The following is a 71323-nucleotide window of genomic DNA, read 5'->3' as shown; positions in this document are numbered from 1 at the left end:
AGATGTGATTTTAGTCAGAAACCTATCTGAGGTTGGGAAGAGGGGTCAGTGACAAAATGTAAATATTTAGAAGACAGCATTTTGGCAGAGGGAAAGGTAAGGAAAAAGCTTAAAGCAGGAGTATGTTTGAGGGTCCAGTGTTTCTGGAACTCAGTGAGGGGAGCAAAGTAGAAACAGATGATGTTTAAAATCCAGCACCAGCTCAGACAGGACTTTGAATAAATTGGTCATTTTAAAATTAGTCTAAAAAAATTCCTTTTTAGAATTGTGATCCTGAAATAATGCAGGCCCAGATTAAAGCTGTGGACTTGAACTGGAGAGCATTGATTTACGTTAGGACTCGGCTCACACTGAGTCCAGTCCAAGTCTTAGAGAAGGCACAGATCAGGTGTCTCCACCTGAATAAGGCAGAGCATCGAGTGTCAGTCTGGACAGCTAGTGTCGCACTTGCATTAGATCAGTTTCGGGTTACATGTAGCCAACAAAATTTAAGTACAATATCATTATACTATTTCATGCAGAGGACACCATGTTAAATGTAATTTCCAGTTTGTAAAAATTGTTTCCTAAAGAACTTGTTTGGCATCTGTACTGAGATCAGCATCATGCTCAATGAAAGGTGATATGCAAAATAATCAGCTGTTATGGGCACTCAGCAGATGTATTCATGTTTGAATACATGAATCATGCAGTTTCCTTTATCCTTGTGGTAATTTTTTTTGTGTGTGTGCATAAAAAAATGCATATTTTTGTTTATGCTTTCTGCCAGGTGGAGCACCTACATAATTTCATTTTGTTTCGGTTCTCTATGGGCTTCATTGATAGCATAATTGCCAAATGTAAGTATGTTTGAAAAGAGTTGGTGGAACAGGATTTGTGGGAAAAGTGACCTATTTTCCACATTGTAAATCTCGACCATCTTGTTTTAGATCTTGCCACGGTGGTCGGTTACCTAGTTGTCAGTCGGCCCTTCCTAGATTTGTCTCATCCTCGACATCTCAAGAGTACACATTCGGAACTTCTGGAGGTAAAGGAGTTAACCCATAATAGTGATGAGTTAAAAAGTGACATATTAAAATGTACAAAAGCTAGTTTTTTCTCTCAGGAATATTAGTGGAAGTTAACATTTATTTCTATTTAAGGACTACTACCAAAGTGGAAGAATGCTTTTGCGAATGTCTCAGGCTCTGGGTCGAATAGTTTTGGCTGGCCGTGAAATGACTCGACTGGCTGGGTAAGATGAGCGATAATGAGCAGTTGCAGAGAATAAATTTTGGAAATGAGTCATTGTTACCGATTGTGCCCCACTGATTTTAAGGGGGAGCTGAATCTCCATTTTGTACTATTTGACACTGGTTTTAATAGAAAATAAAGGCAAATTTTTTGTTCGTGAACTTTTTGTATTTCCTTACAGCTGCTATTTTCAGTTTTAAGCTAAGATAGCGATTCTCAGGATCTCCCTGGCCACTGGTGTGCAGCCAATTGGGAAGCGTTGAGTCTTGGTACCACTTTCTTAATTCACAGAAAATTAAGTTAGTGATAGTGGAATGTTCTAATTTAAATTTTTGTGCCCAGCATATGTATTTCTTAATTTGAAGATCTTTGATATTGACAACCGAGCAAGACAGATAAGCAAAGATAAAGTTGACTTTAATGGGAAAAAACATGAAAAATTACCTGGCAGTTTATAGTTGCAGGTGTAAATATGGTCATATTATCTAGTAAAATCATTTGTAGATCATAAAATGGAATTAAATATTTCAGTATTTAATGCTGTAATATAAAGGACCTGGTATGGTGTATAAAACATGATAATATGAAAAACACTAAAAGTTATAAGTTATTTAATGAAATTTGGTCTCTTAAGACCTTTCCCAGGTCTTCTGATTCACCTGCATATTTCTTTCTTGTTCTTTTTGTTCTTTTGTGGCAGTTAAGGGCTGTGTAGCAAGATGGAAGTTGTGAAGTGTTATCAGGAGCTTCTTTCTCTTGAGAATGCTGACGTTATTCCAACTTGCTAATAAATTGTATTCACAGTTGATGGCATCTGGGGTGATTGCTTTTCTTTAGAAGTTTCTGCTTGTTTGTCTCAGAAAAAAATCCTCCCGCTTCTTTGATGAGTGTGCTTTTCTTTGACCATCGATGTTCTTACACTCCTCAATTTCTGCAGTGTGGTTTAATTGCTTGCCACTGCCACACTGATTCCTGGCCAATATTAAGGATCTTATATCTTGTCCACTCCTCATTGTAAAGAGGAATCTTCTGAATTGCAGGGAAGTGCCTGTGTTTGTGATACATACAAAAATGCCTTTTTCAGATCGGAAGGCTAGCTATAAATATGGCTTTAATAAAAATCTCACTCCTTTTGGAACTCTGGGTCTAAGTCCATTTTGAGTCTCCACTAGAAACTTCCTTAAAATTTTACAGGCAAACAGCCTTCTTGACTTACCATTTAATGAAATATCTATTTATGTGGGATTCCTTTGAATCTTCCTTTTTTAACTTCCATCTTTCTGCTTCCTCATGAAACATAATAAAACATAAAAACTCGCATTTATTTTTATATTGATGAGACTTCTTTTAGGTTATTTCATTTAAACTAAATTATAATTTTAGAAACTCGTGAATTTTGTGTAGAATAAAAGATGGGCACTTACACAATGCTATAATTCAATGAAATAAGTAATAAACAAATGAATAAACAAAAAAATAAATCTATAACAACCTTTGGTATCTTGACTGTGGTTTTCCTTTTTTTAATTTCAGTTTCACTGCTCGGATTACAGAGTTAACGCAAGTTCTAAAGGATTTAAATAATGGCAAATATGAACGCACAATGGTCTCACAACAGGAACGGGGTAAATATGAATGTGCTCGGTCATGAGGTTAAGTTTTTGCTGATATAGTTGGATGCTTTAAATCTTATTCTCTGTTTAACAGGCATTGAAGGACCACAGACAATTCCCCTAATACCTGGTGCCGGAGAAATCATCAATGCAGATAACATTATAAAGTATGTACAGGAAATATTGTTCAGCACAATGAAGTAAACATTTGTTACATTGTATAGCAGCCTTTCTCTTTTTAGCTTCTGGTGCCTTCATCTTATATAAAATTTTTCTTTTTATTAATTTTGCCGGCAGGTTTGATCATGTACCTTTAGCAACGCCAAATGGAGATATCTTGATCCGAGACCTTAATTTTGAAGTAAGTTTTTAAATGATTATTTGAAATCTTATGTCCGCTTCAAAATTGATATCAGCAGCTATTGTCAGCATATTTTAATTAATTTTAAGACTTGACTTGGCCTCTGCATCCATAAAATTGTTTTTATATCCATGTTTTGATGCAGCAGAAATCTGTTTTTCTTGGTTGAGAAATCTTAAAATTTCAAGTGTGACTATTAAAAATCTTTTGCAAGTCTGTTTTAAGAAAGTTGTAGAAGAAAGATAGTTATTTGGAATCTCCCATGTAGAATGAATATTTGCTCATGTAAATGTAATTTCAGTCTCAGTTAAAACAAAAATTGACCATGCCACCAGATCCATACCTGTGTAAGTCAGATGTTGGCTTTCTGATGACATGAGAAGAGCAGTACAATTGGCCTTCTGTAATTTGTGTTTCATGTAGAGATTTTTTCCCAAATGTTTTCATTGAGAGTTTATAAAATAAAGAGCGTAATTATCGGATTTGTTTTTAACTTATAACATTTTTTTTTAGTCACGTATATTTATTACATCCATCTCCACTTTTTAAGGAGCTAGAAAATGTTGGCTATGCAAGGTACTTTGGACTTTGCAACAATAAACATGTTAAATCACATTTATTTTTAAGCCAAGAAATGCAAGGGGAAGTAGAGAAAATGTAAATATGGGAGGTTAATATTGAATGACGCCAGAAAACTTTTTGTATTTAGCTCTTGCTGCCCCAGTGGGTTTGGTGCTCTCGGCAAAGTAGGTAGCCACCCACCAGCCTTGTTTCAGGGGTAAACAGGGTTCAGAATCCTGTCTTTGTGGGACCTGCAGTAGGCCCTTGATTGCCATTATCATAGAATACAGAAGGCCATGAGACATCTTCCCTGAGGAACCTGCTTGGTGCCTTCTCCGCTTCCCTCACTTCTCTCTATGTACGGAGCAGCGGGAGAGACAGGAGAGGCCTGCTGTGCCATGTGGGTCAGCTCCCTGGCTGGGGATTGAGCTCAGGACATAGTGGTTGTAGTCCCGAGACTTAATCTAGGCCACCAGGGAGGATCCAAAAATCACTTTACTTAAAGCACTTGTATCTGGATTTTAATACTTCTGACAAGTATAATTTTAATTCTACTATTCACAATTTTACTGTTACAGTCTCAGAAAGGCTTTTTTGCTTTTTATTTGAAAAGTCTTGTTTTAGTTCTCTGTTACATCTCTGTTCATTGAAGTATTTTACTTTCTGACCTTGAACCACCTGTTGTTTATCCTGTGATTTCTGGTTTTCTGTGTGTCCTTTGGGAGCAGAGTCTTTGACTTCTGGCCCTGTGGTCCATGGTTATGAATTCCTCTTCTGTTTCTAACTTAAGGTATTCTAAGATATATTTCGCCTTTTCTCATTTATTTTGTCTTACCATTCCTTTTCTTAACTTTCTTCTATTCCACAAATGTTCTTCATTTCTTTGTAACCTCCCACCTTTTCTGACCCACCTCTATTACTTGAAAATAAGGATTCCTTTCAGTTTGAAAGAGGCATAATAACACTGAGATTTAGACACCACAAATAAATGCTTCCTGTTTTATGATTAGTGTGTCTTTGGTTATGTAATGACCAAGTATTGTAGGCTGCTTTGCAAAGAGGTAGGAAATTTTATCTTATTCCTTTATAAATTTTCCTAGCGTGGGTATATTAATTTGTCTAGATGTATACCAAAGAGACCCTAAGAAATCAACTTTCAGGCTTTTATCTAAGGGCTAAAATAGTCCTTTGTAACTTACTCAAATTTTCACCTTCTTAGTGAAATATATTTTAATGTTTACAGAAGCCTCTAAATTTTTATACAGCATGCTTTTATAGAACCTGCTTTACTTAAGCCATATTTATATGTAGAATTTATGATGATTTATGGTGGTAAATTTGTAAGAAGTAGGCTTAATCAGGGAGTGACTTCTAGGAAAATAGTTTTATTGGTGGTGGTTCAAAGTAGTCATTGCCCAGAAAAGTAATCCAGGAATCTCAGTAGTATAGTTATTAGTAACTTAATTTTCTTAGCTTGATCTTTCCATTGTTGCTGAACAATTTTGTGACTCTGTAAATATTTATATAAATATATAGTACATACTATTTTAATCTAACACAGTTTATCAGAATCTGATCTATAGAATTATCTCTCACTAACGTATTGACTTGGAGGTTTGTTGTAGTAGAGCAACAGAAATTGTAGATGATCAGATATGTAACAAGAGAGGGTTATTTAAATAAATTACAATAGGGCCTCCTTGGTGGTACAGGGGTTAAAGTCTCTGCGCTATCAAGCTGTCACCAGCCATGCAGCCTGAGTTGGATCCTGGCCTGGAAGCTGACCCACATGGTGCAGCAGACCTCTCCTGACTGGTCCGCTGCTCCCCTCAGCTGTGTATTTCAGTAGATCCTCCTGTTCGGCTCCCCACTGTGTCTCTGTTGAGCCCTCTCACCCCTCACACCTCTGACCTAAATCCCAATTTTCTACATCCCAATTTTTGTCTTCATAAATAAATAATAAATAAATCTTTAAAAATAAATAAATAACAGTATATCTTGACTATGAAATACACTTCACATTTAAAAAAGAATGGGGGTAATTTGAATATACTGACCTGGAAGGATACCTGATACATTACAAAACAATAAGTGGGAGAATAGCATATATGGTTCCAGTTTTTAAAAGAAGAGTGTATACACATTTGTTTTTAAGAATTCTTAGTTTTTGGTTTTTTTTTTTAAAGATTTATTTATTTGTACATACAGAACTGGGGTACAGGTCAGAGACTCAGAGGTGGCGAAAGACTACCAGAGACAGAGTGGGGAGCAGAACAGGCATATCGACAAAGTACACTGCTGAGGGGAGCAGCGGGCGGGTCAGGAGAGGTCTGCCACGCCATGTGGTCACCTTTGGGGCAGGCAGGAATCAAACTCATGCAGAAATGGTTTCAGCTTCTTAGTGCAGTGCTTTAACCTGCTGCGCCACCAGGGAGGGCCCAAGAATTCTCAGTTTTTTAAGGTCAGCTTTTTGTATTCTGATTGAAGTGGTTTATCAATCACTATGACTCTTAATGGGAAAAAGTGAGTAAAAATTGAAAGCAAACAAAAGAAAAAACTTCCCTTCACTATATACTTCACTTCTACCTAATATCCCACTTAGGCAAAGTAGAAAGTTATTATCAGCAAAGAGTTGTTTGATCCTAAGGAAGCGTTCACCCAGTATATAATTCCTCTATAAATTAGTCACAGACTGATTTTCCTTTCAGGTTCGATCTGGAGCCAATGTTCTCATTTGTGGTCCAAATGGCTGTGGGAAGAGTTCACTTTTCCGTGTTCTTGGTGAAGTGAGTACAGCTCACTTAAAAGTTGTGCATCTTTTTTTCCCCACTAACTGCCACATTGTGAAATAACTGACTGTGCCTCTCCACCCCTGTTCTTTCACAGTTATGGCCGCTTTTTGGAGGACGTCTTACTAAACCAGAAAGGGGGAAGTTATTTTATGTTCCCCAGGTGAGACCTTGTTTGAGTTATTTTGTGACCTTATCGATATAAAAGCCTTTTTACTTATATTTGAAACATTGGTTCTAACGACGTTCACTGTCCTGCTACCAGAGACCGTACATGACCCTTGGAACTCTACGAGACCAAGTGATCTATCCAGATGGAAAAGAAGATCAGAAAAGGAAGGGGATATCTGACCTTGTAAGGGAATGTTTCTGTCTAGATTACTGAAAAGACTCCTATTTAATGTTCTTTATCTTACCCATTAAGTGATGTAAATACCGGGTAGTCTGTCCTAATCTGTAAAGCCTTTCAAAGCCTGTCATAGTTGAAACTTTCCTAGTTGAGGTGAAATGTTAACCTCTGTGCTTAATATGACTTCCTGGGTGTTGAGCTTTGGCTTTATGCTATTGCTTGTTTTCTCATGGTCCTTACCCTTTAATTACGCACTGTAATAGTGTGCTCTCTAAACTACTAGTTAACATAAAGAGGAACCACAGGGCTTAGGGCTATCTTTGTGCCACATTCTTTTATGAAATGTGTCCCTTCAGTGATACTAGTGATGCAGTTAGGGCTATTCTAATTTAAAAGATAAAGTAAGATAAAGATTGTTGGCTTATAAGAAGCTTGATTTCATCTTTAATTATTTTATGGAAAGGTACTGAAGGAATATTTAGACAATGTCCAGTTGGGTCATATCCTTGAACGTGAAGGAGGCTGGGACAGTGTTCAAGATTGGATGGATGTCCTCAGTGGTGGAGAGAAGCAGAGAATGGCGGTGAGTGTGCTGGAAAACACTGCATGAAAATGCACAGGCTACATGAGCCTGGTGTTTTACTTAACCAAGGCACAAAGTTCTACTTTAATATTTTTATATGACAATTATTACAATATCGATTCAGTGATTTAAATGTGCTTTAAAATGTATTATTTGTATGTAAATGTGAAGTTCAATAATTTCATAAAAATGCTGCTAATGCCTCTGAAAGAACAAGCTACAGATCCAATTATCCACACTTACCCATTTTTCTAAAAGCTGGGAAACTGTAGCATACCGGTTCTGGAACCTGTGGTTATCTGGTTGGTCCTGAGATCTCTTCAGTATCTTCTCTATCCCGACATCTTTGTCTCCCTCTGGCTGTTCTTTGGAGTAGCTGAAGGCATGGGGGATGTTTAACTCATTTCATTCTTTAGTCTCTTCTTGTCCTTTCCAGTCACCATTATGTATAGTTTTATTTCAAGGCTTGGTACCTGCTACAGCAAGTTATTTAGAATTCTTTTTCTAAAATAGCGAAGCATTTGAAAGGAACTGTTTTAATTTTATGACTGATAAACATAATGACCAAGCACATGATATTGAGTGATACTTGAGTATTATGCTAAGGGGTAATTTTTAAAGAATCATTTTCTAATTGTACACATCATAGTTTGAGTAGATCTGGAGAAAATCCCCCCCTAGAGAGTTAGCCTTGTAAAAACTAGAGAAAAGTGTAACCAAGCAAAAGAATGGCTATTGCAGAATTGCTTACTCATTACTCTCCTTTTATTGTCTCCTATTCCTTTACTGTATATGTTGCTTTAGTCAGAATCATCCCAGTCCTATGTAAACTTAATATTAACCTAATACTGTGACTTGGCTAGTGTTATGAGATTAAAGTGTAGAATGAATCTTTAAAAAAGGTATCAGCCTGGCCCTCCCTGGTGCGCAGCGGGTTAAAGCACAGCACTGAGAATCTAAAAGCCGCTTGAGCATGAGTTCAATTCCCCCCTCCCCCGGAGGTGACCACATGGCGTGGCAGACCTCTCCTGACCCGCCCGCTGCTCCCCTCAGCAGTGTACTTCGTCGATCTGCCTGTTCTGTTCCCCACTCTGTCTCTGGTGAAGCCTCTCACCGCCCCTGAGCCTCTGGCCTGTACCTGAGTTCTGTATGCACAAATAAATAAATCTTAAAAAAAAAAAAAGGTATCAGCCTTATTAAAAATGGAAATTGGTCTGAAAAAGTAAGAATTTGAAGTGATTTTGCATTTCTGGAATCTGTTTAGTTGGTGACTATAGCAGTAACTGCAAGTCAAGAAGAAAATTAAATTTCTATACTCCGATTTCAAAGGAAAAAGGAGGATAAGCCAGATTGTCGAGTGGACACAGTGAGAATACAGAGAAAGAATAATAAATTAAGGAATGCTGAGTAACTGGTGAAAAGCTATTTGGGGGTAGTTTTTATTTAAAAAAAAAAAAAAATCCTAGGGTTTGCATAGAGAATGAGAGGATATCCTAGAAGAGAGAGTGGGAAGGAACCTTTGAAACCAGATGATGTATAATTGTTTGAGAAGTGGAGAAAATTCAGGCCATAACACTGCTCAAAAGCAGGCTATTGACGGCGCATGTTCCTGGTAGGCTTTTAAAGGACTGAATGGAGGCTTGAAAAAGCGCATCATGTGTTGCTGCATCAAAGATTTCAAGGGGAGAGGGAGAGAGGCTGATGCAACTGATGCTTCTGTAGGTGAAGCTGGGAGTGTGTGTGTTCGTGTTACTCGTCTTTCAGTCATACATAGAGTAGGATTAACAATTTGGAGGAACTAGTGAGGGAGGAGAAGACATAATTTTTAGGAATAGTCTTGCAAGGCTTAGCCCCCTTAAGCTGAGTCTGTAAGACTGAAAGTTTGGACCAAGGGGTCCTGTGTGTGTGTGTGTATGGGGGGGGAGGTGTCAAGATTTGAATTTGGAAAAGTTTCTGAGAGTGAACTAATACTGAAAAAAGAGAGGTCTAGTGAACAAATTTCTAAAAAGCTCTTTGAAAAAGACTGAAAATAAATATAAGGAAGCGAGATATTAACCCATTGTTTTAGTAGTGAAAAATTGTGTTATGATTTGCATAGCGGTCTGTATTAGCTGAGCTGCTCTGAGTAAGGCGCTAAGCGCCAGCCCTTTTGGTCTAATGAGATCGAATATTCGCCACTAACGGTCAAGGCTGCCCTCAGAGAGAGCTGCCCAGAAGGTGCACGGGATGATGACGCGCATACGGTTGCTTTTGAGGGCAGCTTACCTCACCTCCCACCAGCCTTGCAGGAGGCAGAGCAGGGCCAGATGGCGCGGTTCCCGCCAGATGCCGCTCCCACCGCCCTGGTGGAGCCGTCGCTGGGGACTGAGCGTCCAGATCTCTGGCTCCGTGTCCCTTGAACGCGCGGGCGACATTTCTTGCCTTGTCCCAGTCACCGTCGTCAGGGTCGCTTCTTACGGTGTCATGAGTTGGGATCTTTTTTTCCTCTGGCCATAATTATTTTTCACCCAACCTCTCTCGTTACTCTTTAATTGGTAAGGGGTTTTCTTATTTTAAAGCTAAGAACAGAACACAAAAGATGAATTATTTATGAAAGCATAGAGGGGCCAAAACTCCCCTGACCAAAAGTACACTTTCATAAAATTTTTAGTGTTCTTTAAAAGTCCACTTCGTCATTCTTTCACTTTTACTTCATTGGCAACTGTGCCCCTTCTTGGACGGCTCCCCAAGCTCTGGAGAGCCGGCCGCGGGCTTTCCTACAGCGGAGCCTTCCCGTTACCATCTCTCCTGTCCAGTACCGACTCACTGGCCCGGCACTGGCCATGGCAGGTGCTCAGGGGAGATTTCTTGAAGGGAGGAACAGATGACCCTTTCCCCTTCACTTCCCTTCTCAGTTTTCACTACTTCGTATCACCTAAAGGCCAGCCCGGGCACAGTTGTTTTCCTTGGCACTGCTGACTGTCGGCTGGTGGGCACAGCTAAGAAAGCAGGGTCAGTTTGGGCTGGTGCCCCGACGCCGCTGGCCTCCAGCCCTCCAGCGGCCCTCATGTTTCTTGATTTCCCCTACCCCCCTCTTTTTATGGTAATAATTTAAAGAACGGCTAGACTCATCCTTTCTATCCCAGTGTCTGCCCTAAAACTGCGGGCAGGTGACTCTTCATGAAAAGAGAAGCTGCGATGCAGTTCAGTGGCAGCTAGTTTTACTGGGTGCTTAGTCAGCGACATGCAGGTGACTTCATTTAATTTCCACACTGGTCCTGTGAGCAAAGGACTGACGAGCCCAGGTTAGAGGGGAGATTGGGCCTTTGAACCATTCAGGAACTTGCTGCTCAAAGCTAGGTAGTGACTGTTAAAGCTGGGGGTGTTGTGAGCCTCAAGCTGCAGGGCTCATAGACGCAAAGCACAGCTGTCTCCCTGAGTGGCGTGGTGACTTCACCGGTTTCATCATGGGAGAAAGTGTCCACGTCCAGTGGTAAATGTGTGAGGAGGATTGAGAGAGTTCTGTGGAACCAGAGAGGGACTTTGGAATGCCTTGAATAAACGCTGTTCTTTTTTTCTTTTTTTTAAAGGATCACTGAAATTTCATTCTGTAGTTAGTTAATTAAAAATAAACAGAGCCAAGACAAGATCTTAGCCTGTTTCTTAGCTGGTAGGAGTGGGGGGTGGAATGGCCACAGTGTTTGACAGGATAAAAAAATGTTGGGAGAAGTTAAGCATGTGCCTTTTATTTAATGGAAGAAATTGCCTTCATCTACCATCTGATAATCTTTATTATTAATTCATGCATAGAGCATTAAAACCATGATTTTTCTTTTTTACATTCTTCCCAGAACCTCTTTTTTATCTTTTTAAATTTTATTTTATATATTTTTTACATCATTCTTCATTTTTGTACAGCATATACTTTCTCATCTTGTGTATGGTCCCCAAGAAACTCCCATCAGCAGTTCATCTGTGCACCATGACCATAGTCTCTTGTGCTCTTCCCACCTTGTTTTGATCCAATTTCCTCCCCTCACCCCCTAAAGAATGTCTCTGATTTATAGTTGCTGGTTGGTTTTGATTTTTACTTTGTTATAATTACTTCCTCCCCGTCCTCAGCCCCTCATTTGGGTCTCCTATATTCCTCCTGTAAGTGAAACCATCCAGTATTTTTCTTTTTCTTTCTGGCTTATTTCACTGAGCATGATCCCTTCCAGCTCCATCCATGTTTCTACTTATCTTTTTTGATTGCTGTCTAATACTCCACTGTGTAAATCTACCATATCTTGATCCGGTCATCTGTTTTCGGGCATTTGGGTTGTTTCCACAGCTCACCTATTATAAATAGTGCTGCAATAAACATAGGGGTGCAGATGTCCTTTTGAATTAAGATTTTTGCATCCTTTGGGTAGATAGCCAGGAGTGGAATTGCTGGATTATATGGGAGTCCAGTTTTAGCAATTTGAAGAACCTGCACACAGCTTTCCACAGCTTTCCACTATTTTAATTGACCTCCCTGCTTTCACTCCCTGGAGGACATGCCATCTTTCCTCTTGAGAAAGGCTAAACATCTGTGTCTTTGTATCTTCTCTTCTCCAACTTTATCTTATCCCTTTCCTTCAGGTTTGCATGGACACACACATACACACACAATACACACACCATAATTAATCTCTTCTAGTTCTTCTTCAGAAAGACACTTTCAGGTACCCCAGATTTAAAAAGCCAACTGCCTTAATCTGTAGCTTTCGTTCTTGGGATAGCAGAACTTTTGGATAACCTCTACTAGCTCTTCCCCCTTCCTCACCTCATGCTAATAGATATAAACCCCAATAACGTGCTAGAGTCATGCATCGCCCAATGTTTCAGCCCACCATGCTCCGCATATGTGACTCGTCCCAGGGACAGCCCAGGTGTGTGGGGCGGTACCATGAACGTCTGTGGCCGTGTCCACACAACAGTCGTCTAGCAAGGGGTGACTTAGAATGTGTGCCTGCCTGTCACTCAGTGACAGATGATTGTCATGTCTGGTCATTCATTTACCATGTATTTGAATGTTCCCTACATGCACCTGCACGTATAATTTCGATTTATTGCAGCTTATTGATATCAGGCCTGTGTGATGATACAGAATGTTTCCTTTTTGCTTCAGATGGCAAGACTGTTCTACCACAAGCCGCAGTTTGCCATTCTGGACGAGTGCACGAGCGCAGTGAGCGTGGACGTGGAAGGCTACATCTACAGCCACTGTCGCAAGGTGAGGACGGCTGGGCCTCCCGGGAGGGCTCCTGTCCCCACCCCGTTCGCTGTGCCCAACCGAATACCTGTGCAGCAAGCAGTTCAGGTCACTACTCGGGGTGATTCGTGTTTGATAAAGATTTTGAGTTGATAACTAATAGACATTAAGTAGAGGAAAAAGAATTATAAGTCAACTCAGTGTTCATTTATATCCATAGTTAATAAGCAGATATTTTCTTAACTTGTTTCATAACTTTATCTAAATATTTTTAAAAAATCAACAGTGATCATTTAGTAATGTTTAATTTGTTCATCTGGTTTTTGGCCTGGGTAATATTTCTTTTTTTTTTTTTTAACCAAAATGTCTTTTAACAAAAGCCTGCTCTAGGGATAATTGTTTCCATTCCAGAGTAATTAATCATTGATCTCAGCTTGTTTTTCCTGTGAGACATTGTTTTCATGTATGTTTTTGACGGGGTTTTAAGAATAAAAAGAACACACCCTGTTTGTATTTGGGAATTTACACTAAATCTGAAAGGTATTCATGATCTAAATCCCAGGAAGCTTTTAAAATCAAAAGATTTTTACTGTTTCTTAGCAAACACATTGGGTAAGCAGACTCAGTGAAATTATGAAAAGTACTTAGGTTCTTGTCTCACTTATGTCATTGTGCATCATTCCTAAGTGTTGCTGCAAGCACATTCCAAAACAGGGTTAGCAGTGAAGGACTGTGACCCTGTATTGGGAAAGCAAGCTGACACATGGTGCTGTATTGATTGAGTTTTCTGATTTTAACCTTTTGCTAACCTGATTTTCACACAGAAAACATGCTAGGATTTCAGCCCTCCCCCAAATAATACACTCAATGCCAGTACTTTTAGTTTAGTTTTATTTTTTTCTTTAAGGCTTTATTTCTAAATTTTGCTTTCTGCAAAAAGCATGGGGTGGACGGCCCATGCTTTGCATTGCTTGGGAACAGTTGGCGTCAGTTACAATTTTTTCTCACTGATACTGATTTTTTTTAACTATACTGATTGAAGCGTCATTGTAGTGACTTACAGTACTTAGCCTCGTGTTAACTCATGACTCGTGTTATTGATGTAAACCTTATTGCTTTCCCGGCATAGGTTGGGATCACCCTCTTCACGGTGTCACATAGAAAATCTCTCTGGAAGCACCATGAGGTTTGTATTTCTGGTGGTACAGTGAAGGTTTATTTTATGTAAATATGTGAATCAGGTGATTATTGTTTTAATTTTCTGCTGTATATATCCAAATAAACATGTGTCTTACAGAGAAAGGTGACTCTAATTTGGTTTTATAAAATAAGACTTTCATATATATTGTTACAGTCATCAATTTTGATAACTACAATATATACCAAAAATTCCCAATTGCATATGCTCTCAGAGAACTAGTTAGTAGATCTCCAGTTTATAAATGACTGTTTGCATAATTTATAGTTGTATAATCTTGTCATAACTATGACTAAGTGAGCTTTTTCTTACCATCCAGTATCGACAGAAAAGCAAGAGTCTTAAGAAGGATTCGTGTCAAAACACTAAGGCACATTTTGGCAGCAATCAGGATGGCTAGGCGAGGTTGGCTAATGTCAGCTGTGTTTCTCACCTCGCTGTCCTGAAGTAGACTTCACCTGGCTCACTACTGTAACCACACCGCAGCAGTGAGGTCTGTGTGCCCTGGGGCAGGTGTCTTACTTATTCTGGCGCCCCAGCACTGCCCACCCCAGGACGGAAGTTCCTTTGAACTCTTAATATACAGTGCTCGCACCCTTAAAATAAACAGTCTACCTCGATTATTTTTCTTTCCCTTTTCCTTGCCTCTTTATCCTTCGTAGTGGATAAGAAATTTTTAGGTAAAAGGAGGGGCTTAAGAAAAATTGGAACCTGGAATTGGGTGGATATTTTGTCCCATAAAACACACACCTGAGTGAGCACCTTTTTAGTCACACGCATCACTCAGAGCAAGATGGGGTGCTGGCTGTCCACTTCCAGAACTTTTTGTGCAAATGAGAGCGTACAAAGGAGAAATTGAAGAGCACTGGACTTAAGTTTAAGACCCTGGGGCAGGTGGCACTGTCTGGGTGTTTCCTTCAGATGACTAAGTGGCTGACCCTCCCCTGCCTGTCTCACAGACTCTGCTGAGTACCAAAGAGGAAACCCAATGAGAGGACTTGGTAAAGTGTGATGAGATGCTGTATACCTATGTGACTTTTACAAATAGTTTTTTTTTTTTAAATATATAGCACATTGTAAACTGTCCCCCCCCCTTTTTTTTTTTTAACAAATTGAATAATTAGAAGTTAAAGCAGTGTGTTCTCAGACTCCCAGATACATCACAGCCATAGAACAGTGAGAGCCCCAGGCTTCCCTCCTCTTCCGGAGGTGTATACCAGCATCAGAAGCAGCCCTCAGACCAGTGAGCGTGTGAAGGAGAGGTGACACGGAGGCCAGAGTGCCCACAAAATACCTGCAGAAAATGGAAAAACAGGAAGTCTCTTCCGTTTAAAAACAAATAAGTAAAGACACTTTTGCAACTGTTCTCCAAAGTGCCCATCTAGGTTGGTCTTGATACCCGGTCACTCTTCCTTCTTGGCTAAATCCCAACGCAAAAAGCCATAGTAACTTAGAGGCTGTGAGCTGGTCTGGGACAGAGCTAACTGCGTAACTAAAGGCTGCCCAGGTGGACAGCTGGGACTCGCACCTGGTGTGGCAGGTACAGCCTTCCTCATCGAGTTACATGAGTGTTCTCATTTGGGAGGTGCTCAGAGCTTTGGTTCTTTTGAAGTAACGAATGATTCTGGTATTCACTCTCATCAGGGGGAATACCGATGTCAGTTCCAACGAGTTACCTGTTTCTGGTTTTAGAAAGAGCAGGCCTTGCTTAACGCTCAGGCTCGGTATCCATAGATGGAGCAGTTCCACAGCTTCGTTTTGTTCGATGTTACTGGATGAGAAAATCCTGTCCTGCTTTGAGTGAAATGACATTATTCAAGAATCTGATTTGTCACACGTTGTTGCCTGGGAAGCTGGAGTTTCCAAGGACCTATCGCATGTTATGTGAGGACTTGCTGTATAGACTTGTGAAAGTTTTAGTGGCTTAAGATAATCATCTCCAATCATTTTCTGGTATCGTAATTTACATAAACCTCAAATACAAGGAACATGCTTACTGATATTTTCCCTTTCTTTTCCACAGTACTACCTGCATATGGATGGCAGAGGCAATTATGAATTCAAACAGATAACAGAAGACACAGTTGAATTTGGCTCTTAAGAGAACCGGAGAATTATACCTATGGGCTTCAATGAAATAATTACAGAAAACACTTAGAAATTACAGCATACATTGTAAAATAAAGTTGAGCTTGGTTTTTTTTTTTTAAACAAAGCAACAAATTAACCAGATATAAAATAATTGAGAACACGTTGTTTAAAACATTTAATATTATATAGGATATTGCTAATTGTGTATATGTTGGTTTAATTATTAATATGTACTAAGAATGTCCTTATTCTTGTGGTTAAAAACCTGCCTAAATTAAATTGGGCTTAAATCAGTGTAACCTAATTCATCCTGGGATGTAAACCATTTGAAGTCAGCTAATTTGACTTTTATGGCTCTCTTTTCCTTCAATGAAGAACCCTATTTAAATCTGGGGTCATCACTTGTCCTGTTCTCACAAGATAGTCTGAGTTTCATTTTCTCATCCCTCATGATTGTGGGAAACAAACAAATCATAGGGTATTACAGAACTAGAATCCATCACTGCATAGCAGTCGTGCTTACTCCACAGTGGCAGGTTCCTTGACCTGCCAAAATCATCTCCTTGTCCGTGTCCTGGGGTACATTTGACTCCAGGAAAAGCCATTTGGATTTTCGTAGGCTAAGTAATGAACGTGCCCCTCTTAATTTTTGCAGTATTGAGCTGTTTTGGGGGGGTTCTCCGTATTGGGGTAATACAGGTACATTTGCAGTCCTGCTTACCAGAAGGGTGGTTACGGCGTTTCACACCGAGTCTTCCTGATGTTTGGGATATTAAAACACAAAGTCACATGCCAAGCTCAAGGTCTAACAGGATTTTTAATATTTTTAAAAGAATTGGACGGATTTGTGTCCGCTGGAAGCCCTCTCATTACATGTGTGGTTACGTGGTGGTCAACTCCAGACGAGCCGCAGGAATGCACTACATGAAGAAATGCACTGAGTATGCAGCGTCATCTCTGTCTTGGACTGCGATTTTATGTTGAAGGCCACCTTTTGAAATTATTCTCACAAGTGAATTATGTTTCCTAGGCACTGGTTTATCTCTGAATCTTTAATAACTTTTTTATATTTGGGTTATTATGTTCAAAATGCTAAGATAAATCTGTTTCACCTTACCAAGCCACTGTTAATGACTACATGTGTTATTTGCACAGGGAGAACTGAAACTGAATATATCAATAAGCTAGATATGAAATCAGTTTTTATCAAACCTAAGGTTCAGAAAGGGGCATTTTATATTCTTGTTTCTGCATAAATGGTCTTTTTTTTTTTTTTTTTGCGGAACTAACTTTAAAAATCACTGGCTACCGAAGTAAAACTTGATGTACTGATTCCATAATGCATAACATTGAATTTTTACAAACACTTCTCTTTAGCAAACTTGTATACTTAACCTATTTTCTGTTCAGATTAAAAAAAAAATCAGATATCCTATACAACCTTTGCTTGTTTTTATTCTAGTATCTGAATACTGCTAGTTAATTTAGGTTTGATGTGAAAAATTAAAAGTACCAGCAATTTTTTAGTTCCTAACTTCTCTTTTTAAGAACTATTGTATCAAATGTGGTTTTTAACTGAATGCTTTTTTTTTTTTTAAGAAAAGTCAGATAAAACCTCACAAATCCCACCAAATAGCCAGGAAACCTGAGAAATTTTCAGTACTGAGAAAGGTTTTAAAATGTGGGGGGAAGTTTGAGAGTTTTAGATTTCTAAGTTACCCTAAACTTCCTACTTGAAAAAAAGCTCCTAAGTGACTCCTAATTCCTTCTGTAATACATCAGAAAAATATTTTTTCCTTCCTTTAAGGTTTAACAAACATTAAAATGCCTCACCCTAAGGTGGGGAGGTGGGTCCTCCTGGAGGCTGCTTACAGCAGTGAAATTGTTTCCAAGACATGATTGGCCACGGAACGTCTTTCCACATAATTCCTATTGGTGTCTTCCATGGCCTGCACTGGGAAAGGGCAGTGAGATCTGAGAAATTTAAAGAGCAAGAACTTCTGTCCACAAGCAACATACTGCCCAGCAAGCATGTTGATGTGTTCTAGTTTGTCTAGGCTCTGTTGCTGGGTCAGGCTTCCTCTTAAGCGATCCTGTCCAGTTGCATCCAGATAAAGGCTGCATTGCTGCTTATTCTGACTCTTTTCTGTTTGATCAAATGTATTCCTGAATTCAGCACAAGAAGTTACAAAGGTTTGGAGGTGCAGAAGAGGGGCTGTAGACCTCTCCTCTACACCAGAATGTTCAGCATGTCTTCTCTCTTATTCTCATTGAAATATCCTTGTATCTGATTCTCTAAAGAGCTTGGTGAAGGCAAATTTAACTTCTCACTTCTCTGTTTCTAGGGTAGAGCTTCCTTTTCCATGTACAAAAAGTCTTGGCATTTCTCTGTCCATTATTTATTGAAAAAACTAGTCCATTATTTTCTCCTTTTCTCTTTATGATTGAAACCTTTAAGGTTAACTTGGTGTTGTATAACTGGTATCTAAGGAACAAGAGAGAAAAAAATATATTTCATCTTTAATTGGAAGTCCACAAAGACTTTGATGTCTCTCATGTTTTTCCCCAAAAGATTACTTTTGTTACCACCATATCACTATGATGCCTCAATGAAAAAAGTATGACATACAAGCTAAAAAAAGATTGCTTGTTTGAGCAGTATTTAAAATAATAAAACTCTGAAAAATTGGGTCATGATTCTGGGAGGTTCTTTAGAGCATCTGGTAATGCTCTTGAGCATCTAGTGACTTTTATTGTCCTTGGACTTCTGTTGATTGAGGTAAAGCTCTTTTCTGTCAGTTATTAGAAGATTAGATACTAATCATCATGGTTCTGCTTTATAAAAACTAAATCATCCTAAATTTAAAGTATGTTTTAAAAAGTTGTCTTTTAAAAACATGTACTTTAAAGATTATTGGTGCAACTACTTAGCCAAAGTCAAATGACTGGCTGAGGTTCTTGGGGCAAAACAAAACTCCAAACTTTGCCAAGCACGGTTTGCTTTTTGATACTGTTAGGGATGCGAGCATTCCCTCTCACTAGGTACCTGTTATACTTTTTCCTCTCCCTCCCCTCTTTGCCTGTTAATTCTTTGACTTCTGCAGATAATCCTCCTAAATTCAACCTAGGTGACCCCACATAAGTTCCCTAAAACACCCTATACTTTTCCTACCATAAAATTTAAGTTCTATTATAGTTTGACATTTTGCCCTACAAATACCTGAGTGCCAATACAGATTAAACCTGTGATATTTTAATCAATATGTAAAAAGTCTGGCACAAAGCAGGTTACTAGTATTAGAATAAATTTTTTAACAAATGAGTGAATTCAAATGCATGAGCATGGTCCTTGTCAAGGAAATTGCAATCCAGAAAAGGGGCAGTGACAAAAACTTTTGTGTAAAATCAAGTCATAAAGTTGTTAGAATGTGGTGAGGAGGTAGGGAGAAATCCCTGGGAATCTAGATCCAGGAAGGGTGCATAGGGAGAAATAGGGTATATGTATGGCTAGAATTGAGCTAGGAAAGCTTTGTACTTGAGAAAGTTACGGATTAAGGCAGAGGCCCTCAAAATACTGCCTTTGGGAATGTGTAATATTGGCAATATGAGCATGACTACTTTGGGCTGGGAACAGTAGTTTGTGGATACTTAACAATAGATGGAATCATCTCAGCTGCTGACCTGTCTCCCCTCCTCACTCTTCCCTACCCCGTGAAATCAAGCACAGCGAGTCAACAGGTTAGAGCAGAATTGCTTAGACAGGTGTGTGTGCAGATTGCCTGGAGAATAGAGATTCTGAATCTTTAGGCCTGGGGTCGGGTCCAAGAATTTCCATTTTTTAGTTAGCTCTTAAATAATGCTAAAATTGCTATTCCTAAACCTCAACTGCCACCTACAGAGATCGTTACAGCAACTTGGGGAAAGTTCTCTGCTTCAAATTCTGTCCACCTCTTTCCTTCGTTGTTAATCATTTACAGGTGTTTGGGTTTATGTTAAGGATTTTTTACTTTCATAATCCAGTCTGTGACCATTGGGGTCAAACGCCGACCCTCATGTAGACCAGTAGGTGGCGCCACAATCTTAGCCACAAGGCTGCTTCCAGTCCCAAAAGCAGCTACCCCAGCGAGAGGCGTTTTCCTGTTCTCTCTGTTAATTTGTTAATCTCTGGCGTGATAATATGTCCAGAGGAAAGAGACTACTTTGCTGATGGAGCATCGTTTTTTGGTAGTTATCTGATAATCCGTTTAAAGAGTGACATGTTAACTACCTGGAAACTTTCTCAAAACCTTATTTTAAATGTATTAAATAAACATTGTGTATTCAAGACGAATTACAACTTGTCAGTAAAAACTCCTGGATTTTTTAAAAAGCATTTTTGAAAGAGTGATATGTTTATTGCTAATCATTAGTGTTCTAACAACATAGAATCATAGAAGCAGAGGCTTCTATGGTTAGGCTAGAGAGGGATGGGGAGCTTTAGAACAATTAGTGCACTTGATAGATTCCCCAGGTTTGCTAAGTTCTCTTGAGTAACCTTCTCGAAGAGTGGTCCCCCGCACCCCCACAACAGCAGCACTAGCATCATCTGTTTCTTGCAACAAGAAAATCCTACCAGACTCAGGGGTGAGAGCCTCCCAGGGAGTGCAGTCTCCACTGGGGATCTTGTTCATGATTTGTGTGTTCCTAGCTTGAGCTTGGCTTCCAGATGGCTGATTCTGGTCTCTCTGCAGACTAAGCATGCTGCATTTGCGTCTGCAGCGATTTCCAGCATCTCCTTGTGATGTAAGGGCTCGACCCCAAGGATCTCAGAATTTATGGGGGAATCAGAGTCACTTGAAAGACTTCTTGTTAAAGTACAGATGGATAATCCAGTAAACCTGCAGTGGTGGTTAGCCACGTGCCTTCCTAACAAGCTCTCAGGTGATGCCAAGGCTGCTGCTCTGGGGGCCACTTTGAGAAGTACTAGGCGAAGCTAACGTTGGAACAGTAGTGGTTTGGAAGTGTTCAGGATCATGAAAAATAGTTCTCAGGGAATCTGTGGGTATGAGCTGACACTTTCCCAACTTCTAGAGCAGATCACTCAGTTCCTTGTGGGCAACTCCACGCAGCGGTGCCTCCCTCTCTGTTTTGCCCCCTCACCCCCACCCACATCTTTGTTTCCTCTACTCACAAGGGCTGAGGATAAGAAGCTATCAGCAGCCACTGCTGCACGAGTTCCATCCCTGGCCAGGGAGCTGACCCACATACGTAGTGCAGGAGACCTCCCCTGACCCGCCTGCGGCTCCCCTCAGCAGTGTGTTTTAGTAGATCTGCCTGTTCTTCCCCCCCACTGTGTATTTGGTGATTGGTCTTAACCCCCCCCAACACCTCTGGCCTGTACCCCAGTTCTTGTATGCATAAATAAGTAAATCTTTTTTAAAAATAAAAGAAAGCGACAAGATTTGGCTGTTTATAAGGGAGAAGGGCATTATAAACATGAACAAATAGAACTTAGGCTTGGAGCAGAATTAGCCGGATAAGTGGGGTGCTCAGAAAGACCCGGGGTGTGTATTAAGAATTGCAGATCAGGGCCCTCCCTGGTGGCGCAGCGGGTTAAAGCACTGCACTGAGAAGCTAAAGCCACCTCCTCATGAGTTCGATTCCCGCCTGCCGCCTGCCCCGGAGGAGACCACATGGCGAGCCAGACCTCTCCTGGCCCGCCCGCTGCTTCCCTCAGCAGTGTACTTCGTCGATCTGCCTGTTCTGCTCCCCACCCTGTCTCTGGTGAAGCCTCTCACCGCCCCTGAGCCTCTGGCCTGTACCCCAGTTCTGTATGTACAAATAAAATAAATCTTTAAAAAAAAAAAAAAAGAATTGCAGATCAGCACGTCGTCAGATTTAGGAGAGAGGAGGCACCTCTTCTGCCTTCCCACCAAACCCTCCCAGAAGCAGATGCATGAAATCCCGCCATGATGCCAAAAGTAAGCCTCGTGGGGAAACATTGTTATGATGCTTTCATGTGAGTGACTTTTCAGTCCTTTCTTTAGCGGAATGATAGAATAATACTCTTTGAAGTAGCAAAGGATGCTTTTTTTCCCTGTGTCCTTTTACCCTTGACCCTGCTCCCCATTCCTTCAGTTGCAATTCTGTGGTCATTGTCTCAGGAAGGGACATGAAAGAGAAAACTGGAGTTGTCTTTGGTCAGTACAGTCTGGCGTTCCAGAGCCTTCATGGAAAGACCAGACAACAGATTTACAAGAGGGAGAAGCTCCCGCCCCAGCCACCACCCTCCGACTAAGGAAGCATTTCCCCAGCTGCAAGGAGAGGCCAGTTGGAAGGGAAGTGAGGGAACAGAGGGCGGACACATGGCAGTGGTGGTGGCAACTTGAAACTGGGGGGGGAAAGTCGACATTCAGGGGAATCACTGAATGCTTGGATTGGTTTCTGTGCCCATGGAAAGGGAGTCTGAATTAAAAATTTAATCAACTGTTAGGAAAAATGAAGAAAGTTATTATTATTGAACACATGGGCACACCCCGGCCCTTGGGAGTAGGGACATGAAGACCGGAGATGGGGTTTGAGGGCTGCGTGTGACCAGCAGGGCAAGTGCCCAGGCGGAGGTGGGGGGCGGGGGCAGACCTGCGTGGGAGACCCTGCTCAGTGGAGTTGCCCACCGAGGAACTGAGTCATCTGCTCTAGAAGTTGGGAAAGTGTCAGCTCATATTCATCTTCCTCACAGCCTTTATGGAAAGACCAGCTATTTCCTCCTTGGGCTCCCCCAAGACTGGGGGAAAAACTCCAGAAAAATGACTTCCTCAGTATCTGGGTCACTGGTGGTCAGCAGGGTTACAGATGAAGAATAAAAAATGGGAAGCAGGGAGGCAGAAGCTGAACTGGAAACGGTTGGCCCCTGGCATCAGTCTCTCTGCACCTCCAACTTTCCAGGGGCTGCTGTTTCTCCTCTGTCCACGTCTTGTGTGGAGTCCTTTTTGAAAGGACTGCTCTGCTTTAAAGAAAATAGACTGTAGGAGACTGAAAGTGAGAACAGGAAGACCAGCCACAGGGTTGTTGCCATAAGCCAGTAGGACAGGAAAGCAGCTTGAATTGGGGGATAGGCGGAGGAGAAGGTGACCTTCAGACCAGGGACCTAATTGAAAGATGGAGCTGATAGGCTTTGCTATGGGTTGAATGTAGCCTGGGAGAGGAAGAGAGACGCCAGTGATCACACCAAGGCTCTGGGCCAGTGATGCTGGGCCAGTGATGCTGCCATTTCTTAAAAAGGGGACAAAATAGGTTTGGGGCCTGGGGGTTACAGATGCTCCTTGACCCTATTAAAATGAGGTTTCCAGGAGACATGTATGTGGAGCAGTTGTGAAAGTAGCTGGATCAATAGCTGGCCACTGTGGAATGCAGAAAGGTGGTTCAGACCTACATTGGGAGTCATGGAACATATAGAAGATATGGGTCATGAACTTGGGTGCATCACCTAGACAGTGATGACGATAGAGGTTAGGTTGGAGCACTGAGGCAATTCAACATTTAGAAGTCAGGGAGAAGAGGCTGGTGTCCAAGGAGCAGAGACTGAGGAAATCTGGAAGAGGAGTTCTATGAGGTCAAAGGAAGATTTTTCTTTTAAGGCAGAAAATTTTTTTTTTAATGTATAACTGTTTTTTTTTATTGCAATATTACTCAGGATAGAAAGATTCTTTTAAGAAAACAATGTCGGAAACAACTGAATACATACGCTAAATAATACATACTTTACATCACATCTAACCTTGAACTCAGACCTAAATATAAAACTTAATCTATGAAACTTCAAGCCGAAAATGTTTTCACACTTGTAATTTATATATTCTGCTTCATCAAGATATGAATAATGTATAACATTGTGAAGATTAAAAGTATTAAATGTGGTAATCTAATTTTATGTAAAGTGAAATAATGTTCAAACTTACCACTTTAATTTTAATCTCTCAAATTTGCTAAGATTTGTTTTGTGATCTAATATATGTTCTCTCCTAGAGAATGTTTGTTATTATTGGATGGACTGTTCTCTAAATGTTTAAGTCAAATTGATCTACAGTGTTGTTAAATCCATTGTTTCCTTACTGATTTCTTAAGACAGAAAAGTCTTAAACTATGTAACAATATTTTGAATAGGAATGATTGAATAGAAAGGGAGACCTCAAAAGTGCTGCAAAGGGGTAATTTTTGGGCTCTGTCACCCAGTGGTTTAGAGGGCATGGAAATAGAATGTTATTTTGCATTACAAGGCTTTTTGTGTTAAAAGCTTAAATTATAAGCTTTGTCCTCTCTTTATACTCCATGGTCAAAGCTTATTCAGCATCAGTTATGGTAATTTAACTGGAATAAAAAAAACTCAGTCAAGCTTGGGTAAATAATCAGCTTATTTTCAGTGGAAAGACCTTGGGTAAGGATAACTCCAGGCAAGGCTTGAGCCAGCAGCTGGACAATGTCACAAAACACTTAGGTCTTTCCATCACTCTGTACTGGCCTCCAATATGTCAGCTGCAGGTGAATCTCGCTCCCTTTGTGATCTCTAGATAATTACCAGCAACTCTTGGGGCTACATATATTTCTTGGTTATATTATACAAGAAAGAGGCTATCCCACCATCCCCAGAAAAAACTCTGAGGTTCACCTTTCATAGACCAGAGTCCTGGTTTAGAGCAATCAATTTCTGCAGCCATAAGGACAATGTATGCTGACCACAAAGCCAGAATGATCTGATCCCAATTGAGGAGCAGGGGCTTTGGGAAAGGAAAACTAGTGTCCACCATAGGGCTGAATCAAAGTCACATAGTACAGTAATAAACCTTCTAAGGCAACCAGGGGAGAAATAACACCCATTCAATCCCGATGCCGTACAACAGGTAAATATTGTTTTGGGGAACGGGTTTACTAACTATTCAATAGGCAGAGATTATCATTCCTTTATTTAAGACCTGTACTAAGAGAAAATGTCTTTGGATTTTACAAATATTAGCTTCTTCTATGTAAGTGAAACTTAGCCCTTCAGATGATACAAACCTTTCTTCCAAGCTTGAAAGTTTAGTTTACTCACAATTATCTTCCTGGGGTGCACTGGAGTCCAGATAAATACTGAAGTATAGTCTGGCCCGGTAATATATGGATTCCAGTTAGCAATGTGGGTTTTCTGTTCCAGCACTCCTGAAGCACTGATTGAGTAGCAGCTGTTCGACCTCAGTGATCAGGAGAGCAGCAGTTCAGCACCGCAGCTTCCTGGTTACCGTGGCCCAGCCTCATTCACGTCTGTAATGAATTCCTTCCCTGTAAACAGCCAGACACCCCATTACTACCCAGACCTTTCACCCTGCCAGTTCTTTCTTCAGAGGGTGATTCAAATTCCTTAGATTAGGAGGCCTGGGAGTTATATAATGCTGTAATTATTCCTGGCAGGAAAAGTGTAGCCTGAGGGAAGGGCCCCTCAGAGGCCCTGTCTGGGGGGTGTTCTACCCCTGGTGGTATCTCTAAGCTCCTGGTCCTGGGTGGCCCTGTATGAGCAGGAATTTGAGATAGAAGATGTGGGCCAGAGCATACTTCTCTCAGGACCTGGCCCCTGCCACCCTCTCCTGTTGACTCTGCTGAAAATGCTTTGTTCTCCCCTCTTTTCTCTGGTCTAGCAGAATCCTAGAATCACACAAGACTCAGCCTCTCCCTCATGGACACAAGTGGTCATGGAAAACAGACTCACCACCCTGGCCTGTTTCCCTGAATTTCTCCAAAATGGCTATCAACGTTTTTCTCCTTCCAGTTACCAGCTTTATGGGGGGACCTGAAGGCTGGTTTTGTTTAGGTTTTTGGTGATCTCACCATCCTTTCTTAGAGTGTGATGTTTCATTTCCAAACATTTCATGTTTAGAGTTTCATGGACAATGCTTGGAGTTCTTTGGAGCAAAGGAACAATGTGGAACGAAAGCTATGGTCAGCTGGACAGTGAACTGAGTCTTTGCTCCTTTACCTGCTTGCTCAGAATCTTTTTAGGGGACTCTCCCAGGAGGATGTGACGTGGAGACACCTTTCAACAGAGAGATAGTGACAGTTCTGCTAAATGTTACCTTATTTGAGCAGCTACCTCACTCTCTGTATTACCAGAGGTCAACTCGACTCAGCCATGACTGACTCCTCTGGCACAGTCACAGTCACCTTAAAGGGGCAATAACTGGGATACACCCAGCCCTGCCTGAGGAGCGTTCTCAATTGACTTTGCCTTTCATTAAATCTAGGCCTCACTCCGTGTCTCTTTATATATTAGATTGGCTTTTTATCCAGTTGTCTTTCAAGATTCTAATTCAAAGAATTTTTCTTCCTTTCTCCTCTCCAACCTGCATTCATCTCTCAGACTAATGCCTTTCTCTCTCTCTAAGTCTGCAGAAGGTTGTGGAATTCTCTCCCCTCCCTGAAACACCTACACAGGACATACAGCCTGTGGAGCTGCCCCAAAGGTGGGATCCTGTCAGCATGGATGTGTGTCTTGCCGGGTCAGTCAGAAGGGTCAGTGTGGAGCAGACGGTTTAAGAACCAGCTTAAAGTTTGAAGACAAACATGCCTAGTGAAATAAGCCAGAGAGAAGAAAAATACCAGATGGTTTTTACTCATAGCAGGAGCATAAAGGACCAAGGGGGAAAAAATAATAATGAACGACTATATATCAGAGACATTTTATAGGGATGGAGTGGGGAATGGGATCAAAAATGGGGGGTGGGGGGGTGAAAGTATATAGGACTATGGTGATGGCACATGGGTGAATTGGTGGTGGGAAGCCCATGGGGATTATAATTGAGATGGAAAAAGGCACAAAATGATGTAAAAATAAACTATAATAATAAAAAGTTTGAAGATACTGTCCCAGTATCTTCTGCCTGGTCCCAGTAGTGTTCTGTGCTCCCCACTGTGTTCATCCAAAGGGCTTCCAGGCCTCCCTGGTGGGCTAGGGGTTAAGCCTCCGTGCTACCCCCGCTGAGGCCTGAGTTTGAGCCCTGGCCGGAGAGCTAAGCCTTTTTACAAAAAACCAAAAAGACAAAAGGTACTTCCCTTTTGGCTCCTAGAAATGAGAAGACATAAAGAAGACCTGCAGTAAACCTCCAGCCACTGAACGATAAAGTACAGGAGGAATAAAGAAAATATTGTTATAAACCATTGAGAATTTTAGGGTCATTTGTTGTAGCAGCACAGTCAACTATTATGAGGCCCAAACCATGAACAAATGGAAGATACATAAACACAATAATGGCAATTCCCAGTCACCTTTATTTATATAAAAGTATATTAAATAAATTACCTCAATATATACAAACAGAACAATATTACCTTTATAAATAGAAAATACCCATATACAAAACCTTTTTAAAAAATTATATAAATATGTACAATGTTGACCATCAAGGCTTGAAGTACCTTTGACATAAATTCTATGTAGTGTGTGTAGTAGTCATATTAAAAACATAGCAAGCTGTCAAATATCTAATCAACAGCATTTAAGTCAGTTAAAGTGCTAAACTGTAATGTATAATATGGATGTAACCAAAATAGAAGGTATCTGCATTTAGAGCATCCATATGAAAGTTTGCCTAATGTTTGATCAAAATGAAAAGAACCTAAACACCACATAATAAGGGACAGATGAGTTACAAAAGTCCACCCAATTTCCATTTTACTTCCCATAGGAGTTGATGCCAGACACCCAAATTTCTCTATCAGTCCACCCAGGATTCTTTAAGACGTCTGTTCATTTGCTTTTTGCTCCGATGACCTGGTCCCATCTTGAGCGTGGAATAGACAGTCTAAAGCATACTATGTGCGACAGGTGACATAGTGTTAACAGGAAACTCTAAAACTCAGAATCCGTTGTACCGTTTGTTACATTCTGAAATGACTAGTGCTGATGTCGAAATCAGAACACTAATGGTGAGAACAGGCCAGACCAAGAGTCTCCCGGCTCCTAGCTCCTTCTGTGTCGCCTCTTCTCTTACGAGTTCTTGGTTACAGTGCAATATAAACTTTGCAGTGGTTGGCAGTGTCTGCGGCTCTTCTCCTTATGCAACGTTGAGAGGGGAGTTCTCTTTCCCTCCCCTCTTTGCTTTCCCCGGCCTGCACTTGTACAGAGACACAGTCAGGACGATGATGAAGATGATGACCACGAATACGACGGCGCCAATGATAAAGAACATTCCTGAAAAATAAAAGGCACCAAGTCAACCAAGAGAGAGAATGTGAACCCCACTTATCAGTGGGCAGAACGCAGAGCATAACCCTACATTACACCATCCTGCTTTTGCGAAATTCAAAATTTCTTTCCTCTATGCCTTCTACCACAACACATTTAGATTAGGAAAGAATGTGTCAAACCCTGGATGTTTTAAGGCAGTTGACAGTGGCCAACAACACTCAGTGGGCCAAGGAATAAGTGGGTAATGTGCACGGTCTAGAAAAGCTGGAAATGAGAAGAGCTGGTAGAAACAAGAGGTTAAAAGTGATGCTGAGTTTGGTGACAAGAGAAAGCAGAAGTTGGACAGGGCAAGAAGAGGCCTGTGGGATGTACGAGGATTCAGGCGAGGGACCGCTGAGACCTGGCCGGGGCAAATTCAGTGGCGGAGGTGGCAAGTGCAGTGCCTCTCAGAGGATGCATTTCTGCAGACAGACAGGCAGGAAGGCAGAGGTCTGGGTGAGCGTGGAGAGAGAAGCAACGGAGTTCGAGCTAGGCGCTGGGCATATGGGTGCGAGGACTGTGACTCCGATGGCCGGGAGGGGACAGAACCAGAGGAAGCAGAGCCCTTCTGTCAGTGTCACCAACAGAGAGGATTTACGGAAATGTTCAAATGTCAAAGTCCATCTCACAAGGCGCTCGGCCAGCAGCTCTACCCTCTGACCCTCTGTTCCCTGACAGTACGCCGCACCTGTCTCCAGCCTGGAGGAGCTTCCCCACCTGGAGGAGCTTCTGGCCTCATCTATGTGTCTGAACATCTGCAACACCACCAGTGAGGACCCAGCCCTTGCTTGGGAGTGGCACCGTGTGCACACACGTGTTACACATGACACACACACTGTGTGCACACAACGGCCCACGGATACATCTGACACACTCTATTGCTTCCCTGACCATTAGACTTTATAACCTCCAAGGCAGCCTCCCCAAGTGGGTGCTCACCAAAGTCTCCTGCGTGCTGACCTAGAAACCGCTCCCAACCCCTCAGATCAGAATAGAAGGATGGAAACATGCCCAGAGAAACCTGTGGTTTAATGTTGAGTCCTGCACATGGACCGTGCACCCAGCGCTCAGCAGACAGTTTGGCAGCACAGAATAGGTGCTCAAGAAAACACTTGCTGATACCAGGGAGCAAGTGAAAACTTTTCTAAATGCATAAATTGTAAGAACACCTACAATAAGACAAAGACACAAAACTAAGGCAGTTCTTCCGGAACAAAGGAAGTGATCCGGGCTCTGAGGTGCAGCTGGCCTCTGCATGGCACCCAGGTTTCCAGATGAGGGACAGGTGTTCACTCACCTCGCGACACACCTTTGCCCTGGTTGGTGCACTCGATGGCACTCTCTGGACTCTTCTGGTTCGTCCTTCGTGATGGAATCACAGCTTGAACAAGGAAACAGTAGTCTTCTCCTTCGTCCACATCAATTAAAAACTGATTTGTGTTTGTCTTGGCTGTTTTCTGTTAAAAGATAAAGACTTGTTAATTCCTCTGGGCAGAGTGAATGATTTCGTCTTTACTAAGTCACAGTGGACATAAGAACCTACGCGGGCTCAGTAGCATTTAAAGGATAAGAAGTAACTTGGCTAATGAGCTCCTTCTGGTAACGGCTAAGGATGCTTTTCCCAAGACTGAAGATAACAGCCTAGGCACAGCCAACTCAATTTAGCCTGGGCGGGAGATGCAGTAGAGGAGAAAAATAAGGACCTACCAGCTGTTGAGTGGAAAACAATTTTTGTCTCTGGGATGCTCAGTAGAGGAAGAGATGTGGCAGCTGGCAGGTCTCCCGGCAGACCTGGTGCAGCCCCTTGGCGGGGAGCCTGTCTGGGCCCCCAAGCCACCGGAGAAGCAGCAAGCACCCTTCCCACCCAACACTCTGCCCTCCTGGCCATCCCCTTTCTGCTAGCTTTGAATTGGGGCAGAAATGGCTGTCAGATCAATTTTCAACAGATCGTAAAAGCAAATGAGAGGATGCTCACCTTTCCTGTACTCGAGGCTTTCCAGTAATAGAGTGTGTAACTTAAGTCCTGGCCAAAGACATCCCGGAGCGTTAGGAATTTGTTCTTCATCCTGACTAAGGTAAGTGCATCCTCTACAGTCACGTTCAGTTTAGTCCCAACTTGTTCAAAATTCTGAATTATTGGCTGTCCAAGCATGGCTGAAACATAGAAAATGAGCTTGGTTGGAAAGAGAATTTTACACAAAGCAGAACCCCATTGAGTTATCGTAATTAGTAACAACCTAGTCAACCCCTCCTAAAATACGTGCATAGACTCGCCCCTGGCAGTGGTCAGTCAGTGGCTCCCCAGCTGACCTGGCACCAGGGACATCCCCTAGCAGTCCTGCCTGATGGGAATGTCACTGTAAGTGTCCTTGTCATATGGGAAAAAGTTAAACAGGAGAAATTAACTTTAATAATCTATTTTATGTAGCCTATTATGTCTAAAATATCATTCTAACATGTAGTCAACCTAAAAATGCCTTAAGATCTGGGCCCTCCCTGGTGGCGCAGCAGGTTAAAGCACAGCACTAAATGGCTAAAGCCACTTCTGCATGAGTTCGATCCCCAGCCCGGAGGTGACCACGTGGCACTGCAGACTTTTGACCCATCCTCTGCTCCCTTTGGCAGTGTACTTCATCGATCTGCCTGTGCTTCTCCCCAGTGAAGCCTCTCAACTGCCCCTGTGCCTCTGGCCTGACCCCAGTTCTATATGCATAAATAAGTGAATCTTTAAAAAAAAATGCTTTGAGATCCTTTTTGAAATCCAGTGTGTCTCACATGTCTATAGCATTAGTCACCTTTCAAGTGCTTAAGGCACCTGTGGTCAGTGGTTACCGTACTAAACAATACAACTATGTACAATTCCATATGTGAAGTACAATCAGTTAGGGGTCATGGAAAAGACCAGGGAATGTCTTTGGTGCTTCAAGGAACTAGTTTTAACTGTAGTGGCTCAGTGCTCTCACGTACTATGGGGTGAAGGCCAATTAAAGCCATCCCAATCAGGCCCTCCCTGGTGGCGCAGCGGGTTAAAGCACAGCACTGAGAATCTAAAGCCACTTCCGCATGAGTTCGATTCCCGCCTGCCCTGGAGGAGACCACATGGCGTGGCAGACCTCTCCTGACCCACCCGCTGCTCCCCTCAGCAGTGTATTTCGTCGATCTGCCTGTTCTGCTCCCCACTCTGTCTCTGGTGAAGCCTCTCACTGCCCCTGGGCCTCTGGCCTGTACCCCAGTTCTGTATGTACAAATAAATAAATCTTAAAAAAAAAAAAAAGCCATCCCAATCATTTAACACAGATCAAATGCAAACAGTGTGTCTATGCGTGAGCACCTGCAAAACAAACATAGAAAATAATTTTTAACTTTTGCCCAAATTGGGCGGATCCCAAAAAACTCAACCATGGATGGAATATTAAAGTCTAAAAGGATGAGTCACATAAAGTCCTCCACAGGAGGAAGGCGGAGCACTGGCGACTCTGTGGAGTTCCTGGAGGTGCCATGGATGTGACTCACGGGACAGGAGCTAGAGGGGTCAGAGACAAGTGCTGGCAAACGGGCATAGGGACAGCAGCCAGGTTCACCCTGCCCTCATTCAGCCCTTTACATAGATACCAGAGGGGCGGTTGGCTGCGTATTCCCAGTCCTCCTCACCATCGCTGCCTCAAAAAACTTTCCTTTTATAGGAGTAAGTATCAAAACACCCATCACATAGCATTTCTATCCTAACCTGTCATTCTAGATCTTTAAAGGGCAGCTGATTTCACCTTTTTCAGTGTGCGAAGTGTGTTTACTTAAAATACCTAGTTCAGAACTACAGTTGTGACATTCCCCCCACCCCCAACCAAAAAACTTGAAATCTTCTACTTGGCAGGAATTCTCAACATTCCATAATTAGATACTAAGGTCAGCTTACTGGGGCAAAGGTTGGGGAGGAAAGCATTCCAGATTCTCAAACCAGCATGAAAGAAGGAGATGGGGAGCTGGCTTGGCAAACGCCAGCTTATCACATGACTCAAATCACAGTCAAGTGAGGAAAGGTCAGAAAGCCTTATAATGTTCTCCGAGGGATCGGCCTTTGCCCATGACTTGGGACCTTACGGGAAAAACCCTGAACTAGGTATAATTTCTGGTGTGATGACTAGAAGGAAAATTCAGGCTGTGAAGATGTCTAGGGACAGGGTGAAATCCCTTGGTGTGTTTTCTGCTCCCCAACCCCACATCCATCTGGTTATTGGTAGGACCTCTGTATAGAAACAGAAGGTTACTGTTATCAACTCCAAGTTCATGTTCTGGGACCCTCTTACATGTCTGGGATGCGTAAAGTAAATGTACGTATACCAGTTTGAGAGAGATGTGTTTATGGATAAATATGTGACCTCCTGGTCCTTAAGGGTCACAAGCTCACAAGAATATTCAGGACCTTACAACAATAAGAAGGAAAATTGTTACAAACCAAGCTACTTACTCTCCAGGTAAGGTGTGAACTGCGGGGCATTCTTAAACAAAGGCTCCCCCAAGGAAGAGGAGGCCCCTGTCTGGAGGGACAGGACCCGAGCCGAGTATGTCTGATGCACGTCTTGCACAATCTCATCGGTGAGGTCACACTCTGTTTCTGTCACAGAGAAGCATTTGCTCTTCCAGTCTCCTAATGGATGGCTACAGGAAGTGAGGTAGGAAGAGAAGGGGAAGGTCACACTGTGGTCCAACAAGATGGGTCCTTTCCACACCAGTCGCCACACCAGTCCACTCAGGCGTTTGCTACATGGAGCACTTCAGAGGCACGTGAGCCCTTACCGCACCCCAGGTGGTTCAGGAATGATTCCTGTGTAGGCCACCAAGGCAAAGTGAGACTGAGTGGCCAGCTCTGAGTTGTACCGCTGGACTTAGGACTCAACGGTAGCTTGACTGCTGTATTTCTTTAACCACTTTGTTAAATATCTTTTTTTAAAAAGTAGATGAGGGCCCTTCCTGGTGGAGCAATGGGTTAAAGCACAGCACTATGAAGTTACCGCAGCCACTGCAGCAGGAGTTTCATCCCCGGCCACGGAGCTGACCACAGGGTGCGGCACCTGACCCACCCGCTGCTCCTCTCAGCAGTGTATTTCAGTACACCCATTCTGCTCCCCACTCTGTCTCTGGTGACTCCTCTCACCCCTGCCTCTCTGGCCTGTACCCCAGTTCTGTATGCATAAATAATGAAATCTTAAAAAAGGATATATAATTTAAAATAAAAAAGCAGATGATTTATCATGGTTAATCAGGAGAAAAGGCCATCCTCCCGCAAGGCCCAATTAGTTATTACGGTCTATTAATTGCATTATATCATATTTGTTTTCTTATCACGTTCTATAGTCTATGTAGGATACAGTCACTTACCGTAGTCATAAAGTCCATATAATATACTGTATTATTTCCTATCATGACCATCAGTCATATTGTTAGATCCCTTTCATTGAATCTAATATCCTCTAGCCATGGCATGGGGCCCTTCACATGTTTATTTGATATACTCCTAGCAAGGATGTGTTGGGTTTTTTTGACACACAAGACAGAAGGTCAGAGACACTAAGTAACTTGTACAAAGTCACACTGTTAGTGACCCTTGAGTGCTGAGTCCGTTCATCAAATTATAAAACATGCCCCCCTCAATTTTATGAGATGTGTGCACACCCGTCCATCAAAGATTGCAGAATAACAGAGCAGATGGCATCTGGCTGACCATGTCTGACAGACTACAGGGCTAAAACACAAATTTTTCTTTTGTAAGATGTCACTGAGGGGGAAATGATTTCAAGAATGTCTATTAAAAATAAAATTATTCTGGGCCCCATCTGGTGGCGCAGAGGGTTAAGATGTAGCACTGCAGGCTGGTGGCAGCCGCTTCAGTGTGAGTTCGATCCCCCACCCCGAAGGTGACCCACATGGTGCGGCAGACCTCTCCTGACCCACCCGCTGCTCCCCTCAGCAGTGTACTTAGTCCATCTGCCTGTTCTGCTCCCCACTCTGTTTCTGCTGAATCCTCTCAGCCCCTGCACCTCTGGCTTGTACCCCAGTTCTGTATGAATACATAAATATTTTTAAAAATTATTCTAAAAACCTGAACAGCCCATAGATAAATGTCAGTGCAACTTTAGCCACATTCTTCTGTCCCATGTGAAGTGACAGCCACTACCACTTGTCCGGGAGCACAGGTTGAGATGCATTCTCCAAGAAAGGAAAATCAGGAGTGGGGAGGTCACAGTGGGAATGTTTTTCCTTCCTCCTCCAGGCTGTGGGCTCTCAGAGAGTGGCAGGCCCACCTGAGAGGGTGACGCTGTGGGTTACTGGAGAGACCTCGGTCCGGACTGGGCTGATCATCAGTGCAGCTATGCATAAAGCCACGTCCTCCCCTGGGTAAGTTTCCTCTTCTGTAAAATGCCAGGTGTGGTCCTTTCTACCCAAGAACCCCGTTAACCCAGGAAGAGAAAGGAGAGGGAGGAGAGGAGTGCAAGTCTCCAGCGGGGGCGGGAGGGGGTGCTGTGCACAGGTGTGCCAGTGCACAGGTGTGCCAGTACATTGGGGAGGGTGTGCAGGGGCTGTTCACTCAGCAGGATCACACCCCGCCCCTACAGGTCCCGAAGTGGCAGCTCACTCTAAGGCGTTAGCATATCTGGGGCCCTCCTTCAACTCAGCAGCCTTGGAAAACCCAGAAACTTAAGAGTTACAAAGGATTGTATTTAAAAATCAGGTAAATCATAAATAGGTTTCCACATGCTCACCCCAAGTATGACTGGATATATTTAGGAAAGCATTTCTCCTATAATCTTATTTTCAACTATCCAGAAAGGATGTGTTTATGAAGGTCAACTTCAGCACTGACTGACCATATCGCATGAATGAATGATTGGCAATGACAAGTTTTTTCCAAAATCACAATTAGTACCTTGGTTTATGAAATTCCTTTCTCTCCCTCTTTCCCTATCGGCGCAAGTATGCATGCACAAGAAGTCGCTCCCCTGTTGGCCTGGCAACGGTTATCATGAGGTTCATTTTTAAAAACAGGAATGTCTACCTTAAAGACATACTCCATCCATGGGCAGCTGCACGCCTTAATCCTATGAAGCATTTGCCCAAAGCTAAAACAAACACCATTAACTTTAGTCAGTAATACGTTGTTGCCTTCATGCAATTAATGTTTAAATAATAGCCACAGCAGTGCCTTATTTAGTAAGATTGCTACCAAGCCTCTGGGAACATTTCAGAAACCAAACACTTGATGGTGAAAACCATCAAGACACACACAGGATACTCAGAGTGAACAGGCCGAATGACAGGCTGGTGAAGAACAGCATCCCTACCACCAAGGCTGCAGACTCAGGAGGATTTCTTCCTGGCTACTGAGTCATGGATTTGATTTCCTCTGGTTATGCACGTAACTAAACTTTGAATCACGGAGTCTAAATGTAGTGAATCAAAAACCGGTGAAGGGCAATGTATATAGCCGAACTCCTCCCCACCTCCCTCCTCACATGTTTCCACTCGGCTCAACAAGCCAGACAGTAGGAAAGGAAAAGTTGGGTGTGCTTAGGTGAAATTATCATCCAGCCAGCCAGCCCACAGCCATCAGAGCCGCCAGGGCCTGCTCAGAAAGGTTCATTCTTAGCAACTTATATTCCACTTTTCAAATTTCCCATCACCTCCATAAATAATTAAAACATTTTTATCAGCGTAAGGCCTGGAAAGGCTGCAGCCTTGACAGAACCTGGCTGTGCCAGCAAATTACCATCATTGCCTTCTCTGTCATCTGTTACCCATGAATAGCTTTAAAGACCTCTATCATCAACACAGGAAAAGCAGAAACTCCAAAACCCCTAATTTTCTTTCTCCTGTTCTTTCTATGTTGCTTACCTTATCTGAACAGTGTAGACATGATTGACAGGCTTGGGTTCCCACTCCAAAATTGTCTTGAAATTAACTGATTTCCAAGTTAAATTATATGCTACCGCTATGTCTTCAGCGCCTTTAAACAACAGAAAAACGGCTGTTAGTACATGAAATGCTCAGTGTGTGATTTCATAATCATGATTATGGTCTGCTGTCACCATAGATCTCATATTTATTTTGTGTCCAATCACAAAAGCTTATTACTAAACTATTCAGACCTCATGACTAAGTCTACCTTGCAGTTGCAGGAGACAGACAAGGATTTGGAGGCCCTTATTTGAAATTGTCCATGGGGGAGCCCTGGGATACCTCCCCCTGGGAGTTCAGCTCAGGAACCATCCCGGAGGTGCAAGCTAGTCTGGCTCAGAAGTAGATACAGAATACTAGGGGAAAGGGCAAATCCCACAGGGGTGAGAAGAGGTAGGGCTGCGCACAGTGAAAAAGCCACATCTTGACTTTTTCCATTTTCAGACAGAAGCTACTGCAGTCACTCAGGCGGCCATGGGGCCGTCACCCCTACCTTCCCATTAGATTCCGGTGCTGCATTATTAAGGTCTGCTTTGCTACACTCAGGTCAGTCTGCCCAGTCCCACACACCTAACAGGCAATGGGGCACCCACAATGGGGTGCCTGCTCCTATCCAGGGAACCGTTTTCCAACAGGCTTGCCTCTAACCCCATGGAAAACAAAGACCATGAGGAAGAGACGGAGATCTGCCCTCTATCAAGGAAAGGACACAGTGAAGGGTAAGAGCCAAACCGTTGCACACTGACCTATGTGGATGCCAACTCAGGCTCCACCACCTTCAAGGCCGCAGTGGGCACACTTGTAAGCTCTTTCCTTAAACTTAAGGCTGGAACCGAAATTCCACTTATGCAAGTACAATGGATGCCCCAAGCAAGCATCTCTAGATCCCTACCCTCCTCTTCTGTCTGAACACCCTGGGGATGGGCTTCATTCAGAAGCGGAAGCAGGGGCCATCTCTGCGCTGCGGCAGGGTGAGCCCACTTCCAGCCAGGACAGTCCCCGCCTTCTCCGGACAGCGCGCTCCAGGCCTTTGCAGGGCGGGTGCCACTCACCTGCGGCGCCGGGGACCTGGACCAGAGCCCAGCAGAGCAGAAGCCTCCGAGCGACCTCGAGGCAGGGAACCCGGGTCCCGGTGGGGGTCGCCATGTCCTTGAGCCGGAGGTAAGGTCAGAAAGATTGCGGTGCGCCCTAGAAGCTGGGGAGATTGGGCTAGAGGCGTCCTAGGGAGCTTAGAGGGAGCGGGAAAGGGCGCGGGAAACCCAAGTCTGCGGGAGCCGGTGTCCCGCGCCTATATAAACGCCCAAGACGCCCGCGCCTCTTGCCGGTCCCGGCTCCCGCCCCCGGCTGCCCGCCTCCACTCTGTCACTCCGGGGGTGGTGGGCGGCCCCGGGCTAATCCACACCCTTGCCCCGCCTCCTTTCCTTAGGAAACTCCAAGACCCTGCAAGGGGTGATTCACTCGTGATTCAACTGCGCCGCCCAGTGCGCAGCTGAGAATGGGCCTCTGGCGACACCAGGTGCTGAGCGGAACCCGGCCCCCCTGACCCCAAAGCCCCGGGGCCACCGAGGGCCACCCCGACGTGCAGCCTGAGTGGGCAGCAGGTCTGTGGCGTCGCAAGACGGGGCGAGTTGGAAGGAACTTGGAGGTGGGGGCCGGGAGACAGACGTCCCTTCCCCGGGGTTATAACGGTGCTGTCCTGGCGGGCGAGCATGGCCAGATCGACCGAGTTTAATAGAAAGTGCCGGTTCCGGCCGCGGGGCATTTTCTCGGAGCTTTGCCTACCTGAGGCTGAGCCTCCAAATCCGCAGCCAAATAAGGGTATCACGGACAGGACCGTATTTCCCGGCAGTGGGGTCCAGCTCCTCTTCTCTGGGACCTTTAGCGCGGGTCGCGCTCAGTGGTGGCGTTGCGATGCAGGTGTCTGCTGTGATACGCACTGCCCACGGGCTGAAGTTCAGGTAGCCCAGCGCAAGCCTGAGCCATTCGGAGTAGTGACCGAGGCAGCGGACCAAACCTGGCCGTTTGCCTCTGGGAGAATCCCAGCCAGATATCTGCAGCTCTGTCATTCCAGAAATGTTTGTTCTCACGTTAGGCAGACAGCTGTGGGATGTTCCGCCAAATGTAGAGGAACCAAAAAATGAAATTAAAAAACATAATCAGATTTTCTTGCTGTTCGTTTTACACTTTTTTTGTTTGTTTTCCGGATTATTTTTCTGGCTTCCTCTTCTGGACTCTGCTGTAAAATTGTCCAGAAAGAGAATGTTGATTCTGTTACTGTTGTGAGAAGTCTTGTCAAACTATTTCCATTCATTTATTACTCTGTAGTTGCTCAACTCAGAATGAAGAGTTTTAGAGGGACAGTGGTGTTTGCTTTCTCCCAACTTTACCTCCCCCCATTCCATCCACCCAAATCAGCCTCATATTATAGTGCATGCTATGGTGACAGTTTCAGATGGCTACGGAGCCACAGAATTACACTCATTTCAAAAGAAAATTTTGCAATTTTTTTGCTTTCTCCTTTTGCCTGAACTGAAATAAAAAGCACATCCAGGTTTAGCATTCTTGTAGCCCTTCCTTCCTGGAGGCTGAAATCTGTTGTTGGTTTCCCCTTCAAGTTCTCTCCCAACTTTAAAACCTGCAAAGTTTGTCGTATTTGCAAAACGGAGTCATGCAATCCTTTTTGCAGTCTTTGACCTGAGTCATTTTCCCGAACAGATAATCTTTAGCCTCACCTGTAATGTGATTCTTTGTGCTCTGGGATTAAAGAGAGGAGAAAACGTGACACTTCAATGAAGAAATTACTGAGTCTTCTACAGAGTAAGTTATTCTATTTGGAGCCACTGCTGAACCTGAAGTCATTAAGGGCTTTGCGTAATGTCAAAAACCAACAATTTGATAAGAAAAATATGTTTAACATTCGATTGTGACACAATAGGTGTCTTAAAGGTTGATAAATTTGCATGACTATTTATTTTGTATGCCCACTACAGTTGTTAGGTGCTGCATAGGTTTTTGAGTAAGTATGGAATGAACTTCTTCAAGGTCTGAAAAATGCTAGAAACTATGACCATCTTCAAGAAGACTGGCAAAATTTCACAGCAATTTTTCTCTCTATCTGATCAGACTGTCTCCAGATGGTTTCTAGATCAATAGCTGCTCAGCATCTTTAAAAGTACATTCCTAGAATTTCACTGTTGATATTTTTTCACAGTCCAAATAGAATGATTATTAAAATTATTCATTAACTTCTGCATCTTTAAAATGCCCTTCAGTAAAGTTGACCATAATAAGTATCACAGTTCCCTCCTATATGATACTGCTTGGAGACTCTGAGCAGGTCGAACGGTCCTAAACTACCATGATGATCAGATTGGCCTGACTCAAGGTCCCTTTTTGATGATCTCTAGAATGTCAGAGGGATGAAGGGGAACTCTTCAGACACCTTTTTACAGATTCGGATCCTGAGGTGAACTGACCTGAGTGTGTAAACTTTTCTGACTCCAGGAGTTTTTTTTCCCCATGACCATGCTTCCGTCTACTCTTAGTATTGGAAGTAAGATGGAAACATGTAGAAGGGGTTGCACTGACTGCATAATCAGTGATGAAATGTGGTTGGTGAGGAGCCTCAGTGTTGCAGTCCTTCCTCTGCACTTCCTGGCTCTCCTTGTTAATTTCACCAACCCACTCCACCAACTACTTCACTTGATTTCAACTGAATTTTTATCATTTGTCTTCTCACTAGAGCTCCTTGGAGGTATAGGGGCTAAGTTTGTTCTTTACATCTCTCAACTCTTTAAACAATTACCGGCACATAGTAAATTCTTGATGTGTTTTGATTAATGAATATTTTGTGAAACTATGAAAATATTTGCATCTGAGAAAAATGAAATTTGTCATCGAAATTTTTCTAAGGTCAGGGAAGTGTTCATAATATACAGATTGGTAAGAAAATGCCAATCCGGTCCTCCCTGGTGGCGCAGCAGGTTAAAGCACAGCACTAAGAAGCTTAAGCCACTTTCGCATGAGTTCGATTCCCGCCTGCCCCAGAGGAGATCCACATGGTGTGGCAGACCTCTCCTGACCCGCCCGCTGCTCCCCTCAGCAGTGTACTTCGTTGATCTGCCTGTTCTGCTCCCCGTTCTGTCTCTGGTGAATCCCCTCACCCTCCTCGTCTCTGGCCTGTACCCCAATTCTATATGAATAAATAAATAAATCTTTTTAAAAAAGAAAAGAAAAGAAAATGCCAATCCACTGTGGGTTACCAGGTAATGCTTGATAGTTATCTCCAGCTGTCCTAACTAATGATGAATGGTCCTTGTTACAGCCAGAAAATCTAAACAAGATGACAGGGAGCTGAAGAGAAGAAAACAAATGCAGAAGCTTGAGATCTGGCTGGCATTTTTTAAAAAGACTGGATTCTAGGATGATTCAGAATAGTTCCAGTCATATGATGAGCCTTTTGGTAGATTTCTTGCACAGACAGGATTAATGAGTTCAAAATGAATTTGCATGTATCTCCCCAGGGAAGGAATAGGCTAAGCTTTATGATGCTAAGTGAAATGGAGAGTAATTCATGTAATAGTATTATGTGCAAGCATACAAAATGGCAAAAAGAGGTATGAGACTGTCTTATCCAAAAATCAGGTATAAGGCAAAGTATAACCAAGGCCTGAGGGAATTAGTGGGAACATAGAGTTCTGGAAAGAAAAATGTGACTCAGCAGAACCAAAAAACATCTGTCAGGGTATAGTTAGTCATGGAGAAATTGGCAATCATGAGTATGCATTTTGTGAAAATAATTATATATTAGTCTAACTGTTAACAATGGGACTGAAGTTAACCAGTTTTGAAAACCCATACAACAAAATTATTATTATTATTTTGGCGATTCAAAATAATTCTGTTAAATATCTAGAATAATTTACAGGAGTTTTACCAAAAAGTTACCATATAGTATTAGTATATTCCAAAAACTATAATTGTAGAAAACAAGTTGCAGTTAAAGATTTGTAATTTTAGTATACAACTATCTTTGTAAACCTAAACTTTTCAAATTACTTGTCAAATTTCAATTTGATAAATTTTATTCTACATACAATGTTGATAAAGTAGATAAGTCATACACATAAGTTTGGAACTTTGTTTTAGTAGAGGAGTTATTTAAGATGAAAACCCTTTACTTATGTTCGTATTAATATAACACATATGACTTACTTGTTATCATGTTATGTATTTCATAGCTCCCACTTCCATAACTTTTTCTACCTGACATGTGCACTAAATCTGATGAACAGAAATCCATTCATTCTGGCCCTCCCTGGTGGCGCAGCAGGTTAAAGCACAGCACTAAGAAGCTTAAACCACTTCAGCATGAGTTCGATCCCTGCCTGCCCCGGAAGTGACCACATGGCGCAGGCAGACCTCTCTTGACCAGCCTGCTGCTCCCCTCAGCAGTGTACTTTGTAGATCTGCTTGTTCTGCTCCCCACTCTGTCTCTGGTGAATCCTCTCACCACCCCTGCACCTCTGGCCTGTACCCCAGTTCTGTAATGTATAAATAAATAAATCTTAAAAAAAAAAAAAAAGAAATCCATTCATTCGATAAATTCTTGAATATCTTCCAGAATCTGAGCTTCCAGCTGGACTCTGAATATACAGAATGGAAAGACTCCTTTTCTTATTAAGTATGTCATCACTCCTATTTGTTATCCCAATTTTAATGGTTCGAATGATTTTCTGTCAGCCTTCTGGATTGGATGTCAAGCAGTCTTAACAATGTTACTTATTAATAAACTGTTTCATACAAAACATGACATATATGTCATTCCATTGAACATTTACCTTTTATTTTTAAATTCTTTTATTTATTCCTACAGAACTGGGGTATAGGACAGAGAGGTGGAGGGTGAGAGGATTCACCAGAGACAGAGCGGGGAGCAGAACAGGCAGATGGAGGAAGCACACTACTGAGGGGAGCAGCAGGCAGGTCAGGAGAGGTCTGCCGTGCCATGTGGTCACCTCCCGGGGCAGGCGGGGATTGAACTCATACGGAAGTGGATTAAGCCTCTTAGTGCTGTGCTTTAACCCGATTCGCCACCAGGGAGGGACCTGAACATTTATCTTTAATTCAGAAAATTATCTGTGTATTTAAAGAACCTATACTGTATCATTTAAAATGTATGACTGAACTTTTAAAGTTTTATATATTAAAAAATGTACCCCAATATAGAAACCCTAATTCGATAAAAAGGCAAGAAAAGACAGGTAGATGTAGGATTCTTCAGATGAAGAATAAAACAGTCGTGGAATAATTATTTTAAAGGAATTTGGATAAAACACTTCATTTTCTGTTATGTAATTCACTTGCTGACATTTTATAACATAACAGTTCAGCGTGCTCTGAAATTTCGGCCTGTTACTCATTTAATCACTTGCTGCCGTTAGAGGATGATACTCCATCCTATTATACCAGTTTATTTTCTAAACAGAACTTTCAAGCTGGGAAGCCTTTTCTAAGTAAGCTCAGTTATTTCCATACTAAAAGCTTATGATGCTCGTGACATATACTACGTTACTTATAGAGGATGCTTATGGTGCCAGGACAATATCTTTATAATCGGCTATTAAAATGACCAAATAAAAAAATCTAGTATTAAGCCTGGACCTTAACGTTAGGACTAGTATTTGTCTGCATCTCCTAGCATCTATGGATTTTTAACCAACATCCTGCTTTATACACCTTGAGCGTGTAGACTGTGTGTGGGGTAATCTATCTGCAGCCTATTTTATGAGTCTCATTTGTAAAATATCTTGCAAGCTACCACAGAGCTTCCACAGAAAGCAGCAGTAATGAAGAGATTGGCTGCCCTACCTCTCCCTAGAAGATTGAGAAGCCAGTGCCAGCAGGGAATGCCTTTTCTTTAGCCATATCCCCAGTGCCAGACACGCAGTAGGCTGTCATATCTGTTAAGCTTTGTTTAAAGAATGGAAGGTGTTGGGACTTGCTGTGAGAAGATTCACCTCCCACTGAGGTGATGGGAGACACTTTCCAGGAAGAAAGCAGTATTTAAACAGAGAGGGGGAGGAGCTTTAGGCCTGTTGGAGTTGAGGTGCACCATCTGCAATGCCCAGAGGCTAGAAGATGACTCATGGCTGGCTTTGGGGTTCCACTAAGGTGTCTGAAATCCCTTAAGAAAGGGACTCACTGGTCATGTTATTCTGAGAAACTGTGCCGGGGGCACATCAAGAAACACAGGCAGGAAAGACAGCTGGAGGAAGCAGGAGGACGGAAGGTCTTGGGGTAGAGAAAGTTGCACCACAGGTCAAGCCAGAGCCTGGAAAAGAAGGTTGGCAGCTCAGAAATGATAAGCTTTAGATACATTCAAGTTGAGAGGGCTTGATTGCCAAGAAGCATGCCCAGCACAGGGAATATGGTTCCAAAGCTTGGGAAGAGATTGTGGCTAGAGAAGGAGGAACCGTGACCCCAAAGTCATGGCAAAGATGTAAAAGTGGACAAACTCTCCAGAGAGAGGTCTATAGTGACAGCAAAGCCATGCGCATGCAGCAGCCACTGACCCAGCCTAGCTCAAATGAAGGCGAAGTGCATGGACTCAGGAATTTGGAAACAGTGCAGAGACAGGCCCTCTCTCTTGCTCTTGCCCACTCTGTTCCATCTTTCCTTTTATCTGGTTCCACTTTTTCCTGCAGGTGAACTCCACTTGGTATTACCTGGGTGATGCCAACAGCCCCGATCCACATCTTCTTGGCTCTGTCACACTAGTGTCCAGCCACCAGGTGCCCATTCCTGAGTCAGTTGCCATTGTCCTAGCTATCCCAGGTCTGATCATGTGTCTACTCCTGGGGCCATTGGGCAGGTCTACACTGGAGGGAGCAGGCTGGGTGAACAGAACAGGGCCTGGACTGAGACTGGGAGGTGACCACGTTAGGTGGCTGGAGAAGGAAGATAACTCAGGAGAAAAGTAGAGAAATAGCCAGAGAGATAGGGAGGACAGGAAGACTCTCTAGTGCTAAAGGAGGAGTTTCTCCTTTTAGGAGGTCATAGCAGCAAACAGGATGCCAGCTGCATGTATAATTTTAATGGCTAATAAAAGACTTAACTGCAGAAAATCGACTGTAGTTCTGAGGTATATAGCAAAGGGGTGGGGACAGTGGTGGCGGGTAGGAAGCAGAGGGGTCAAAACGGGAGGGAAGAGCACAGGGACTCTGGATCGGGGTGCTGTGGCAGTGGAGACCTACGGGGACTGCACCAGAGGAGAGAAACCAAGCACTGTCAAAAACGGCCAATGATGTAAGAAAATAAACAAACTGGATTGAAAAAAATAAAAGTCTTAACTGCTAAAAATAATCGGGCCATAGATCTGGTCATGTTTCTCACTTTTTTGTGCTAAAGTAAGGAAGGTCACTAGAGATTATATAAGGGAAAAACACATTGGGTTCTCTCCATTCTTCAGATCAATCCAGCAAATATTTATCCATCCCCTATCCTGTACGTGAAGCGTGATGTTAAGGGCTGGGGACATAGAAATGAGGATGGGTTCTTGTTCTGAAGGTATGAGGTAAAGGACCACGTGAAGCTGTTTATTGAGCACCTACTATGTGCCAGACCTGTGCTGATCAACCAAGAGGTGCAAGGGCTTTAGACCGCCTTCTGCCTGTCAGTGGCCAGAACCCGATTTACTTTCCACCACATTCATTGCCCCTTACTGAAGTTATTTGTGATGTCATTCTGTTGTGTGGAAGCTTCATGCAGTTGGGAATATCTGCCTTGCTCTCCACTGGGGGTCAGCCCCTCTAACCCTTGGATCAGATTTTCACCCAATGAATGGACAATAACCTAGACATAGCCCTGACATGATGTCACTTTTTGAGAATCCAGGAAATCTGGAAAATAGATTTGTTTCTCTGCATTGAGTCTCTTTTCTTCTAATCTGCTATCATGTTGCCAGTGAAAAATTTGAAAATATTCCCTGGCTCTCAGTACCAGTCTATTTCTATTATTTTCAATTATTGAAAAGGGACAGAAAATACTATTCTAGCATACGCTCAGATATTACTTTTTTTTTTTTTTAAAGATTTATTTATTTGTGCATACAGAACTGGGGTACAGGCCAGAGGCTCAGGGGCAGTGAGAGGCTTCACCAGAGACGGAGTGGGGAGCTGAACAGGCAGATCGACGAAGTACACTGCTGAGGGGAGCAGCAGGCGGGTCAGGAGAGGTCTGCCACGCCATGTGGTCACCTCCGGGGCAGGTGGGAATCTCCAAACCTGACTTTCCTATAGCTGATAGTATCATCCCTGAAACATGGATTGATGGCCCCAAAGATACATCAGTGGAAGATGCTCTAGAAAGAACCTGTGTGCCCTCTCTAAAAACACTGGAGGAGGAGGTAATGGAGGCAATGGGGATCCAGGAGACTCGGAGTCACAAGAAGGTCTATTGGTACTGATGAGTCTGGAGACAGCAGCTTCTCTGCTTGTCTTGCCTTGGCTGGGCCGCTTCTTCAGACATCAATAAAGCCTTGCATTGTTCTCTAAAAAAATAAATAAATAATAATGGCAGGTTATTTCAGTTCCTGCTTCATAGCTACGTCGGGCATGACGTAAACGCCAGTTATCAAAAGTAATCACATCACCTGGATTCATCTTGAAAGTAAAGTTGAATTCTTTATAGTTCATCAGGTCAATAAACTCCTTCAGCGCGGCATAAAAAGGCTGGACCCTTTCAACAGGTACGTCGAATACTGTATCTCTGGTTGCATTATTGAAGTTGATGAGAACCACTTGGCCTTTATCATCTAATTCTATAATTTTGTGTTTGGATAGCACAGAGAATTGGAAGTAATCCACTCCAATGTATGTGAAGTCCACATAAGTGGAGGACAAAATTTGAAATGCCCGTGGATTTTTTTCTTTGAGCTTTCAGCATATATTAAATCCATCTACAATTTCTGTATCTCCCCCTGTGACTGCTTGTTTTATGCAATGCAGAAGCTGAACCCCAGGTGGATGATGGAGAGCTAGATAATCAGTGTGAAAGCTTAGCTTCCCAGTTTTGTAAGCCACATTGTTTGCATTAATTTTGTCTTGAACTTGCCAAGTATGTCCATAAAAGGTGAGAAAGAGGAAACCAATCTTCTTCCCAAGTTTCAAAATTTCTCCTCGTTTATCTGCCGCTCTGGTGATTCTTACTATGCCTACTTTCTTGAGGCTGAAGAGTCACTTGTATGCATGTTCATCACTTCTTAAAACATCTTCAAAATCCAGATTAGGTAGCTGGAGCTCTGAGCCCCAGTACTGACATTCTGGCAAAAACAATTCTTTTTGGAGGTTTTCTCTGGCCTTCTGTGAGAAGCATCTCTTCTTCAGCCAACTGGCGGAAGTGGCTTTAGCTTCTCAGTGCTGTGCTTTAACCCACTGCACCACCAGGGAGGGCTCAGATATTACTTTTTTAATCTCCACAATAACCTTGTAAGAGGTAGGCAAAATCATATACATGTCACTTAACCCAAAGCCCAGGGAGGTTAAGTAACTTGCTCAAGCTCACACTGGGAATTGGCAGGGCTGGGATTTGAACACTTCACACCATCCTATACTGCCTTCGAGGTGGAACACGAAGAGAGGACATTTGCTATGAAAGCTAGTGGAAGCATGTTGTGTATTTAAGTCCCCCTTTCTTTCCCTCCACATCCGCCCACACCTCCCAGTGTACCCTGCCTTCTGAAGCTGACCCTTTCTCTAGTTCCTGGCCTCAAAGTGAGGGGAATTTCCAAAAGTAAGTCAAGCCAAAGCCTGGTGTTATTAGAGAATAAAAGACTCCTTCTTTTGCCTTGTTTCAACTCATTTAGTCCTTAATGTTTTTCTTTTTCACACCCACATTTACTTTTCATTCCAGAGCAGAGAAAAAAAGAGACTATATGAAAATGACTGCCCCCCAACATGAAAAAAACGCTCTTCAGCATTTGTGTAATTCATTAAGAAATATGGGTCATGATTATAATTGATAGAGGTTGGGTTAAAGGGGTCCTTCTGACCTATTTCCTGCTTAGGCCTTTTCTCATTGATGAATTCATGTCCTAGTTGTCATCCTGACGCCACCATCCAGGCTCAAATGAACTTGCCAGGGAGTCCCATGATCCTCCTTCCTTGAGAGCCCAATTCCAGCTTCTGCAGCCGACCCCTTTGAGTCCCCTCCTGACTCTTCTGTGGTGCGTCACTGCCCCAAACATAACCTAGGCTGCCTATGCCAACCTCTGAATGTGCATCTGGGAGCAGGTCAGGTGACCCCAGCACCTGGGTGTCCAGCCCCAGTCATACCTTCATGCCTTCTGCATAACCTTTAAAGAAACTTAACAAAGCATTGGTGGTGACAAGGACCCGTGCCTACTCATCCTGGGAAAAATCACCCTGGACCATCTTCCTGCTTTCCAGCTTGTAATGGTTCCAGTAATCAGTAAGGGCAGTGAAGAGAGGAAACTAGAGCCCCTGGGGGCAGCAGTTCTCATATGTGCATGCATGTGTGTGCATGCTTGTGTGTGTGTGATGTTAGGGAATGGAGGCAGAAGTTGGGGAGAACTTTATTTTCATAAGAGGGAGTAGCATGGCACTGACGTTATGAATAAGTACTATTAGCTTCCACCAGCTGCCTCCAAACACCCTGAGAGAGGGAAAGAGGCCTCATTCCCACCATGAGAGGGTCATGTCACTCCCTTCTAGTGCACTGACACAGAAGGCAGCAAGGTCTTCATAGCTGGGATGTTGTTGCAGCTCTTCCAGATAGGATTCATTCATTCTAATTCTCAGCTGGGTTTTGGTACAGTGGGTGAGGAATGTTCCTCATCTACACAGGGGGTGACAACAGGCCAGTAGGAGAAGCCATTCTTAGGGCTTTCTCACAGATAATTCCAGGTGCCTGTGTTAATCAAGGGAGCTGCTATCTTCCTTGTAATTCAGCTCTGCCCATTCTGAGCCTTCCTGATAGGATTGGAGTCTCTGCAGATAACTTCCACTTATCTCTGCTTTGATCTTCAACACTGACAGCCTGGTTCAGTGGAAATCTGGTCCCAGATCTCTGACCAAGTCCTTTTCTATTGCTAAAGAAGTGTCAGTGCTGACTTTGCTTCCCTCTGTGCCTGTGACCTATAGGGTGGGGCGTGAATTATCTACATCAGCATTTCAAAGAGAAGATTAACAAGTGCAAACACTTCAATTAATCCCAGAGCAAGGTACCCTGGGTTTTGAGGTCATGTGAAATAGCTACCTCTTGACATCAAAAGTGGTCATGGAAAAACGGTACCCACTTCCTGTGGGGTGTGTGCATGCATGTGTGATCCACTTGCTCTCCTAGAGCATTAGTTTCCTGATCTGTAAAATGGGCACAATTGGAGAGCGGTCTGGCTTTCCTATTCAGTGTTGTACTGTCTTAGACGTGGGGGCCAGGGCTCATTGTCACGGCTGCTATCTGCTAGCTGTATTGAAGAGCTGCTGTTTCCACATTTCTTTTTAAAAGTTTTTAATTGACATTAATTTTTCTCAGGAGTAGAGCTCAGTTTCTACGAGCATAATTTCTAAACTGACTTAGTTCAGAGCATCTAATGTTTCCAGGTAGAAACTGATTGAGAGTCTGAGCCAAATTTAGACCCACTATTTCTCTGTTACTGGAAGTAGCTCAGCTATTAGGAGCCATTTGCTGTGGGCCAGTTTCTTTTGTTTAGCACTGACACATGCTGTCATTAAGATTATTAGTGCCTTAGCACTGCCTGTTACCTGAGACCCAGTGATGCAGCTGGTGCAGACACCTCACCAGAGGGACAGAGTGCGTGATGCCCCCCTCGGGGAAGGCTCGGTGGGTGCCTCCACATGGCATGGTAGTGTCCAACCATTCCGAGTTCAGCAGAACGTTTTCCCATTCTGGAGAGGACCTTGGGGAGGGGAGCGCTTGAGAGCGACAGATCCGAGAACGAGGCATGGAGCAATTTTCTGGCTCTATGACTTGCATGTAAGAGTCTCCTAGCAAAGTCCTTGCATTCTCCCTCCAACTAAGAGCTGCTTAGGGAGGAAGCAGTAGGGTGGGTCAATCAGGGGAAGGAGCTCAGTTGCTGATGAGGGACTGGAAGGAGACTGACGACAGTCATGATGTGCTTTACACAGATATTGCTTTACAAAGCTGGTTTGCTTTACAAACCAATGTTACTTTAATTAAGAAAATAAAAAGCAAAACCTCCCAAACATCAAGTTTCCAAAACCTTCTTGACACTGTAAGTGACAGTGCCTTTTCCCTAATTGCCTGCCTCCATCTTCAGTGAGCATCAGTCTAAGTGAGCGGGTATCCTTTTACCAAAACACTTCACATAATTGTTTTACCAGTGCTGGTGAACAGGTCTGGCTAGATGTTAGGATGGAGCTACCAAGGTGTCCTCAGTGCTGCCTGGGCCCTAGGATTATGTAGTCGACTCCTTGTGAATATCCCCAGAAGCAGATACTGCATTTTCCCTCTTGAGAAACTGAGATAAAGTATCTTCAAGTACTTGCTCAAGACCACGTGCGGGGTGAGGCTCAGAACTGGGCATAGAGCTGCTTCTTTGGCACCAGACTGTGTGCCCTCAGGGGTGTCCAGCCTGCTAGCCCCAAGCACTGGACTCAGGGTGAGGAAGGAAGGGGCACTGGGCAGTTCTAGAGGTTCCCCTGCCTTCAGGGGAGACGGGAGGTGAAGCTTGAAATAGGAGCTAACATCATGGGGAAAGCCTGTGCCAAGTGCTTGACTCTGCCGGAAGGAAGCGCGGAGAAAGGACTCCTCTCTCTGCGTGGAAAACTATTTTGTCTTTTCAATCCCACCTGGCTAACTAGAATTATAACATATGAAAATGAGTCAGATTTCAAAAACTAGGAAAAGGTGCCTTTAGCAAACAACAAAAAAGGTCATGTGGCTTTGAATAAAATTCCAGAGCCTGGCTTTATTGGCAGCCTCTGGGCTGTGGTGGACAGGGAATGTTTAGACACCGCCCTGCTTTCTTTCATAGCTTGTTTGTTCTAGCATTGTCTTTGCTCTTTCTGGGTGAGTACAGCTCCCTGTAACAGCTAACTTGACTTCATCTCAAAGCATTAAGCCTGATATAAAATCTCTTCATCAGTGCCAAGGGGAAGAGCAGCAGGCCCTGAAGCTGATCCTCCCTGCCCATACCTGTTAAACCACTCAGCTGCTTTGATCAATCAGCCCAGGAGACAAACCAAGCCAAACCCACCCAGCCCTCACATTCACCCCCAAACAGCTGTTAGATTGATGCTTAATATTTCGCTTGCTAGCACAAGTGAAAGGCAGTAGTGGTACTGTTTTGATACTGTGGACCAAGCCCGAAAACTTGACCCATCTCTCTACGTGTTGAAAGTAACAAAAACCAGTATCATGATCCAAAGGCCTTTTTGGAACAGACCTGGGAGGACAAACTTGGTTTCTAGACAAACTCAGAGTTGGTCTTCCCTGGCCCCCATAGGAGAGAGGCACTTCCTGGCGATATTCCTCAGCTCTGCCTGCAAATCTTCTGGGGTGGAGGGTGGGAGAGGCCCAGAGGGGCTCTAACAGCTTTTAACCTTCCTGGAAAGCACAGATGGAGAATTCGCCAGCAATCGCTTCAAGCTATTCAACATCCTGCCTCCTTGCAAACCAACACAGTTGGCCAGTTAAGGCCTTGATTAACTTGACATTTTAACTTTTCAAGAAAAACAGATCTTCCAAGAAACAGAGACCAAGGATGTCAGGCTTGCACGTGACTTACGTTCTCCTATGAAACAGAAATGCCCAGCACTGGTAAGATGTAATAATGCTTTCCTGAGCCCATCCCCAGGAGAAAGAGTGGCAGGAAGGATGAGTCTTTTTCCTTATCTGCTCAGAAGAATGATACATTTTTCTAAAAAAAAAAAAAAAAAGATTTATAATGTAAGAAACTTGTTCAGATATATTTCCCCTAATTATCAATAAATCAAAAAGCAATAATAGGATTGAGCTAGCTAAGTCACAGTGGTGGACTGTGAGACCTGCCTGCCCATGTCACCCCCTGCAGGCTGGCTCTAGGTCCTTGGGTCTGTCTGTCTGTTTTAGGGAGCTTTCATTTTTTTTGTAAGCCATTAAAAAAAAGAAAAAAAGGACAACTTTAAAAGACTCTTTCCACTCCCTTTGAGACTGACACTCTCTGTTGCTTCTTGACAGGAGCTTCCATAGTCAGCGGTGAGAACTTGCAGTGTGCTTTGTTAAAACCTCTATGATTTGATTAATCTATAGGGACCAGAATGGTAAATCTAGACACTGACAAAGAAGCACCGCAGAATATAACCATCTTCTTGGTAAACTAGTTTTCCCACCTACCACTCTCAAAGCAATATAGGCTTTGTTGTTCCTCCGGGATCTCAAGTGCTTGTAATAAATTCTTTGAAATGTCCAAATAAAAAGAACAACTTTATACCTTTTAAGAGCCATGTTAGGCTCACAGCAACATTGAGCAGAAGTTACAGAGATGTACCACGTGTACCTTGAACACACACACGCCACACACCTCACACACACAGAGGCTTCCTCATCATCCATATCCGCACCAGAATGATGCATTGTTACGGCAGATGCACCTTCACTGACACATGCTTATCACCCAAAGCCTGGTTTCAATGTCTGGCCTCTCTTGCTGTTGGACACATGTGTATTGACATGCTCCCCTGTGCTCCACTGTCAGAGGGGGCCGGTCCGAAAGGGCCTCTGTGCGTTGACTGGTCACAGAAGTATGAGATACCTTAGGCATTTGGGTGACATTCTTGCTCTTGGGTGGTGCTCACTTTCTCTGGATTGTTCCAAAGCACTGAATTTCCTTTCGTGTGGTCAACCAAAAAGACTTCCCCTCGTTGAAAATCAGCCTTCAGATGCCCTGACTGGAGGGCAGCGCTGGCTTCAGCAGCCTAGAATGCATCACCACCATTTTGTACTGCTGGAGAAACATGAAATTGTGGAGTTCAGGTCCCTGGCAGCGATTTCCTGAGTTGAAATCTTGTGGATTTGTCATGCCTGCTATGCTCTTTGAAAGAAATTGTTCGTCTCTGTAGCTTCAGTTTAGAATTGACATAGAACCAACGTTTGTTGGGTTGAATTGAATAATGAAAAGGAAAATGGCACTGCTTTTATCTAATATCTCTATGAATGCAGCCTCTGTGTCCCTAAATGTATCTTCCAGAACAGCGATAATAAAGGGAGTGGTGGGGGTGAGGTTCTTTGTGACCATGAACTGCCAGGACACTCCCTCATTGCTCTGGTTCACACTAGGTTCCTGTTACCTGTCCATTGTGTTCTCTGAAATGCTTAGAATGGTGCCAGGTATAGTGTAAGGGCTTAATGTACTACTGTGGAATGAATGAATAAGTAATGCTTTTTCCTCCCAAGATGGGGGTCTTGCAGACTGCAACCTGGGCAGGTCCTTTCCAGTTCTGGATTTAGGTGCACAGGGGCACTAAGGCACAACCTTGCACCCCCCCTCAGAGCTGGGGCTGACCCTCCTGGAGTGACTGCACCCCTTGAGGAGTCATTTCCTTTCAAGGACCAAGCCCGAATACTTGACCCATCTCTCTTCCCTGTGCAGCCCTATGTTACCAGTAAGGCATCACACTGCCAAGCTCCCTCGCTCCCTGGTGTCAGTATTTGGGAGAAACTAACAGGAGACTGGAGAGCAGGAGGCGAGAAGCCAGGCTATTTCCCTCCATTGGTAGCCCCTTCTTTGGTCAGTGCACTCACTGTTGGCAATACCTCCTTGATGAACCCTCAATCCAGGGTTCTGGTAACACCACCTATTGTATCTCTGTTCCTAGGAATGGCAGCAAATGTCTGCTCTTATTCCTCTTACAATTGTCTCTTTGGTTTCTCGAAAAATCCATTATCTTTGTGACCAATCCCTTGCATCAAATCCATTCTGTTTGAAAAACCTAGAGTGGCTTTTGGTTTCTGACTAGATTAATGGGTAGAACATGCAAACGCAAATACTGACTTCACGAGAGCTCCTTTCTTCCCTCTGAATCTCTGGGATGAAGTTATTTCGCCATGGGCATCTGCCTCACAGATATTGTCATAATCAGCTGTTTATGGAAGATCGCTGAAATTCAGGAATAACTGGTCAATTGTAAGTAAAGCAATGTGCTATTAATTAACATTCATGCAAACTTTCTGCATGCTGAAGAATGCTGGGTGTTTACTCCTTTCGGAGCAACCATTTGAAGGATCCCTTGTTGAAGAAACTGGAACAGTCCTTGACAATCGCTTTGCTTGCCGAGCAAGGCTGGAAGCAGCTGTGCTGCCTGATTGTCCTTCAGCGCTGGGCCATCTTGTGCCAAAGCCTTCTGTCCTCTCACTTTTGGAAGTCACTGTGTACCCCACACAGGAATCAGGGGAGACACCCCCAGGGACATGGAAGCTGACTCAGGGCTGTGGGCTCGGGTTGAGCTCATTAGAAGAACATAGATTTTCCAGCTGGAATATGCATCTCCTGAGCTGTGTGAATTTGGGAAAACACTTTAAACCTCATTTTTCCCGCTCTAATGTCAAATGAGAAGAAAAAAAAGCTTGCTATCAAGCCTACATTAGCTAAGTGCTGACGCTTCTCCTTTGTCAGAAACACAGTATTTAAAGTAACACGTCAGATCTAGTAAAACCCAAAGCATGCCTGCATCCTCTGCAGATATATCAGAAGCAAACCAAATCCTTGGACCTTTCGAGGAACATGACAACAATTTTGCTTCCACTAAATTTTCAGCCTCCTTAATTTATTTCTTTCCTGTGTCTGTTCATCTCACCTGTTTATTAATCACATTGGATGGCTTTGTCTTTGCAAATAGGGTGTAACAAAGGCTATTGGCCATGTTCAGTAGGAACACAGGTCCTGAATACCTAACCTTGAGGGACTAGACAAGTGGTTTCCATTAGGAGTGTGGTCTAAGTTCCGCCTTGACCAAGCCCTAAGCTGCAGGGCATCGTATCAGGTTCTGCTTTTGTTTTGCATTCCTTTGAAAAAATTTCTGCCAGTAGAGGGAATGGGCAAACTACACCATTAACTTAATTTTATTTAATCCTTCTGGTAAATGTTTTTTAACCACAGCGTTCATTAAAGCTGGACAACTCGCATTCTGATCTTCTGCAAAGCAAAACCCAGGTAGATGTACGGGAAATGTGGGGGAGGAGGAATCTGCTCTCAAACCTCCTGACCGAGCCCTGATTTTTGTAGATTAGAGCAGCAGGGTTGGGGAAGACTCTGGAACACTGTGTATCAGTGAGCTGTCTCAGCTCTCAGGACTGAGAAGTCCTGAGATTAAGAGGCAGAAACAACAACTCTCATCCAGCAGGGACTTTTGTTATGGGAAGTAGTCAAGGGACTTGTGGAGCAGCTGGAAGGACCCTATGAATGGGCCAGGAGTGTGAGAAGTTGCTGGTTTGTCAGAATGCAACCTGATGAATAGCAGCAGAGACAAAGTTCTTCTGACTCGGAATCAGTAGTTTAACCAGCTGCATGTGTGTGGGGTTAGGTGCTAAATTTGCTTTTCAAGATAATGCAGTGGAGGTGCAAGTACAATACTGTATGTAGAATAGCTGTGAACAACATACTTCGCTTTCTTCCCTGACCTTTAGAACTGCAAATGAGCCTTCTGGAGCACATGCATTCGCTATTTGCTCTCGTGGGCCTGTGCACAGCATTAAAATGAACCTGCGGCTCCCAAATAAACCTTGTATATTCTGCAATTTGCTTGTCAAGCAATCTTGATTCTCCTCATTGTATTCTATTTAATTAAAAAATAATAATGTCCATCTCTTTCCAAAATAATACATAGTATTTAAAAAATGTGTTTGTCTCTTTCTTGCCCACTGCCCTAGACTAATTTCTTTGTGTGTTTTATTCACTATCACATATCTTCAGCATCTAGATAGTACAGATTTTCAATAAATATTTATTGAATGCTTGCATGGATCATCCTTAACTCTGGCATTATATTTTTGTAAATCAAGAAGTTGATAATAACGACAAATTGAATAGCACATAACAACCATCATTGGTCAAGGACAAATTCAACTCAGTGTCTTCCCTGCCTCTGCATCTATGGTCCACACACCTGTCCAAAGTGTGGGGTTGTGATCAGCTTATTGGCTCTGTAGACCCTAACTTGGGCATCTTAGCCAGGTTGGAGTGTGGGTCTTTGCAAAGTGATGCTCTGTGTTCACTGTTAGAGATTGTACTGGAAGTCAACGGAATGAAGTAACACAGAGGGATCTCCATGGAGGTAAACACTAACTAGATTTTGCCACTTGAGTAAGTCTTATAGGCTCAGACACACAAATCACTTCTGTGCTTCACTATATTGATGAATGCCATGCTTAAAAACTCATAAGAAACTACTCTCCCCAACCATAGCCCAGTTAACTTTCCAAAATGAAAATACACAATTCTTAGGTTAACTGAATAATCAAACCTCACTCACAAGCATGGTCTCTCTCATTGCAGCATTGCCAAATGATCAGTTTGGGATACTGAATTCAGAGCCAGGGAATATAGGCTGAAGATCCAGATGTGGGGTGACACAGCTGTCAACTGGATGTGTCCTCCCGGCAGCAGGGACCTTTACACCCTCATTGGCTTCTAGCTCACCTCTAATCGGAACCCTCTCGTTTCTTGGGATGGTGTAAATAGATACAGGCTATATTTGTTTCTAAAACTCCCTCTTTTCAATGCTTCTGTAGGTGAATAATATATTCCTCCTTTAATTATGTGAATACTGGAGTCAGGACTTGGTCTGGACTGAGAACCATTTTCACTCACTAACTCTTTAGTGTTCATCCCAAGTTAACCAGCAGCTTCTCTCTGGGTGCTTAGTGTTCATCCCAAGTTAACCAGCGGCTTCTCTCTGGGTGCTTAGGCTTTATAGTTTTACTCTTCAAAGTATAGCTATTTCTCCCTTTTCCAAATGCTTGGACTATCCTTCTAGCTCCTCATCACCTTGACCTGACAAGCAACATCCAATTATGGATGAATTTGCTGTCTCAAGCAGACTCTCTCCCAAGGAACAGAGAAAAGTGACTGACTGGCATAAATTCTCTGATTCCTGGTGGTGTCTCTTCCTGTTGGCCGGGGAGTTGCTTTTTGGGTGTATATGGCCATCTGGGTAAAGCCTACTTGTCTTTCCAAAGCTTGAGTCCCTTGGAGATGTAAGTTGGAAGACACCAGGGTTGGGAGAGGTAAGCTCACGTAAGTAGCTCACCCCATTCCCACGCCACAGCCTCCCTTGGGTAAGGCCCTTTAGAAACTCCTGGTCCCTGTGTGCGGACCCACCCTGCAACTGGGTTTAGGGCTCAACCCAGGATATAGATACCATTGGGAGGGGAAAAGATGAACTAGCAAGAGTCAGACAGAATGACCCAGAAAAGCCTGTTTTTCTGGCACGTCACTTTTCTCATCGCATCTCTTGAGAAATGTTCACAGGAGTCCCAGCCAGGAAAACTGACAGGTTTGTGTTCTGAAATTGTGATGTTGAGGACCTGTGATCAGAGGCCACTGTCAAGGGTGGATCCAGAACAATGGAAGAGCCATTTTTACATCTTCTCAACAATGGGTAACTGAGAAATGTTGAAGACAAAGCTTTGATGGTGCAGAAACAATCATTCACTACACCAGTTAGGTAAATTCAAGTACATTAGCTATATTTTGACGTTGGGTAGAGCTATCGAGCTACCCTGTGTGAGCCACTCGCGACAGAAGCCCTTTCACACTCACTCTACTTTCCATGACTGTTGATTATAATCAGAAAATGGACAATAGCTTTTAGACAAAAATTTTAGCAAAGACACTATCATTATTATTCTTACCTTGTAAGAATAATTTTAATATTATAGTTCTTTTAAATTAATCATCATATTTTTGTACTTCAAACCTTCAGAATTCTCCTGAAGCACACAGCACAGGATTTTCTCAACTCGAGAAGCCCATAATTCATTTCCAGAATTCCTTCCAGAAACCACCATCTCACTTCACTAGAAAGTTTCCAAAATTGGGAAAAACCAACAAATGAGTGGATTCAAAGAGCGTTAAGGCAAAAAATTTACAGTTGAAATCTCTAATTCCTTTTAAAATGTTTAGTCATATCAGATACTTATGTTTATAAATAGTAGCATATTCTCTATGAATAATGCTTAAAATCCTGGAGAATAGACATATGATTCCTTCAAGCCTTCCCCAGATATGAAACATATATGAATTCTTGATGCAGATCTAAATATTCAAAGTCTTTTCAAACCAATGAATTGAAACACTGTTCTTGCACTTTCCCTGTCTCCCTGCTTCAAGGGAGGCTTCTGCTTCTTTATAGCCTAAAAGCACTTAAAATACAGGTACTGAGGATCATCGTGCAACATTTCAAGAGTTTCCTCACTGAAGTGTTTAGGAGTATTTTAAACTTGTCTGGCCATAGCTAACTTTGCTTCAAGTTAAAACTAGTGAGAAGTTAATATTTTAGACTCCTGAAAAGAGATCTTCAGAAGGGAATTGTGCCCTTGTGTTATATGGCTGGAATAGGAGCACCCCAGAACCAAAATTACCTGTTCCAATAGGTTTGGGGAAGGTCAGAAACATGAGTGACATGCTGGAGAATGTCCTGGTTGTGGTTGTACTGAAAATAGGTGCATCTGCCAGGACCTTCCTAAGCCTCAATGGTCCAAAAATGCAGCTCAGAATTTCACTTTTTCTTGAGTTTTGGGGTGAGAAGGGCCGGATAGCCTCACTTATTGAGACTAGAGAGACCGAAGTCCTCCTGATAATCTGGGGTTTGGGTGAGGCGTCCCAGCTGCTCTGAGATATTTTCAGCATGTTTTCCTGTGAGCAGAAGGCTTGATTAAAGTTTACACACACTTGAACTTCCTGTGTCCACTCCTTCAGATCCAAGGTCCAGCCTCATTTTCTGAGAGATTCTTTGAGAGATTTTCTCAAATCTCACCTTCCTTATAACAGGTACTTATTCATAAACAATGACTCACCATTTTTCCTGAATCTGGACCAGGGGGGTGAGGAGCAGGTAAAACAAAGCATAAGCAAGTGAATTGTCCCCTCTATTTTATTTCTCCATATCAACATGAAAATGCCCTGATAGTTTTTTTCAAATATGCAATTGTTAAAAAAAAAAAAACAAAGACAGAATAATAATTGGCCCATAATATAGGGATCAAATCCCCAATGGGTAATCTAGGGAGAGCTCATCATGGTGGAACGCTTACAGCTGTGCAAAGAGCAGCCTGCTACTCACACAATAAGAGGGCTGACTGTCATAAACAATGATCAGAGATGACCTTAAGGGGTATACAATTTTCCTTTTGTAGAAAATGCAGACGCAGACAAAAATCTAGGTAGGGATTCCTTTTTGGGGGAGGAGTTATAAATGGGTCTTCTTTGGTGTTGGGGCTCTTGTTTTTTGTGTTGTTCTGATGGCTGGTTACAAAGCTTTGTAAAAATTCACCTACCTACTTATACTAGCAGCATTGTCAGAGCACTAGTAGCATTGTCTCTGGCTTTCTTCCTTTAGGCAGCAAATAATCAAACAAGCAACAGATGGATTGATAAGAGAACAATTAAAAAAAAATTAGTCATAATATGTATACCTCCTGTATGTAAGTGGGAGCAAAATCAAGTAGCTTGCCATGTAGCCTCAGATGCCATCCTAAACAGCTTACCTAAGACAGAAGGGCTTGGCAGTGGGGAGAGAAAGGCAAGGCCAGCTAGAGAGGTCACTAAGGAAGCAACCTCCACTCAGCTTTCAGAGTCAAAAGGTTGCCAAAATCAACCTTTTGGCAAGAAGGTGTATTTGGAATGGCAAAATTTCCCCCCTATCACACACACCTCTTTGTATGCTTCACTTTAATTTAAAAGCTTTTTTTTTAAAAAAAACAAAAAACAAATATGATACAAGGAAAGCAAGTGAATCTCAATTCACTGGCCAACATTATTTTCTGATCTCAGCCAGACACCATTTATGTTTTGGCCCTTTCTGCACATACAATTTGTGTTGGAAGAAAGCCCTATAAGACTTCTCAAGAGTCTTAATCTGATAAACACAGTCAAGAGTTTGTTATTTGTGGAGACCCAATGATCTATAGATTTCTGCTTCAGAAACTTTGGATGCTGTTGACAGGAAGGTTATTACGGACTTTTCAATGTATTCTTACTGGGGTCATGTGAGCTGTCAGGTAAACGGTTTCACAAAGATCTCAGCAAGAGAAGGATCTTTTGTGGCTGGATTGCAGCTGAGGTTATCAGCTGGCATAGGTTTTTTGTACTTAGTGATGTGAAATTTCTTCATGTCGTCTTAACATTGGAGGGTGACTAGAATAGCTCAGATCTGAGGATGCTGGAATACAGGCTGTGGAAAGGGCTTCCCAGCACTGAAATGGTAGTGATTCTTGTTCTATCTGTCCTTTATTTTTATACTGGTTGGTTGTGATCAGGATCCTTCTTCATCTGACAAAGAAGACTCTCAGGTTAAACAGTGTCTTCAGATTTTTACTTCCTTATGAAGAGCCTTATGTCAAAAAAAGTTTAATGAAGTTACATGCTTTTCTACTATTAATTTTGTCTTTGAATTTTTAGACCTGCTGAGGAAAGTTTAGAAACTCAAGAGACAATTTTACTCTCCCTACAGAGACAAGATTTTTATTGCTTTTATTTAGAAGTTGCCTCAATTTCTAAATCTGCTTGGGTTTAGCAACTCCTACCTTTGCAAAGTCACAGGCTTGTAACACTTTAGTTAGGAATGCCTGAACATTATTTTTTTAAATAGTTTTAAAATTTTCTATTGAGGCCCTCCCTGGTGGTGCAGCAGGTTGAAGCATAACACTGCAAAGCTGGGCTTGGCCCCTTAGGTGCGAGTTCGATCCCCGCCCCAGAGGTGACCCACATGGCACAGCAGACCTCTCCTATCTCGCCCGCTGCTCCCCTCAGCAGTGTATTTCATTGATCTGCCTGTTCTGCTCCCCGCTCTGTCTCTGGTGAATCCTCTCAACCCCCACCCCTCTGGCTTGTATCCCAGTTTTGTATACATAAATAAATAAATCTTTTTAAAAATTGGCTGTTGATTATTTAAGATGCTAAAAACAGTAACAAAGAAAAATAAACAGTCTTAAATAAAAGGTCCAGTAAAAGCTGACTTCCAACAGTAGGACTCTGGTGAAACAGCCTCCCAGTGCAAGCACATTCCTCTCTCCAGCCTGCTGGACACTGACCCCACTGGCTCCATCCTCCCTGGACAGTCATGTACTGTGAGGAAGGCCAGCAGGAGCGACTTACCCCTGCAAGAGGCTTAGCTTTCACTTCTACTAAAAAGCATGGGACAGTGTGATTTATTGTAAGAAATATATGTTTTTGGTCTTTGTCTACAGTTTCTGGCTCACAACTCCCAAATCCCTTATAACTTCTTAATTATGGGAACAACAGGAACATCTTTTATTAAATATTTGGGTTTTGCCTTTAGTGCCTGAAATCATCAATAGTGTCATTAGTGATACACGTGGATGTCTTTGTTATTCATAACAAACCCTCTTACCACTTCTGGGTTTATATTAATGAAGTGACTACTGGAAAGCCCCTAGACAACCCAGGGATAGCAATTGGTTGCCAGGACCACAAGCGGGTGATAAAGGATTGGCACTTTTTGTCTCTCCCCTTCCACTTCTGGGGAGGGAAATGTGGAATCAATCGCCAGTGTTCAATGGCTCATCAATCCTGCATATATGAAGAAGGCTCCCTAAAGCCCAAAAGGATAGGATTCAGGGAATTTTCCAGGTGATAAGCATGAGGAGGTGCTGGGAGGGGACCTGTCTGGAGAGGATGTGGAGACACCCTCACTCTTGCCTCTGTATCTCATCCTGAGTTATAGCCCACAATAAATTGGTATAGTCAGTAAATTCTTTTCCTGAGCTCTGTGAGCTGCTCTAGCAAATAACTGGACCCGCCACTCGCTCCAGATAGAGGCTCAGAACTAAATTATGGGACATGGGGCGATGCTGGGGAATTCCTTGGTGTGGCAAAACCCTCCAAACATTTGGTGACACAGGGAAGTGTTGAGAGCCTCACAAGTCAAGTATTGTAAATATAGTGTGGAGAGGAAACCCAGGAGGCTTTTCCGTCACAAAGTATAAACATCCTCTTTCCTGGGTCAGGCTGGGGATTGTGAGGGGATTGTGAGGTTCCCTGGAGGTGGAAGCTACACAGGGCCCTTAGTGTGACTTTTGGGAAAGAACAAGCTGTGATAGTGAAATCCTTCAGTCGTGGACGACATGATGGATGATGCTGTTGTGCGGCCTCCATCCTCACCAACAGCACCATCAGGACAGGAAGAAGCCCCTCTCCAGGAGACTCTCGGTGTTGACAAACAACAGGCCTCCCCCTTCGCCCTGACTCAGACGTCTTCTCACTGACCCAAGCCCCTGTAACTTAAAGCAGGAACTCAGAGCTGGATTCCTGGGTCTAACGCTGAGCTGTCCTGAAGCTGTTCATTTAGGGCCTGCCTACCACAGATCCTGCACGAAGACTCGCAATTCACTGAGTACCGAAAGCACGCCATGGCTTGTGTTTGTCCCCTTGAATGTGAAGCAGATTTCATACAAAGGCAAACACTTTTTCAGGCTGCTTGCCTCTCCAGCATGGATCACTAGCCGCTAGGACTGTCCGGCTCAGCCCCGGCCACGGGGTCCCCCCTGTTTAACGCGGTATCTTTTGCACTTGTGCTGAAGGGTCTGCCTTCGTTCTATCTGTGACACAGGTGCCTCCTTCTCTCCCTCTCTCCCCAAGGCTCTCCCCAGCATAGGAACTGGTTTGGGATGGACGGTTAACCGAGGGGGTTGGGCAGTCTGTGCAGCATCCCCTGACAGGACCTCACTCAAAAGGATGAGCTCACCCCGAGTTCCAACTAAAAATATCATGAGGATGAGGTCGTCCCAGGAGCCAAACCTAAAAAGGGCACGTTCACAGGCAGATGAAGCTCCCGCCACGCGGGGTCCATGGTCCCCGGCATCCAAAGTGAAGAAGGAGAGGGGTGGAGAAGAAAAACCCTGGGTAAGTACCAGCCTGGAGGTGAAAATAAGACTGACCCGAGGAAAAGAACACGGTACAAGAAACAAGTAGAAGAAGAACAGCTGAGAACGTTGCCTGAACATTCTGTTTCTCTGCCCGAGTTTCATGTACCTGCTGCTCCCCTCAGCAGTGTACTTCGGTACACCTGCCTGTTCTGCTCCCCACTCTGTCTCTGGTGACTCCTCTCACCAGCCGCGACTCCGGCCTATACCCCAGCTCTTGTATACATAAGTAAATAAATCTTACCGAAAAAGAGTAAACCTCTACTCTTTTTATTTGGTCTGCATAAATAACTGTTTTTGCTTTCTTCTGCCCAGTGATGGGGCCTGGTCTGGGGTGGGCTGGGGTGGGGTCTCATTCCTCATGGGGGTACTCTGTGCTAATAGGACTCACACTCATCAGAGATCCTACGAGCTCCCCATCCCAGGCCTCAGACTGACACCTCTCTAAATTACTGGGTCTGGATATTTACACTTTGCTCTCCTCATTTCCCACTCCCTTAGCTATTTGTCAACAGGGCTCTCTTTCTGGCAGAGAAATAGCTGAAGGCCATTGAGGTCATTGATTCCTACAGCTTTTTCTCCCTGGAGTTTGTGAAAAAAGAGGGGAGCACTCAAGAAGACATTTTGGATTTCTGGAGTGTAAACTCCTTTTCCAGAAAGTAAAAAAGGCCCCATCTTCCCATGATAGCCATGATAGATTATTTTTTGATTTTTGTGTATCAGGCTGTTACATATATATATATATATATATAAGGCTCAGATAGCTGTGAACTTGAGCACAGTTCCAGCTCACCTGGTGCACACCTGTCAGGTGCGGTCACCCGCAGGAGGAATGCAAACTCTGTCTCTGCACATCTCTGCCGGAGGGCAGAGGTGATAGCACTTGAACTCATCATGCTTGTGGTTTCATCTCCCTCTCCCCACCCAGGGTTCTGTTGTCTAAATGAATACTCTACGACTTTTTTGCATTTAGTTCACTGAAAGTTGGTCTCTTGAGTTGCTCTCAAAAAGAGTTCTCTAACTGTAAACTTGCATTGTGAGATGATTTTAGAATGAGCAACTGGTGAGCTCTGCTTTTTTCATTGTTCTCCAACTTGAAAGCATTTGAAGCTACTTACATGCAGAGGAAATGGTGATTTCATGTCACAGCTCAGTCCTTTTCAATCTTTTCAAAGAAAATCTGACCGCTAAGGCATCACTGCTTGGCGTTTCAACCTATGGAACTAAGATCATCCAGGCTGAGGGCTCCCTCTGCAGGGTGCCATCCAGGCTGTGTTCCCTCTGCAGGGTAGAGGGGTCCAGGTGGCTTTGGGATGGCCACTCAGTGGCCACAGGCCAGAAGTGCCAAAGATTCGGCTCAGAAGCTTCCCTTCGTATTTGAGGCACCTCTTCTCTGTCACCCAACTTCTGAGAGGCTCCGGAGCCCATTTCCTGAGCTCAGTGGCTGGGGCTTAGAAAGACTTAAAAAGGGAAAAAGGAACCCTGTGCTCTCCCTGCCAAGCATGAAACAGAGGCCCGTTTGTGCTGCTCCTCTTTGGTCATCCTGCCTCTGTTCCAGAGAAATCTGCTTCATGAAAAGGGTGGGAAGAGCCCCAAGTTGTACCCCCACTCACCCCTCCTCTGCCTCTCACAGCTCCCCTTTCATCCGAGCTTTAATTCCCATCACAGGATTGTCCCCAGTTTACCTCAGAATAAAACCCCCTTCAGGAAAAGCATCCAAATAACCACCCAAAAACAAGAGCCCGGATTAACACAGTGGCATTCCTTTCCTGGTGGCACCTCACAGTTGCTAAGTAACCACCTCTAAGCCTGGTCCAGAGGTAGCAAGAGGAGAAGGAACCAAGGAGCCTCTGGTGATGACCAATCATGGCCTTGTCTGAATACACGGGAAACACAAATGTGTCTCAGGGTTCCTCTGGTGGTGATGGTGTCTTCTTGACAGAGCTCAGGCCTTAAAACAGCCTGGAGGCCATTTTCTGCAGCCTTGGTGAAGTACCCAAGGCCACAGTACTAGGGATGTTCCACGATCAGCTTGGTATTTTATTTATTTTGTCACTTATTTGTTTCCTTTCACTTTGTGCTTTATTTCTCCCTGCCAATATAGTCCCTATAGTTCTCCTACCACATGGCACTGGTGATCCATCACCACAGTCCCTTGCCTCAGCATGTTTTCACACACATTATCTCACTGAAGCCACATGGCCCTGGATAGTGCTGTCAGCTTCATAGCTGATGACACCGAAGCTCGGAAAGCCAAGTGACTGGGCCACGATCACATGGAAAATGAGCAACTGAGTCAGGCCTGAGTCTGGCGGGTCTGAAGCATTCACCCTTTCCCCACACCCACCAAGGCTGCCAGCATTCTGTTGTGCTGGCCAGAAAGGAAATGTCACAGCCAGCTCCACAGGTATTTATTAATAGACCAAATATTTGCTGGTTGAAAAATCTTTTTGAATTGCTCACCAGCTGACCATGATTTGATTTCTTTCAGGCCACGGTAGTTTACTTTTATCCACATAGTTTTGCTCAGCTGGTGTTTATGGAACAAGCTGAAAGTCCTTGGCAAATTCAGAGGGAGCGAAGTCTCATTTTCACAGGGAGTAAAGAGTGAATCCCCACGAGGGAACAATTATTCCTCCCCTTTTCTGCCTGAAAGTTTTTCTCATTACCTTAGACTCTTGGTGAATCTGTCATGACTCTTTGAGGTAACTCATCATTCCCTGCCTGCAGAGCACTCTGGGTAATATGGCAGGCACTGCGGTCCACTGCTGAGAGCCACCCAAAGGAAGGACTTGTCTCAACTGCTAGACTTGTTGGTAGAGTCTTCGGCTCTCAGCTCCTCCTTCGGCTGTCCTGTTGTGTCCATCTGGTTCTGTGCCTAGTGGCTGATGGGTATAGAGTAGGAAGGTATCCTGGCGAAACTCGGAAGGGCCCTTTCAGCACCAGAGCTGCCCATGTGGTTCTGAGACCTCCAGGTCTGCATTCAGGTCAGCATCCCCTCAGCACATCTGCTTCCTTCCCCGCCTTCCACAGTTAGTTATCTCAACGGTACCCTGCGTGCTCAGCTCTGCCTCACAGTCTGCTTCCTAAGGGTCCAGTTCCACTCTCTTCCTTAGACCTTTTCCTCCAGGGCAGGAGCTAAGCTGTGTTTATTCCCTAACCCAGGCCCTGCATGCTGTAGGCACTCAGTAGGCATTTGTGGAATGAGAGGATAAATGAATGCATGCGATTGCTTAAAAGCTATTGGGGAGGCCCTCCCTGGTGGTGCAGCGGGTTAAAGCACAGCACTGAGAAGCTTAGGCCATTTCTGCATGAGTTCGATCCAGCACTGAGAAGCTTAGGCCATTTCTGCATGAGTTCGATCCCCATCTGCCCAGGAGGTGACCACATGGCGTGGCAGACCTCTCCTGGCCTCCCGCTGCTCCCCTCAGCAGTGTACTTCATAGATCTGCCTGTTCTGCTCCCCACTCTGTCTCTGGTGAAGCCTCTCACCGCCCCTGAGCCTCTGGACTGTACCCCAGTTCTGTATGCACAAATAAATAAATCTTTTAAAAAAATGCTATTGTGGAACTTGGACCTCTGTGACTGGAACAGCTCAGTCAGTGTCATTTGCTTTCCCTGAAGACTGTGCATTGCGATGACTCTCCCAAGCAACTCTAGTATCCAAACTGGGTCTTGGTTGAACACCCTTTTCTTCCCTAGGGCTCTATCTTTCTAGACTAAAAACAGGGTGTTGGGGTGTGGTGCCTCAGGTACTTTTGAAGCAAGAGAAGAAGCCAGGATCTGAGACTGTCAGCAACCCCACCAATGTTTATCTAGAAGCTGGTTCTTCCAGAATAACAATCCTGTGTTCCCTCTATGTGAGGATAGTTTTCTTTTCATTGCTTTCTATTTGCCTTACCCTTTATAATTTCTTTAAATTCTCTGTGTCAGGTGAGATAAATGTTTATCTCTGGCCAGGTTAGTGCCAGGGACTATCTTGTGGTGGTGATCATAGTGCTGGCCCAGACAGAGACATGCTGTGTGGGATAGGGGCAGATTTAGCATTCAAGGAGAGAAACTTGGGAAGAAAATCAGTCCCACCCCATGATTCTTCATTGAAGGCAGTTCAGAGACAAGCATTCCGGTCTCTACTATCCCTGACAGAATAAGAAGGAATGAGCAGTCCTGAAGGGAAGAACTATGAGAGACTCAGTTGGGCACACATGGGTCTCACAGCATATTATTATACCAGGAGTTTTGACATTACTGCGCAGGCCTCGTTTACAAGTAGCCCATGCCCACCAGCTTTAGAGGTGCCTTCCTGGGCCTTCTTACAGGTTGGAGGGAACTTGACCCAAAAGAAAACTTGACAGGTATTCTTGTCTCCTCACGGAGAACAGGCATTCCCCAGCCGTCTTCACAAGTCCAGTGTGGCCCTCTTTAGGGTGACCTGAGAGACTTTCCTGAGGGAGGATCCACCTCAGATTTACTTCAGCATATCTGTCTTTGTGTGAACATCGGCATATAAATAAGAATTGTCTGTGTGTTGTGTGGAAGACTTCTAGGTAATCAAAATGCATCTTTGTCTTTTCTCAGCAAGTTTCATGGGTATGTTTACTATTGGTGATCATTTCTTGCCTCTAAATGAGGATTCCAGGAAGCCCCAAGACTGTTGCTCTTATTCTAGATTGCAAGGTACAATCTTAAATTCATTTAAACAACATATACTGACTGATTCAACAGCGAGAGTCCAGTCCAAGAACGCAAACATAAGTCTGAACCTAATGATAGGCCAAGTCCTGTCTCCTTCCCCCGCAGGCTTCCTGGTGTGTAAATTAGCTGCAGAGAACTGATGGTTGGCTTCTCCTGCTCCCCATGGGGCTGCCCCACTAGAAGAGAAGAGGAGAAAGGTGGAGTCTTACTTCAGCTGGCATGGGCATAAGCTGGCTTCATTTTTCATGAACTGTTATTTATCTAAAGCTTGTTCTCGATATCTTAGGTTCTCTCCTGAACAATTTTTAGGTTTTGCTCCAGATTCCCTTCCCTGGCAGTACCCTTGATCCCAAGTCAAAGACACCTCTGTTTTGGGGGGCTCACTCCTTCAGTGTCCAGACATTTATCTTCAACTTCTCACTTCTGGGGTTCCTCTCCCCCTCCAGGAGGTCTTTGGAAAAGATCTTCAGTGACCCCACATAATATGTCTCTTCTATGGTCAATTGTCCTGACACTATACAACCCCTGCCCCAACAATTTGGGGCTTTGTTCAACCCTCCCTCCCCTCAAGCAGTCTCTTGACTCAGTTTCCAAAGCAGGTGGTTGGTCCATCTTTGGAGTCCTAGATTGGGGGTCTAAACCCTAACCCCAAATTTCAGGGTCATATATGGAGCTCTTTGGAGAATAAGGAGGCAGGAAGGAAGAGGGGAGGACCCACAGCACAGAATTCTCCAGATGAATCCTCCGATAGAACCCTCTCTCCCTTCTTCCCTCACGATCCCCTTTGATTCTCTGAGTATAAGACAATTCCAGTCCTTGAACAGATTCTATGACATTTTTCCTTCATTGAAACCATCTACGAGAAGATTTGACACATTAATATGGGATCTCCAGCATGGGGTCTTGGCGCCCAATCCATGGTTCAGTTCTACTTTCTTTGAATAGTACTAAACAGTAGACCATTTCTAAGAGGACTAAAGACCAATTGAAGTCACCTCAGAGAGGGCTTATAGACATGTTCACTTTTCCACATGGAAACAGTTTGTAGCTCTATGATGACAAATTACAATGGAAAAAACTCAGTGAGGAATGAGCCCTTTTGAGTAGGTGTCCCTGGGGACAGGGAGTGACAGGGCCCAGTGGCTTGTCCAGACACAGCTTCTCTCTGGACCTGACTTGGCCTGTTATCCAAGAGCAGGGCAGACTCCCCAAAGCCTGGGACTCTCTGGGAGGCCAGAGCTCCCTCTGCCTGCTCAGGGTTCTGGAAACAGATCTTCTTTCCTGCAGGGAAGGGTGGAGGGAGGATTGGCAGATCCACATTCTTCATGCCCTCTTCATTTCCACCTACAAATTCCAGTATCTGATTTCTTTTGTCCTTTAAATAGTGTTTAACTCTCTGAGGAGACTTAGCATTTGGGAATATGCTCCACTTTATTCCAAAAAATATACTTTTTATTTAACATTCACTGAAAACATGATGCATGGAGACCAAAAAAGAGTGAAATGATACTTTGAACAGTATTTCCTGTATTGCCAATAATTTGAGAATTTCTGAGGTTCACTGAATAAAAAAAGATTATTTTCATTTTCACAGAATGAAATACAGAAGTTTAGTTGTAATTTAATTATGGGAAGTTTAACTGAAACTTTTTGTTTGTTTGTTTAAAGTGGTAACAGAGAGTTTCTATAAACTTGTGCTGGGACTTAGACTAGACAGATTAGTGAATAGACACACTAACACTCCATTTAGTGACAGACAGGAAGTGAGTGAAACACATCCAAGAACTAAAATATGCCACCTCAAAGGGTCTCAACCTTTGCCTTAAACATTTTTGATGGAAGATTTCCCCAGCTCTCTGTGTGCCACTGCTTTCAAAACCCAGAGTGAAATGAGCATCAATCAGATCACATCCCATCTTATTGACATAAGATCATCATATGTGGGGGCCTCCCTGGTGGCACAGGGGTTAAAGACACAGCACTATGAAGCTATCTGCAGCCACTGCACATGAGTTCAATCCCTTGTCAGGGAGCTGACTCACAAGGCGTGGCAGACTCTCTTGTCTTGCCTTCTGCTCCCCTCAGCAGTGTATTTCAGTAGATCTGCCTGTTCTGCACCACACTGTCTCGTCTCTGGTGAATCCTCTCCCCGCACCTATGGCCTACACCCCTGTTCTTGTATGCATTAATAAATAAATCTTTAAAACATCACCATATAAAGAGCAGTGATGGGGTGTTCTGAAGGCTGCACGGTTCCTTGAGGTCACGGGGCATGTGGGTGGTGTGTCTGTGTCCTTGACAGTCTTTTTAAAATTACTCTTACTTGCTTATAATTGAAACTCACTGATCAGAATTCAAATCCCAGATCTTTATGACACATGACTCTGAACAAGTAGTGGATTTTTCCTGGCCTTGGATTTCCCACTAACAAGAATGGTAGCAACGATATCCTGACTAGGGTTGAATACTAAACCATATCACAAGCTATATAGCTTATTATGCAAATGCTAACTCACTGAACTGAAAACACCCCAGCTCAACTCCCTCCCACCCTAGGAACACTTGCTGAATTTCCATTAACGTGGAGAAGAGCTACTTCTGGAGGGGATAATTGTGGCAAATGTAGCAGAAGGATTCTTAGGAGAAGGGGTCTCCTCATCTCCTGCTAAGCAGCTCAGAGCTTCTTAGATATTGGCAGGTGGCAATTAGGGTTCAGCTCCATATGCAAATTCCCTTTTCCTTCATCAGGACACAAAACGGGAATAAGCTCCCAAAATGTTTCCCAGAAATTCCATCAAATTACTGTTTCTGGCCCTCCCTGGTAGCACAGCGGGTTAAAGCACAGCACTGAGAATCTAAAGCCGCTTCTGCATGAGTTCGATTCCCTCCTGCCCGGGAGGTGACCACATGGCACAGCAGACCTCTCCTGACCCGCCCGCTGCTCCCCTCAGCAGTGTACTTCGTCGATCTGCCTGTTCTGCTCCCCGCTGTCTCTGGTGAAGCCTCTCGCCGCCCCTGAGCCTCTGGCCTGTACCCCAGTTCTGTATGCACAAATAAATAAATCTTTAAAAAAAAAATTTCTGTTTCCATTCTCCTTGACATTTTTCAGGGGCTGTTACATGTCTTCGGTCAAGGCTTATTACATCAGTGTTACTGGCCCTGTAAGAGCCCCCACACCTCTCGAAAGCAGACCTCTTTGTTGGGAACCAAAGATTTACTGACAAGGAAAGAATTGAGCCTTGCATCCGAGCTTGATATGGGACTAGCTAAAGGGGATAACAAACTGGTAGTCATCTGGGCCTAGCATCCGGGAGATACAGGTGGGAGGAACTGAACCTAGCACCAGGGGACACAGCGATGAGTCACCTTTGGAATGTGAAACTAGATCTATATAAAAGACCCTTCCCCCTTATTGAGTTGGCAGTAGCTGTGGACCCCACCCTAGGGGCTCCTTCTCAGCTGCTGTCTGGGAGCAATAAACTCTGCTTGCTCAGCCTCTCTGCCTCCCGCCTTCCTTTCTTGAGGCCTGTCACAGAAGTTGGGACAAAACACTCTTCAGCAGGAAGTGGGTGTGAGCTAGAATAGGGAGACCGCTGACTCTAACGCCCACCTGGATTTATGGGCTCCCACAGGGATGAAGAGGGAGGGACTGATAAGCCTTATCAGTGATTACAAGTTGGTCAATCGGCCTCAGGAGGGATCCAGATAGGCTGGGACACCATGTAACTTGAGACCCTGCTGATAGCCTAGCACAGTAAGATACCCCCATTTTGTACAACGCTGCAATAATATCCACATCCTTGTTGTGTAAGTTTAGGTTTAATCACAGACCAACCAGCCTGTGCCTTGCTAGACAGGGAGGCATCAGACTCACTGAAGCATGATTTCTTTTAATAAGGCATGAACATTTGGGGGGCTCCCAGGATTTCCGATTAGGTGGGTCACTGCACTAGCAGGTGACTAAACTGATGACTCAATTAAAATGCTATTTTAATGCCACCATGAAGGGATATTTTAGTTTGGACACAGGCTTAGAAAAGCGTAAGCTCCTTTTGTACAAAAACTGAGAAAAGAAAAACCAAACAATCACACAAAACCTGATAGAACAATTTATAGAGACAGTTCACAGGCATTCAGTGAATTGAATCAATACATGTAGCCCATGGGGAAAATCCTAAAAGTTGACTTGAGGGAAGAGTAGATGGTAGGAATAAACTTTTATCTTGAAGTTATAAGAAAAGCAAATGCAATAAATGCAATAACCTAAATGATTTATGAGGCTGAATCAAAAAATAAAAAAAAAATTTTTTT

General features: G+C 43.5%; 2 protein-coding genes and 1 pseudogene across 2 annotated transcripts in view; 1 reads left to right on the top strand and 2 right to left on the bottom strand.

The window, feature by feature from the left end:
- Positions 1-17476, top strand: part of ABCD3 (ATP-binding cassette, sub-family D (ALD), member 3) — a 59862-nt gene extending 42386 nt beyond the window's left edge. The window contains exons 11-23 of the mRNA XM_004689761.2: positions 770-839; positions 930-1027; positions 1143-1234; positions 2767-2858; positions 2941-3013; positions 3144-3207; positions 6477-6554; positions 6655-6720; positions 6823-6912; positions 7370-7489; positions 12624-12728; positions 13837-13893; positions 15929-17476. Of these exons, the coding sequence (XP_004689818.1) occupies positions 770-839; positions 930-1027; positions 1143-1234; positions 2767-2858; positions 2941-3013; positions 3144-3207; positions 6477-6554; positions 6655-6720; positions 6823-6912; positions 7370-7489; positions 12624-12728; positions 13837-13893; positions 15929-16006 (1083 nt within the window). The 3' untranslated portion in view covers positions 16007-17476. The remainder of the gene's footprint in view (positions 1-769; positions 840-929; positions 1028-1142; positions 1235-2766; positions 2859-2940; positions 3014-3143; positions 3208-6476; positions 6555-6654; positions 6721-6822; positions 6913-7369; positions 7490-12623; positions 12729-13836; positions 13894-15928) is intronic.
- A 9835-nt stretch (positions 17477-27311) lies between these two features.
- F3 (coagulation factor III (thromboplastin, tissue factor)) lies at positions 27312-37449 on the bottom strand. The gene is made up of 6 exons (XM_004689760.2): positions 37231-37449; positions 36116-36227; positions 32694-32884; positions 30204-30382; positions 29526-29685; positions 27312-28192 (listed from the first exon to the last, which is right to left on the bottom strand). Exons 1-6 carry the CDS (start codon positions 37322-37324, stop codon positions 28056-28058), a joined length of 873 nt encoding a protein of 290 aa, XP_004689817.1. The 5' UTR covers positions 37325-37449; the 3' UTR covers positions 27312-28055.
- An 8256-nt stretch (positions 37450-45705) lies between these two features.
- LOC101618773 lies at positions 45706-47985 on the bottom strand (annotated as a pseudogene).
- Between the last annotated feature and the right edge of the window lie 23338 nt (positions 47986-71323).

This window comes from Condylura cristata, unplaced genomic scaffold (assembly GCF_000260355.1).
Source record: "Condylura cristata isolate star-nosed mole 26May11 unplaced genomic scaffold, ConCri1.0 scaffold00026, whole genome shotgun sequence".
In the NCBI taxonomy this organism is placed as follows: domain Eukaryota; kingdom Metazoa; phylum Chordata; class Mammalia; order Eulipotyphla; family Talpidae; genus Condylura; species Condylura cristata.
This window is presented reverse-complemented; position numbering and strand designations above follow the sequence as displayed.

Excerpts from the sequence above, each read along its gene's own strand:
- F3 (XM_004689760.2), bottom strand. The coding sequence starts at position 37,324 with ATGGCGACCCCCACCGGGACCCGGGTTCCCTGCCTCGAGGTCGCTCGG. Across the intron at positions 32,885-36,115 it reads GTCTACACTGTTCAGATAAG|CCATCCATTAGGAGACTGGA; the intron begins GTAAGCAACATA and ends CACTTCCTGTAG. Across the intron at positions 28,193-29,525 it reads GGGCAAAGGTGTGTCGCGAG|GAATGTTCTTTATCATTGGC; the intron begins GTGAGTGAACAC and ends TTTATTTTTCAG.